Below are 72089 nucleotides of genomic sequence, written 5' to 3' on the forward strand. Positions count from 1 at the left end.
CTTGAGGGTTTCCATGGAGAAGTCAGGTGTAATTTTGATAGGTCTGCCTTTATATGTTACCTGTCCTTTTTCCTTCGCTGCTCTTAATATTCTTTCTTTATTCTGTATGCTAGGTGTTTTGATTATTATATGTCGAGGGGTCTTTTTTCTTTGGTCCAGCCTATTTGTGGTTCAGTATGCTTCTTGTACTTTCATGGGCATGCCCTTCTTCAGATTTGGAAAGTTTTCCTCGATGATTTTGTTGAATATGTTTTCAGCACCTTTGAGCTGGGCTTCCTCACCTTCCTCTATGCCTATTATTCTTAGGTTTGGCCTTTTTATGGTGTCCCACATTTCCTGGATGTTTTGTGTTAAGTATTTGTTGGATTTATGATTTTCTTTGGTCAATGAATCTATTTCTTCTAGTTTATCTTCTGCACCTGAGATTCTCTCTTCCATCTCTTGAATTCTGTTGGTTATGCATGTGTCTGTAGTTGCCGAATTTTTGCCCAGTTTTTCTATTTCCAGCATTCCTTCGGTTTGTGTTACCTTTATTTTCTCTGTTTTAGTTTTCAAGTCTTGAACTGTTTCCTTCACCTGATTAATTGTTTTTTTCTTGGCTTTCTGTACTTTCCTTAAGGAATTTGTTCGTTTCTTCCACATTTTGTTTGTTTTTTCCTCCATTTCTTTAAGGGATTTTCTCACATCTTCTTTGAGGGCCTATATCATTTTTATGATGGTAATTTTAAATAGTTCCCTTCTGCTTCCTCTGCTTTGTTGTTGTGTTCCATTCTAGTTGGTGTAGATTCCCTAGATTCTGGTGGTGTCATGCTTGTCTTTCTGTTGTTAGGTGTTTTCTTGTATTTCCTTCTTCCCATAGCTTCTTCCAGTAGGTGTTGTTGGGTTCTCCCCCTCTCTCTATGTTACTTCCCCAGTGGGCTTACGTGGGTCAGAGATTCAATATCTGTAGCTCTGTATGGTCCAAGCTCTCTAGGAGGTTTCTCAGCAAACAGGGACCCAGGGATGGGGTCAAGGATAAGGATCCAGTAGAAGATGCCAGCAGGAACTCACAGTGGTCCTGCAGAGATAGGCGGATCTCTGGATGGGGCCTGTGACTGCAGAAGAGGACTGGAGGTGGGGGGTCAGAGACCAAGCAGGTTGAAATTACTGGTGATCCATGTGGATAGTCAGTTCTCCTTTGTTCAGAGTTTCTCCAAGAAGTGTCCGAAGTAGGGTTGACTGTTGGCTCCACCCTCTGTCCCAGTGCTCAACCAGAGCAGCAGGACAGTGGGTAGGGTAGGGCACAGGGTAGGGGGGAACAGGCTTGCGGTAGGGATGGGTGGGGGTGTATCAGAGCTCCAAGAGTGCTCTCGATGGGGACTGGACACAGGAGCAGCAGGATCAGGGGACAACCCAGGGAGTTCGGGGGGGGGGGGCGGGAGGTTGTAGGGGAGAGGCAGGCCCGATTGGGCCCAGACTCACCTCTGGCCAATAGCTGGTGGAAGAGGACAAAGGGTGAGCTGAAACTTGGGAAGGTTTTTCAGGATAGTCAGATCTCACTGGTAACTGGAACTCTCCACCTGAGGCTTCTTTCTTTAGCAGAGGCCCGGACTTGGGGGTCAAGGATCTTGCGGGCAGGAGCTCAGAGTGGACCCACAGAGTTAGGCAGATCCCCTTTCTGTTTCTTAATCAAAGCTGTGTTCAAGATTAAATTTTCCTGTGGGTGGCACTAGCTGTGTTCTTTTGTTTATTCATTTGTTTTGAATGTGCATGTGTTTGTGGTATATGTGTTTGGAGTCCCAAGATTAATGTCAGATTTCTTTCTTGATGCCTCTCCAATTTATTTATTGAGGCAAAATCTTTTGCTGAACTAGAAGTGTATTAATTCTGGCTAGTCTAGGTATTCAGTTTGTCTAGCAGATCCCTGTCTCTGTCTCCCAAGTTCTGGGATTATAGGATGCTCCAATACCTCCCTATTTAGGTATCTGAACTGCAGACATTATCCTTGTAGGACAAGCTCTCCATTTATCCATTCATCTCCTCAACCCACATTCTATTACTTTTTAAAGTAGGATTTGTTATTTTTATTTCCCATGTATGTGTATCTGCATGTATGTATTCACACATGTCTGCACATGTTAGAAGAGGGTTTCAAATCCTCTGGAGCTAGAGTTATGGATTGTTATGAATTTCCTAATGTTGGTGCTGGGATCTGAACTCTGATCCCTGAAAAACTCCAAGCTCTTTTAAACACTGAGCCCTCTCAAGCCTGATTTTGTTACTTTTAAAGTTACATTCTATGAATTAGCTTCATATTTTTTCAATTAAGAGCGATGGGCAATTTATTGACTATGTAAATTAAGGGACTTGACATTAGGTTTTTGTTCAAATAATTTTAAAAAAATTAGAAAGTATTTGACATGGATATTCAGTTTGGATTTGTAGACTATTACAATAATTTTCTGGTGAAATAATAGTGATGAATGTATAGATATGGCAATACATTTCTTATTATAGGCACCAAGTGGTAATTATATTAATGAATGTCACTTTTAGGCAATTATCTATATGGAATATCATTAGTACCAGTAAGAGAATGATTTTCCCTTCTTCTGTTTATTATCATGATTCAGTTTCTCCTTGCTCTTAAATTCAATGGTCTTCTGCCATCTGCATCTAAACAGCACTGGTATAGATAATTTAAATGACTGAATATAGTTTGAGTGGCTATGAACATGGCTTTAGAATCCTATACTACATTTGCATTTACACTCTAGTCTAATACCATGAATAATATTAAAAGAGTCACAAACCAGAGGAAAGAAATGTTAACCTACTGTTTACACTAAGTAACAATACTTAGCTAATTCTCATGGTAACCAATTGTTTATGATACCAATAGCTCTCGTTTTTACATAAAGGCTTCTGCAAAAGAAAGAAATGGAAAATGAACAATTCCAGTTTTTTTCCCTCAAAAATTGACATTAGATTTCATAGAGTTGTATAACAAAATCAGTTCTCTTCTGCATAACAAAGATGAATGATCATGTAAGGCAAATAAGAATGCTTTCAAATTAAAGTGCTGTGAACTCGGTTCATTAAACATACCTGGCCTTCAAAAGAGCCATCAATTTTCCTCCGGTTATTGTGGCAGCCCCCTCATTTTATGAGAAGTTAGACTCAGGCACCTGTTTGGTAATTCTAGCACTTACATCTTGGCTGAAAAAAAATACACCTGCTACGATTCTGATAACTCTTTGAAAGACCTAGAGGAGGCAAAGCTCAAACAGCAATTCTCACAAGCAGGGCATGGAATTTGAACAACAACAACAAAACTACTAAAAATTTCGGTTCAGGAAACAGAATTTGTGCAAACCTAGTGAGTTTGTCTTACATCCTACAGGTTACCTTAATGACCACAAATAACTTACAAACTTACCTGGATAACTGGTAATACCAGCATGTGGGAGAGTAAAGCAGGTGAACTTCCTTGATAGTGTGAGCTATGCAGTGAAACTCTTTCAAAAACAGAAACAAGAGCAACAAGCAAGCAAGCAAAAAACAAAATGAAACAAAATTACCACCCTGAAACTGACAAAATATTTTCTTGAATGTTCCCTGGTTGACAGCCCATTTCTCATATTATAATCAAAATGGATAAAATAGTTTCATTTTAAAATAACTGTAGTATTGGTTAATTCCATGCCATTTTGTGATGCTACTGATTGCCCATATAACCTAAAAAGCAGTGAAAAATATTTTGGGGAGACATATAACTAAATCAATGAAAATAGTCATGGACTTGTAAGATGATACAGAGCATTAAGGCATATTCTGTTATGCCTAATGACCTGGGTTTGAGCTCTGGAGACAGAACCATACTATAGGTTGCATTATAGACCTCCATATGCATGCCATTGCATGCGCAAACACATGCAAAAGGAAAGAGCAAAAAATAATAATATAAAATAAAGACATATCCTGTGTCATGAGGTAAAAAAGAAGCTAACAAACTCAATTCTTTAAAATCCCGAATATTCTGTAAATTATAATGTCCATCTTTCTCCATGGGGAAACATATAAAGCCTAAACATAGCATGCAGATGGGCACCAGATGATGAAGGGATGACACTTTTATATTCATTTACAAAACTAAGAGACTTCCTATCAAAATAAAAATGACTTATTGAGTACATTAGGAAGAAATAGGAAGTCTTTTAAGATAAATGTGATCAAAGACTCATTTTTATGTGACCACATTTGTCAGATAAGTGGCTTTTACATCACACAGAATATTAGAATAAAAGAAAATATGAATATTTTTACATATATTTTAAAAAGGTAATTTTTTTTAATTTTCCTTCTATTACTATGATAAAGCACTGACTAAAGCAACTTAGGGAATGTGACGGTTTGAATGAGAAGGGTCTCATAGGCTCAGATATTTGAATGCATAGTCTTTAGAAACAGGAACGTTTTGAGGATTAGGATGTGTAGTCTCCTTGGAGGAAGAGTGGGGGTGAACTTTGAGGGTTTCAAATCAGGCCCACACCCTCTTTCTGTCTGCTGCCTACAGACCAGGTTATAAAGCTCTCAGCTATTGTTCCCGTGCCATCCATGCCTGTCTGCTTCCTGCGATGATTAGCAGGGAGTGTCCATCTAAAACGGTGTACAAGCGCCCAACTAAATGCATTCTTTTAAAAAGTTGCTTTGGTCATGGTGTTTCTTCACAGCAATAGAACAGTAACCAAGACAGGAAGGAAATGTCTTATTTGGCTTATACTTCCAGTTCATAGCCTATCTTTGGGGAAGCCAGGTCAGGAACTCTGGAGCTTGAAAGCAGGAACCCTGGAGGAATATAGCATGCTGGCTCACTATTGGAGTCAAGCTTAGTTAGTGTTCTTGTGTAGCCCAAGACCATGTGCCCAGGTAATGGTGCTGCCCGCAATGGGCTAGGTCCTCCTATAGCAATTAATAATCAAGGCAATTCCCCATAGACATGCTCCCAAACCAGTCTGATCTGGGCTATCGCTCAACTGGGTCTCCTTTCTCAGATGATTCCAGGTCAACAGTTAAAGCTAACTAGGATGCCAGAATAAAACAAAAGCAGTTTTTTTTTTTTTTTTTTTTTTTTTTGATCAATTAAAGTTTTTCCAAGGAAAAGACCGATAAAATATCATTTGGGAAGCTATTGGCTAAATGAAGTTTAATATTTTCTTGGAAATACAAGGCAGTTGCTTAAGTCTTGAGCTACTTAAAATTACACATGAGGCTAGTAGTCATATGTGATTTCATCTATACGTGAATCTAAATAAAACCACTTGGCACATACCCTTGCATAAGAGTCTAGGTAAAATGTGTAGCTATGAAGTATCTTCTTGAGTCCCTCATTCAATAAATTTTTATAATTATTGTCAGGTATTATACAGTTTTGCATTAGAAATTAAAGTGAAATTCTGTAAGGAGTATGGTTTTTCTGCCGGTCGCCTGGTCTTGTCCTGCCGCCACGCCGCCAGCCCCAAATAACACACAGAGACTCTGTATTTGATATTATGCTGTTGGCCAGGTGCTAGTTTCTAATCGGCTAGCTCTGTCTTAAGTATTAACCCATTTCTATGTATTTCCACGTGGTCTTACCGAGAGCAGAGGAATGGCGGTTCTGTTCTCTTCAGGCTCTCCATCTTGACCCCTTTACTACCCCTCTTCCTCCTTGTCTCTTAGTCCCTCCTATCTTCCTTTCCTATTGGCCAACAGTGCTTTATTTATTAACCAGTATGAGAAACATATACAGAATGACATCTCCCACCAAAATTCCATACTTTTAACAATAATGGATAGTAGAAATTATAGACTTAAATACTTATCATATTCAAAAGTCATAAAGGGTGACTTTTTGGTGAACCTGCATTTATTTGTATGACTTTTCAAAACAAACCCTTCAAGACCAATTTGTGATGCTCAAATATTCTTGGACATACACTCTCATTGAGTGGTTGATTTATCAGGGGCTACACTCTTAGAGAAAGCTGTTTCTACCTCTCCTACTAGCAGATAATTTATGACTGGCTCATGTGTTCCGCTCTCATCTTCATGCTGGAATTTGGCTTGGCTTCTGGCTTGGACTTGCACAAAACAAGTGAGTCTCAAATAATAATAATAATAGTAATGATGATGAAGATTATGATGTCAGTCTGTCTCATAGTGAGAAGCATCATATATATTTTTCTCATATGTGCAATGTAGGCACATATCAGGGCATGGAAGTAAGAGATCTATTAGGGATGTTGAAGGGAGAAAGCAGGAGGAGTACTGAAAAGGTAGTAGAGAGGTGAATATAATCCAAGTGTATTAGCACCTATATATTTGTATAAGAGGATATTAGTTGAAATTTATTCCTTTGTGCACTTAATATATGCTTATATGTGTACATAAGTTAGATGGGGCCAGAAAAATAGCATTTCATCATGAATAATGGGCTTTCTGAAGAGCTAGCCTGCACTGTCTGGTACTGTATGTAGCCTCTCACCTTACATGGCCATGATCACTGAAAACATGACCTGACAGAGTGACCATCAGTTATGAACTGTGTGCTTAGTGTCAAGAACTCCACCTGAGAAAAATAATGTAAGCATGTCTCATTAGTAAGTTTGATACAGTTACCTGTCAAAATGTTAATAATCTGAATGGACTAGAATAAACTAAACATTGTTAAAATGAAAAAGAGTATGAATTTTTTAACTAGAGGATTCTTACTTGCTCTATTTTTACCTTATAAAATTTATTATGCTGTCCTATTTGGTGTAATATATATCCAGTTCTACTATTCACCATATTAGTGTTTGAACATTAGGCATAGTTCCTGTTTCCAAGATTTAATAATGCTCATCAAATATATATCTTATTAACTATTAAGGTATTCTATATTCTTATATTTTTAACAGTTTATTAAATTCTAATCCTAGTGTGTTTTCTTTTTGATTTCTATACTATATAACATCCAAAGAGTTGTTCACTGTGTGTTGCAGTACACATGTATTTATAGTTATTATGATTTTATTAAGAATTTTCTTTAGAGACCTAAGGTACAACTGAATATGACTGGCAAAAAAAAAAAAAACCCAAAACATAAACAAAAACAAAAACAAAAACAAAAAACCCAAAAAACCCAAAACATAAACACAAAAAGGAAATGATGCCAAATGATGTTCTTCTGCTACACTCAGCTGGTGAGAGTGGATGCAATGATCTACAACCAGACATTATGTGGATAGACACTCAACTGAAGAATGGATAAAGAAGATGTGGTCCCCTTGTACAATGAAATACTACTCAGCGGGGGAAAACAAAAACAAACAAGCAAACAAACAAAAAACCCAAAACAAAGGAATCTTTAAATTTGTAGGTAAATGGATGGAACTTGAAGAAACCCAGTCACAAAAAGAGGAACATGGTATGTACTCACTCATATATGGATTTTAGACATAGGGCAAAGGATCACCAGCCTATAATTCACACCACCAGAGGAACTAGGATACAATGAAGAATCTAAGAGTTTCAGAAAGGTCCCTCACAGAAGGGAAAAGGAACAAGATCTCATGAGATTATTGGGAGTGTGGGGGTAGGGAGTTAGGAGAAAGAAAAGGGGAGGAGAGGAGAATGTGGGACCAGGAAAATTGAGTTGGGGGATGAATATATGATAAAAAGAGAGAGAGAGAGATAACATAATAGAGGGAGCCATTATAGGTTTGAAGAGAAAACTGACTCTAGAGTAATGTCCAGAGGCCTACAAGGATGACACCAACTAACAATCTGAGCAACAGTGGAGAGGCTACCTTAAATGCCCTTCCCTGATAATGAGATTGATAACTAACTTATATGCCATCCTAGAACCCTCATCTAGTATCTGATGGAAACAGAAGCAGACACCCACAGATAAACACTGAGTCTACCTGCTGGAATCCATTTGCAGAAAGGGAGGAGTGATAAGAAAAGGGGTCAAGACCAGGCTACAGAAACCCATAGAGACAGCTGACCTGAACAAGGAGGAGCTCATGGGTTGCCAGACTGATACCTGGGAAACCAGGATTGGACTGACTCAGACCCCCTGAATGAACATGGGTCTCAGTTAGAAGGCCTGGGCAGTCTAAGGAACCTCTGACAGTGGAACCAAGATGTGTCCCTGGTGCACGAAAGGACTTTAGGATCACATTCCCCATGGAGGGATACTCTCTTAGTCTAGATACATGAGGGAGGGCCTACACCCTACTGCAAATTATTTTGATGATGTCTCCTGGAAGGCCTCATCCTCCTTGTGGAGTGGATGGGGAATGGGATGGGAGGGGGTGTTGGGAGGCATAGGAGGGAGGGGAGGGAGGAAGAGAGAGGGAACTGGGATAGATATGTAAAATAAGAAAAATTATATATATGTACACACACACACATACACACACAGACAGACACTGCAGGTCTCAATCAAATCTCTACCCTTGGAGACTTGGAGATCAGGGAACCAAGAGGAGAAGAAAGACATTAGGAGTAAGCAGGATTGGAGGCCCCTAGGAGAACACAGACCATTGAATCAACCTAGTAGGGCTCACATGGGCTCAGAGAGGCTGAAATGTCAAGCACAAGGCATGCATGCATCTATACTAGGTCCTCTGCATATATACTATGGTTGCTAGGTAGATGTTTTTGTGGGACTCCTAATAGTGGAGACAGTTATGTCTCTGACTTTTTTGGCCTGTTCTTGAGACTCTTTTCCTCCCATTGGGTTGCTTTGTCCAGCCTTGATATGAGGGCTTTTGCCTTGCCTTATTGCATCTTTTTTTTTTTTTTTCCTATTTGGCTGTTCTCTCTTGGAGGCCTGTCTTTTCTGAAGAGGAAATGGATAAGAAGCAGATCATCTGAGGGACAGAGGAGGTGAGGAAGAACTAAGAAAAATGGAGGGAAAACTGTGTTTGGGATGGGATGTATTATGTTAGAGAATGATCTATTTTCAATTTAAAAAAAAAGAAAAAGAATTCTTTCACATAACAGATCATCCATGTTTGCTATGATTAATACTTCTTAGATTGTACCTGTTGTTCTTTTGCTGTGCAGCTAATGCCTAAGAAACACAAGCATGAGACTCAGCGCCCACATGGAGTTTATTGAGGGGAGAGAAAGAGGGGGTAGCTGGTGGCCAACCGAAAGCAGGAGAGAAAGAGGAAACAGAGGGACCAGGGAGAGAAACCAGAGAGAGGCAGAGAGAGATCAGAGAGAGCAGAGAGAGCCAGAGAGAGAGGGAAGCACTTGGCACACTTGCTTTAAAAGAGGCTTGCGCATGCGCATGCATAACTGAGTCCTCTGGCTGCCAGGTAAAGCTGATGTAGCCATGACACAGCCATGAGCGTCCTGCCCATCGTCTGGGCAGGGGTCAGCTGGCTGCTAGTTCCTAACAGTACCCGCTTATTTTTATATATCAAAACCAGAGTCTTTACTTCATGCTGTCTGCATGTAGATGACATGCTTCAGCTTGTCTTGTGATATTTTCACTTGGATCACTTTTAGGATGTAATGCGGTGCTTATGTCTGTGGATATAACTGGTTTTTTTTTTTTCAGTTCATATTTACTTCTAGGCACACAAGTCTATAAATCTCCAGTAGCAAAGACCTAAGAAAGTCCCCTGGAGTATTTGTAACTTGTTTCCACTGCTAGTAGGGTTATTTTACTATTACTATCACTTGAGACTCTTGCTTTTTAGCAGTGTCTTAACTTTTGGCTTTATTTCCTATATATAGTTCTGAAATACCTTCTCTTATGGAGAAATACATGGGTTCCTCTCAAAGGACCCATCAGTAATGACAGTTCAAGGTATTAGACAACCTTGTTATAAAAGGATACTAAAAGCAATGCTATTATGCCAGTTGGGTCTCTCTAGGTGCCTCCTTCAGTGAAATCAGATCTCTGATTTATTAGCAAAGGAATATGCCAAAATTTTCTGTCCTTGCCTGTTTTATTCCTTGCGTATCATGTTAGGTCAGGTTATATACCACTGTGAATTTAGCACACAGGGCTCCTAAATAATAGTAGATAGCAGAATTTGGTGATGGTTGGTAAAACTGTATGGAGTGAGAGAGGTTTTAGAGGTTTTAGTGTATCTTTAAGACCACAGCTAAGAATGCTCAGTTATTTTTAAGTACATATCACTTCTTTTGGAACACAAAAGTTTTTTTTTTTTAATTTTTTAAATTTATTTTATTTTTTTTATGCATATAGAGTATTTTTTATTTAATTTTATATAACAAAGTCCAATTAAATGAAAACAAACATTTATACACAATATTTGGGAATTTGGGCGTCGTTCTTTCCAAACTACTTCCTGCTGGTAAGGGGCGCTGTCTTGGGGGATTCGAAGAAGATTCAGATATCCTAGCTGTAGTCTGTAGGGCTGTTTTGTCCAGCTGTTTGGAATGTAGGATCAGCTTGTACTCTGTTTCAGGCGGTCTGGTGTGATCAAACCATATTAGTCTGGAAGGAATCCACATCTTTTCATTTTCTGTGGAAACAAAAATAGAAATCCTTTTCCCCAGTAACTTGTTCTTCAACTTAAATTTTGGAGTCAAAGCGTTTTTTTTTTTTTTTTTTTTTTTTTTTTTTTTATTATTATTATTATTATTATTTTACATGTCGATCCCAGTTCCCTCTCCCTCCCTCCCTCCCTCCCCCCAAGCCCTCCCTCCCTCCTTCCCTCCCTTTTGCCCTCTCTACCCTCTCCCATGCACTCTAAACACCCTCCCCTCCCAACCCCCCACCACAATACAATATGTAGGGGAATGCCATCCAGTTGGGGTCATGTAGATCTGACAGGTCCTGTGAAGTAGGGACTAGGGCTTCTCTCCTATCTCTAGAATAAGGCAGTTATCCCTCCATGGGGGATATGTTTGCAAAGTCCTTTTGTGCACCAGGGATACATCCTGGCTCCACTGTCTGAGGTCTCTTAGACTGCTCAGACCTTCTGGCTGAGACCCATATTCAGGGGGGTCCGAGTCAGACCCCTGTTGGCTTCCCAGCTATCAGTCTAGTGGCCCTTAGCTCCTCCTTGTTCAGGTAAGCTGTCTCTATGTACTTCTACCGCATGGTCTTGTCCTCTCCATCTGCTTCTGGATTCTAGTTTGACTCAGTGTTTATGTATGGGTGTTTGCTCCTGTTTTCAACAGGCATTAGTTGAGGACTCCATGGAGAAGTTACTTGTTGATCTCACTCACCGGGAAGGGCATTTATGATAGCCTTTCCACGGAAGCTGAGATTGTTAGTTGGGAGCAGTCTTGTAGTTCCCTCGACCTTTCTTTGTGTTCAACTTTATCTTCAAACCAATATTGGCTCCCTCTTTTATGTTCTCTCTCTCTGTCTCTGTCTCTCTCTCTCTTTCCTATTTTCCATTCCTAACCAGGCTCAATCCTCCTGGTCGCACATGCCTTCCTCTCCTCCCTCTCATTTTCTCCTACTTCTCTCTCCATTAGCTGTCCTCCCCCACTATACCTGAGGTCTGGGGGACTTGTCCCTTCCCAGTTCTGTGAGGGACTTTATATGAATCTCTTAGAATACAACTTGTATCCTAGTTCCTCTGGTGATGTGAATTATAGGCTGGTGATCATTTGATCTAGGTCTAAAATCCATATATGAGTGAGTACATACTGTGTTCCTCTTTTTGTGACTGGGTTACCTCATTCAGGATGGTTTCTTCAAGTGCCATCCACTTGCCTGCGAATTTCAAGATACCATTATTTTTTTCTGCAGAGTAGTATTCCATTGTGTAGATGTGCCACATCTTCATTAACCATTCTTCAATTGAAGGGCATCTAGGTTGCTTCCAGGTTCTTGCTATTACAAACAACGCTGCTATGAACATAGTTGAACAGATGTCTTTGTTGCATTGATGTGAATCCTTTGGGTATATGCCTAAGAGGGGGATTGCCGGGTCCTGTGGTAAACTAATTCCCATTTTCCTGAGGAACCGCCATACTGATCTCCAAAGTGGCTGTATGAGTTTGCACTCCCACCAGCAGTGGAGGAGTGTTCCACTTTCTCCACATCCTCTCCAACATAAGTCATCACTGGTGTTTCTAATTTTAGCCATTCTGGCAGGGGTAAGATGGTATCTCAAAGTTGTTTTGATTTGCATTTCCCTGATAGCTAAGGATGTGGAGCATTTTCTTAAGTGTCTTTCAGCCTTTTTTATTTCCTCCATTGAGAATTCTTTCTTCAGTTCTGTACCCCATTTTTTAATAGGGTTATTTGAGAACACAAAAGTTTTATAGAAGAAAATGTACCCAAATAAATAACAACAAAAACACAAGTCACCATTATCCTAATTTAAGATTACAGATATTTTTATGCTAAATTTGCCTTTCAAAATATTTTATACATACTATGGGAAACGCATAGTTCTATTCTCCTGTGGGACAAAAAGAGCAAAACATCTTCTCCAAAACATTTTGGAAAAATGTTTTGACTTCTTTTTAAAGTTAAGTTAGTCCTAAAGTGTCTAGGTTGATTCAGTTTTGCAGTCCTGTTCACAAGCCCATGTCTGCCAGCAGCTGTTGTTTGTTCATTAGCAATCAACACAATAATGTATGGGATCCAGACTCCCTGTGTATTTCTCATATTTATGTGCATTTTTTCCTTTTATATTACTTTTACTGTCTCTTTAAAGAATTTACTCTTTAAATCTCTTTCTGTGGCAGTCTATACCTATTTACCTATTATCTGTTTTTTTTTTCTAACATCTACACATATTGTAAAACACTGGAATCTGTTTAGAGGTTTTCTTTCTGGATCTCTTTTACTGTATATTTTTTTCTTAGCACTTTTTGACCATGTGAGCAAACTTTAACTACTAAGTGGCAGCTGGGTCCTCTGCATGGCTCTATTGACTGACTCCACCCACTTCTATGTTGTGGCCTGGTCAGAGTGTGACCAGGAACTGCATTCAACCTTCCTAGCTATAGGGAGCTGGTACCTGCACTGCCAAAAACAGTTTCGTACCTAGCTTGCTGCATAGTTCTATTCTCATATGTTAAAAAGAATACTTAACTCTGCCATAGTCAAATGCTTGCAACGGTGAAATTTTATTCTTTATAAGAGCCTGTCAATTTAAATATTTGTATCCATAATGACATTCTCATTTTGACATATTGATGTCAATGGGATGTTAATTTTTGATGTTTTCATCCTTTTGTCATTTAATTAATTGTTCCTCCATAATTTAATTAAATGAGTACTGTCATAGACTAATTATATCATATCTCTGAGTGACATGATCTGTGAAATGATTTTAAAATATGTTGTACTTGCTTCATTTTGCCTGGGGGGAAATCCTGATAGGAAAGGACACATTAATATTGTAGTGCATATGAATTAAACTAGGAGGCCTTCTTTGAGTATGGATTTAATTGCATAGTGGAGATTAATTTTTTAAAGGACTATTGATGGAGGGACTGGGAAGTACAAAATATAAACATTGACTGTTTTCAGAATGTATAAATGTTGTCAACTAAGCTAATTTGGATACCTGGTACTTTGACCCTCCCCCAGGTAATGCAAGGATCAATGTGCATCGCCTCATTTTCATTCAGTTGTAGTTAGCTGGTGATAAGAGGTGGGCCTGCTGTTTCATTTTTATTGGATCTTGAAATTTTCACATGTATATATACTTTAAGATTTATTTACTTATGACATGTATGTATATATATCTACATGAGTTTATGGGCACTCGATGTGTATATTGCCCATGGTATTCAGAATGCATTGGATATCCTTCAACTGGAGTTACAGGTGGTCCTTAGTCTCCAGCCATACTGAGGACAGGATCTCCCCAGAGAGCTCTTTGATGGCTTGGCTGCTTTGCTTTTCCGATCTTTACGTTGAACCCCAATATCTTTCTCAGGGTTTTATTATTCATGTTACAGGATGATGTAATGTTTCAGGAATCATCCCCCCTACCAATTTTCTTTGAATATTTTGGGTCTTATGGTTCCTATGTGATCATTAGGATAATTTCTTCATAAATTATCATTGAAATATATTGAAGATTACCTTACTGTGTAGATCACATTTATAAGCATGAATGTTTTAACAAAATTAATTCTTAGAATCCATCAGTCTGGATCTCTTTTTATTTATTTGCATATAAACTTCTCTCTTTAATGTTCTATGAGTTTTTGTGTACATATCTTTGACCTGATTCTGTCCTTTATATGAAGTTAAAGCTTTGTTAATTTTATGTTTTCAAAAGCCAACTATTAATTCAGATGATTCTTTATTTTTATATATTTAATTTAATTTGTTTTTGCCCTGATATATATATTATTTACTTCTGTAGTGTATATTTGGTCTTATATCTGTTTTTTATATTTCTAGCTTCTTAAAATTAAAGTTAAGTAGTTGATGTGATATAGTCCTTTTATGTTAATGTGGACATTTATTGTTGCAAATTTCACTCCTAGAATGTTTTTTTTATTACATTTCTTATGTTTTTATGTATTAGTTTTCCAAATTTGGTTATGCTTGACTTTGTTTTTTATTTTTCTGTGATAATATTCATTGTTAAGAAATGTGTTGCTCTGGCAATGCCTAAAGATATAATAGTGGCACTCATATCTTGGTGGTGCCCAACAGCTACCTAATTGGAATTAAGGCAAACTGAATAGGAGGTCAATCATGACTGCTACTAGAAACAACCAATGATCTAAGACAAATGAGGCCATGGGTCATAGAGGTAAACCTACAACTTTCACTTTACTACACCAGAGTAATTCCTAACTGCATTCTAAACACTTATATTCAGATGAGGGTAGTTGTCACCTCTCACCAAAGAAACTTCTTTTTTTCAAGAGAAGGAGACCATAATAGAAAAGCACAACTGATCAAAATGGAGGGAATATATGATCATGGGGTATCAGCCCCAGTTGGAAGCTTCATTCATGATCCCTCAACAATATGGCTGCCTAAACACAGTCGGGACAAATATAACACCAATAGACATGCTAACATGGAAATGGAGAAATCTTATGGGGTTCCAACCCTGTAAAAGTACTATACACAACCAATGAATTTTGAGAATGGGAGGATTGTCTTCCTCAGGAGTGAATCCCCTAACTGCATAAAAAGAAAGAAAGAAAGATAGAAAGAAAGATATAAAGAAATGTGTTGCTCACTGAACCTCTTAGAAGAGACAGTGGGAAGTACCCTTGAATGCATTGGCACAGGAGACTATTTCTTGAAGATAACACCAGAAGCACAGACACTGAGATCAGCAATTTATAAATAGGACCTCCTAAAACTGAGATGCTTATATAAGGTAAAGGACACACAGTCAACAAGACAAAAGAACAGCCTACAGAATGGGAAAAGATCTTCACCAACCTCACATCTGACAGAGGGATGGTCTCCAAAATATACAAAGAACTCAAGAAACTCAACATTAAAACATCAAATAATCCAAATTAAAAAAAATGGGGTATAGATTTAAATAGAGAATTCTCAACAGAGGAGTCTCAAATGGTAGAAAGTCAATTAAGGAATTGTTCAACATCTTTACCCATCAGGGAAATGCAAATCAAAACAACTCTGAAATATCATTTTATACCTGTCAGAATGGCTAAAATAAAAAACACTAGTGACAGCTTATGCTGGAGAGGACGTGGAGAAAGGGGAACACTCTCCCATTGCTGGTGGGAATTCAAATGTGTACAGCCATTTTGGAAATTTTTGTGGCGGGTTGTTAGGAAAATTGGAATTGATCTACCTCAAGACCCAGAAGTTCTACTCTTAGGCATATATCCAAAGGATGCACACTCATACCACAAGGGCACCTGTTCAACTATGTTCATAGCAGCATTATTTGTAATAGCCAGAACATAGAAGCAACCTAGATACCTCAACTGAAGAATGGATAGAGAAAAGGTGGTACATTTACACAATGGAGTACTACTCAGCAGTTAAAAAAAAAAATCACATCTTGAAATTTTCAGGCAAATGGATGGAACTAGCAGAGACTGAAGTTGTGGGTGTAAAGATTTCACTTAACCCAAGATAAATGATAAATGGGTATTTATTAGGGACCAATTACACAGATAATAATAAAGAACCACCACAGTGTTTTTCTGCCCTCCTCATCTGATCTGTGACTGGAGAGAAACCCTGAGAGTGAGACCAGGCTTCACACTTTCCTCTTTCTGCTTCCATCAGAACCTGAAGCCATGCCCAAAGTGGTATGGCCACTGTTACAGGTTCATAGGCAAGATGCTACTACAAGAAACCATCCTGAGTGAGGTAACCCAGACACAAAAAGACAAACATGGTATGTACTCACTCCTAAGTGGATATCAGACATAGAGCAAAGGATAGCTAGCCTACAATCCACAATCCAATAGAAGATAGGAAACAAGGAGGACCCTAAGAGAGATATACATGGACACCTGAAAAAGGGGGAAGGGACAGATCTCTTGAGTAATTTGGGAACATGGAGGGAGGTAGAAGGAGGTAGGAGAGAGGGGAGGGGATAACGGGAGAGGTGAGGAGAACATGAGGATCAAGAGATCAAGGAAAGAGATACTGTGATAGAGGGAGCCATTGTAGGGTTAACAAGAAATCTGGCACTAGGGAAATATTCAGTGCTCCACCAGGATGGCCCCAACTAAGAATCAAAGCAATAGTGAAGAGGCTACCTTAAATGCCCTTCCCCTATAAAGAGATTTATGACTATCTTAATGCCATTATAGAGCCTTCATCCAGTAGCTGCAAAAGCAGAAGCAGGGATTCACAGCTAAGCCCTGAGCAGAACTCCTGGAATCCTCTTGTGGAGAGGAAGGAGTGATGAGCAAAGGGATCAAGACCATGTTGAGGAAACCTGAGCAAGTGGTATTCTAGCCTGACAGCTGGGGAACATGCATAAAACTGAACTAGGCTCCCTGAATGTGGGTGTCAGTTGGGGGCCTTGGGCAGCCTATGGGGCCACTCGTGTACGAACAGACATTTTGGAGCTCATTTTCTATGGACCGGTAAGTTGCTGAGCCTAGATACGGGGAGAGGGCCTTGGTTCTGCCCCAAATGATGTGACAGACTTTGATGATCTCCCATGGGAAGGAAGCCTTACCCTCTCTGAAGAGTGGATTGGGGGATGGAATGGGGGTGAACGTGGAGGCAGTGTTAGGGCAGGAGGGAAAGGGACCTGGGATTGTTATGTATAATAAGATTGTTTTAATCTAAATAAAAAATTTAAAAAAGAAACGTATTTCTTAGTTTTCAGATTTTTTTGGATTTCAAATTGATATATATTTATCATTTTACCATATAATTGAATAATACATTAAAAAGATTAAAAAGAGCCCAGTTAATATTGGTTAATTTTTTTTTCTTTTTGTCAGCTTGACATAAACTGGGTCATCTGTGAAGAGGAACCCTCAATTAAGACAATTATTCCATCAGATTGGCTTGTAGGCAAGCCTATGCGGGGCAGGGGTTGGGGGAGATTTTATTTGTTTCTTTGGGCATGACATGCTTCCTTCATCTCTAATGTTCCTAATGTTGTTCAGTTGATGCTTGTTTTTGGTGAAACCTTTGCTTCTTGTAGGCTTTGTGATCTATCTTCAGTAGGGAAATTTTTTCTTGATGCATCGGTGTGAGGGTGACAATTGATGAGTGGTAGTGGTTCTGTTTCTGAAGAGTGCACACAGCTACATATGCAGCTCTGTGAAATGAGAGCACCCTCAATGCAGCCAAGGTAGTGTACTGTGGCAGAGACAAAAGGAGTGGGTGTATCTTGGGATCTTTGATAGTGAAGCCTACTGTTGTCAGTTGTTCTTTTATCCCCCTACATGTTAAATCCTGGCTGATGGAATCCCTTTTATTACTAAGACATGACCTACAAGTCATAAGAGGCAGTGCTGAATTCTGGGGTGTAGATACTGAAAGTCTGCAGAGTTAAAATATCTGGGACTGAGTATTCTCTGTTAAAAAAAAAAAAAAAAAAAACTTGAGGCTTAAAGTGCAGATACATTTCCTGTGTGTGTGTGTGTGTGTGTGTGTGTGTGTGTGTGTGTGTGTGTGTGTAGATGTGTAGATATGTATGTACCTCACAGAGCTAAGATTCAATGCTTGGGGTTGTTGTGTGACACTATTCCTGGGGAGATAAAGAGCTGTGATCCAAAGCAAAGCATGGATACCACCTATCTTTTGGTTTTTATTGCTATAAAGAGACATCATGACCATGACAACTCTTAAAAAGAAAAAACTTAATTGGGGTGGCTAACTTTTAGTTTCCAAGTTTCATTCAATTGTCAACATGGTGTGGTTCAAGCAGCCATGATGCTGAAAAAGCTGAAAGTCCTGTATCTTTCAGGTAACAGGAAGTTGACTGATACATACTAGGTGATACCTTTTTTCCCCCACCATTTACTCTTCTTGAAAAAACAAAAACAAAATCATATATATTGGACACACACATCACTTTTTTCTTCCTATGGCTTTAGCCCACCCCCACCCCACCAACAGGCACCATTTTCTTTTTTAAAGCTCAACGAAACCAAAATGACTACCTGAGCACATTCACAGAAAACGACAAACAGGAGGTGTCATCTGCTCTGTCTCCAAAGGATGCTTGTCTATGTCTTTATGAGGCCATGTAACCATCATTGAATATGCTGTGTGCCAAATCAAATAAACTTCAACACATCAGATCTCATGAGATGGTGAATGCAGTAGAAACTGGAACTTCCCTAGCAGTATTTTTCTTAAGATAAGCACTGCCAAAGCAGCAACTCTTTGAAATCACTAGGTAATATCTTGGGCATAGGAAACCTCAAAGTCTTCCTCCATAGTGACAAACTTCTACAAACAAGGCCATACCCACTCCACCAAAGCCCCATCTCCTAATAGTGCCATTCCTATGAGAGTATAAGGGCCTTACTCTCAAACTACCACACCACCAAAGTTTGAATTGGTGAACCAATGAATTTTTTTAGAGTTCCATCTCCCTCCACTCCTTCCAGTCTCCCCATCCCCAATCCACCTCACCTATCCCCCAGATGCACTCCTTCTCCATTTCCCTTCAGGAAAGAGCAGGCCTCCTAGGGATATCAACTGAACATGCCATAACAAGTTACACTAAAACTAACATATACCCTCAGTAGGAGGAAATGGGTCCCAAAAGAGACAGTGCCCTATTCTTTGATGGGGGATGTTTTTCTGTGTGCTGTGAATATATGTTTGTCTTATTAGTTGACGATTAGAGTTGTTTCAGCCAATGGACAGGCAGGAATTAGCCAGGCAGGAAATCCAAACAGGGATAGAGAAACATAGTAGGCAGAGTAAGGGAGATGTCATGTAGCTGCCAAGGAAGTTAGAGGCCTGAGCATCACTGGTAATCCAAGTGATTACCATGTGAAAATTAATAATGTCTTGTTTCTGATAACCACTTGCATTTTGTACTTTCACACTTGGGCTTGATCTCCCCTTCTTCCTGCTGTGGTCATCCTGTCTCCATCCTATCTTACTTGATGGTATTGAAGATTCATTTGTAAATGCTTTGTAGATTTTCTGAAACTTTCTAGACCAGTGGTTCTCCATATTCCTAATGCTGCAGTCTTTTAATACAGTTCTTTAAGCTGTGGTGACTCATGATCTTAAAATTATTTTCATTGCTTCTTCATAACTCTGGTTTTGCTACTGTTATGAGTAGTATTTTAAATATCTGTGATTGATGATACTCTTTGGTGATCTTATGAAAGGGTCATTTGACTCTCAAAGGGTTATAACCCAAATGTTGAGATGTACTTTTCTACCTAGATCTGAGCAACTCTAAGTGACCCCTTTTTCCTCTTCATATTCATGTCTTTGAATCAATTTCATAGCAGTGATAGGATATGGAAACCTTTTTCTTGAGCAGATTCAACAAATCAGGAATGCAAGAATTCTACTTGTATTAGGCTAAAGGAGGAAGTAGATGGCTTAAGTAGATGAGGATTTTTTTTTTAAAATAGAAATACCAATTGCAGTGGAAAGAATCATAAGAGATATAGAAGGAACATGAAGTCAAAGAAAGGAGCTTTCTTAGTTCCTACAAAGGTAGGATGAAGAAGATATTTTCAGGACCCAAAATGAGCACTGTATAATCAGTCAGACTTGAGAGGTCCAGTGATTCCTTGAGAACTACATTCTCCCAGGGTCTGTAGTTAGTGAGTGTAAATTGAATATCTTAGTTACTTTCCTATTGCTATGATAAAAGCAACTTGAAGAAGGAAGTTTTATTCAGTTTATAGTTCAAGATTATAGCCCATAATGACAAGGAAGTCACACTGGTAGGAACACAAGGCAGATGGCTACATTGTATCTGGAGTAAAGCAGCAGGGAGTGGTGAATGCTGGTACTCAGCTTTCTTTCACTTTTAAATAACAGTTCAGCATCCTAGCTCAAGGAATGGTGCCATTCACAGCCCAGTGGGTCTTTTCATTTTAGTTGATCTAACTGAGATAAACCCTGAAGACATCCCAGAAGCCTTTCTCCCTTCTATAGGAGGTTACCATTAGCATTTTTGCATTTCATCAAATTGACAGGAGATTAACCAACACATTCCTATTCTCTGGTCTTATTATGGAGCTCATAGTGGCCAAATCCATGGGGAAGGAAAACATTCCATTCCTTTGATGAACTACAAGTATGTTAGCATTTTATAGGCAATGGAAACTGGAGGAAAGGAAACATTTCTGTAGTAGAAAAGAGAAACAAAATATGCTACATGGGCAGTGGAGTGCTTGTCTTTTCAAATTCTCCATATTTCTGAAGTCTGCCTTGATTTTAGTACCGTTAAAAGTTACAAACTTTAGGTTTTTAGGTTAAACCATTGTGTATGGAGTTTTCCTCCATACACATTTTATTTATATCAGCATTTCTTTCACAAGTGGGTAATTTAGACTTGAGTGATATGTCAGCGATCAATAAGTGTTTATTTAATTTTGGCTGTAGGAAATACATTTATGAGAAATACATATGTACATATGTATGCGGAAATGTACATCTCTGGATCAGTTTGTCATACAGATGTAAGACCCAGAAAAATAGTTGTTAAATAAGAGGAAAGATTAGTTATATATATTAAGAAAGAATTGTAATATTATTTAATATTATACTTTATTGACTAAAAGGAGTGATGCTAGTTGATGGTACATTTGCAGACTTCTTGATTAGAAGAATGGTAATGGTGCCCTCCCCTGGGAAAAGAAAGGGTCATTTTCCTTAATAGTTTTAGTAGGTTTTGTACTAAAGTTCAAATTGAGTGTGTGTGTGGCATGTTAGGAGTATGGCTGTTTCTTTTTGAACATTGATAGGTGGGGAATAGCAGAAGCATTTCTTTTAAATGAAGGGAGCCTCACCGTCATTGCCTCTGAGCATTCTCATGCGATCTTTCAGTATAGTCAAGTGACTATAACTGTGCAGTGATAGTGAAGCTCCTGCCTCAGTGCCCCAACCTTGCCTCCACTTTGCAGGGAGCACAGAAGTTTGATGTTGTTTTACTGTGGTGGATTAACAATTAAATCCTTCATGCTACGAATGTATCTCAAAAAAAAAAATCCTAAGGATTTGATTTTAAACTCTAATCAGAAAATTAATTGCCAGTCAGGTTTTTGTCACATATATCCATGTGCCAATGTTGAGCTTTGTTTTTTTTTTTTTTTTGTTTTATTGTTTTGTTTTTGAGGTCTTTAGAGCAGATTACATTTACATTAAATCAGGTCTGTCTTCTCCCATGCTGCTTTTGGAATCGAAATCTTTAAACAACACCACTACTGAGGCTGCTGGAAAAGGGTTTGTTCTCCCACTGCACTGGCCAGCCCTTGATTTCTCTGAGCCCCCTACTTTTTCCGCTGATGAAAATTTAAGTAGCTTAAATCTTTCCTACAAATTACCAGGTCATTTAAAAATAAATTGTGCTCATTTTAATCTAATTCCTAATGCGCAACGGCCTGGGGAGTTATTTTCAGCTCCGTTTGTTGCAGTTTGTAATTATCATGGTCCTTTTAAAGAAAAGAAAAGTAACAGGGATGTATTTTATGTGAATTACCAAGGATCTTCAGAGCAACTCATATTTAAGGTGAGTAATGGGGGAAATGAAAGGCAGAATGGGTAATGAGGCAGATGTGAGGCAGCCCAGCAGACGATAGAAATAAACGAGAACCAGAGAGAATCCAGATGCTAACATTTCACCTTGCTTGAAGGTAAAAAGATTTCAGGTCTGCAAGTGATGACAATTAATGTAAATAATTGAAAACACTTCATAGTTTTACAAGCTTGTGGAGTCTTTGATTCCGTGAGTCTAAAAGCTGCCCGCAGAATTTTACTTCTTTTCTCATTTTAAGAGGACAGGCTGTGTATGCTTAGTCTCTGAAATGAATAGTGTGATTCAGGCATTGATTAAACCAGAGGGGATTGCTTTGACTTGCTAGGTCCAGATTCCAAACTCAAAATTGATCTTCTGTGTTCTATATATTTTAACAGTGAGGGAATTACAGGAATCCCTTTCCTAGCTCAAATAGAGACTTCTGTTTCCAATGGCCTTCACAGTGTTGTTAGAGTCACAGGCATAGCAGCATTTGCATGGTATAAGGTAGAACATCACAGCAGTAATGCATAGCCAAGTACGGCTGTGGCAAATAAGTGGGGGACTAGCTAGAGACCAGAGTCTCACATGCCTTCACTGCCATGGCCCCCGTGATCTAAATACCTTCTATTAGACTCCATCTTTTAATATTACTAACCCAGGAAACAAACCTTTTTAATGAAGATGCAGTTGGAGAATATTCTAGGCTCAAGCTTTAGCAGAAAGGAAGGTTGGAGGTTGATCAAATTTATATTAGGTAGACATATGGGTGCCTTGGACATTTGAATTAAGTAGCTGAGGGACTGTAAATAGTACCATTACAATTTGACAGGAAACTTGGCTTTGGCCAGGGGCTAGCTGGCAGTATGCTTATGCAGCAGGTGAGCCAGATGGAAGGATGCTTGACCAAAGTGTTTGAATTTTCTGCTGCGGACAGTTATGACGATCTTGGGAATCTCTTTAATTCCTTCAAACCTTTCTAAACAAGTGCCATTCTGTTGTTTTGGCATTTTGGCATTTTAACAGAGGCTTTTAATTTCCCTCTCCCCCCCAATTTAGAGTGAACAGAAGGAGAAGTACTTCTAAAATAATATTGACATATGAGCCAGCATTCTACAAACATGAAAGAGGATAATTAGCAAACATATGCTTGATTCAAATTTAAGTTAAAAAAACAATCACATGTATTTAAAATTAGATACCTTCCTCTTTGCATGGCAAATAGCTAATAAATGAATCTTTTATCTTTTAAGTGACATTTAATTCTTCCTGCACACCTAAGATGATGATGGTGACCACATTAATAAAGATGGCCAACATCTCCACTCATAATTTAAGTGCTATGTGTGTAGTCTTTTTGTACTCCTTTTCATACTATGCATTTGGTACTGTTATTGTTCCTATAGAGTAGATAAAGGGGCTGAAGCTCTGAGAGGTAGGATATTGTTTTAGAAGGGCAAATAGCTTGTGAGTGACAAAGTGGAAACATTAACCTAATGTTTTGGATTCAGAATCTGTACTTCTATGCTTTCTAGGCTGTGTCTCTTAATGTAGACACATTTGTTTTAATTCTATCTGACTGAGAAGATAAGTTAAAACCCCAGGTAGGATATAGACTTGCCAGTTTCCAGGGCATAGTCAATAGAGATCTCTTAAAATTTCCTCAACTCATGCTGTTCACGTTTCTTCCCCCCTTTTTCCACTCTGCAGCTACTCTATTGATAATGCTACTCTGTAAAAGTCTAGAAAAGTACCTGGCTGGGTTGGCATTTGGATTGTAAAGACACCATCTTCTCTATAGGACTTTGCAACTATAAGATTTTTGAGGGCAGTTTTCCAGCTGTGTTTTTTTCCTGTGCAAGCAACACATGCATTCCCAATCTTCTGGTATACAAGCATGCTGGGAGGTTAGATAGACCGTTTCCTTGGCAACATTATCCACCAAAATGCTAGTCCTCTACTTAGTTTAACAGTCATGACCAAAACCGTCAGGAAGACTAGAGATGCAAAATATTAAAGCCCAGAATATTGTCGGAAACATTATTGCTATATACTAAAAGCAAGGTTGAAACATCCAAGAGAAACCACAGTATTCTTTATTTGCAGAAACCTTTCATCCATTTCCTACTCTATTTCAAAAAATGCATAGTGTCATAACAGAGTGTGAATCCACAAATAGCAAGGCCTTCTGAAGCAACACTTATTTTCAAAATATTTCCTTAAATCTATGGACTTAATCATAAACATGTAACATGCAGGTTTTTTAGTAAAATCTGTTTGGGGTGGGTGAGATAAATATTAAAGAAGGTTGCTATAAAATAATGCTCTGTCTTGATATTCATGTCAGTTTAAGATGTGCCATTGTGGACTGAGCCCAGCAAGACTTTGAAACTTAGAAAACATATGCCCCTCTATGTCTTTCTCTTCTAGGTATAATACTTTCAGTTGGATTTGGGGCTCCCTGTTCAATACTTCAATTCCTTATCAAGAAATATTGTTTGGCAAAGTGAGGTTTACCTGAGTCTATATTTGGAGAATAACCAATTTGCTGACACATTTATTGACCATGTAATTGCTGTACTGTGGTAATATGTTTCTATGTGTTTGGTTTAGAGTAAGACTCTTTGCTTTCATAGATAAAAGCTTCCCCCCAAGGCCAGATACAGAGTTACTTTGGTTAACATCTAGATGCTTGGTAAATTGGAAAAGAATCTTCTATATATATCCATGAAAGTGACCCTTGAAGGGAGGGGAGTTTAGATTTATGTATTTCCTGAAAGAGGCACTGAAAGTTACTGTGAAAAGACCAAATTCTACAAACTGTACATGTGCTAGATTTAACCACAGTTTTCTCCAGTGGAGGTTGCTTCTCTGGTTACTAACAAATCTAGGACTAGAGAAAAAGAAAGGTCATACTGATGGTGGACCTCATCTTGCTTCTTTCTGTCTCTGACTTCCAGATATGAGGTAGTCAATGGTTTGGGGCTCTGTTTGTAGCATGTCTATACAAAATGATATACAGTTGAATTTATGAGGTAAAGTATCAGGCAGGCCAAAGCCTTGGCAGCATCTAGGTCATGGTTTATTTAAGACAGAAGTTACTGACTCTGTTTCCTTCCCCATTCCTCTCATTTTACCTTGAGTGGGTTTAGTATATAATACATATAATTATCAGATGACATTTAGGAAGAGAAATGAAATAAGGAGGACCACTTCCTTGTTATACCCAGCCTTGTATCTTTGCTATTCTTCAGAGTCTGGCATGTTATAGGAATATGGACAGTATATGCGAACAAATAAATGAATCTATGTTATAGATGAACTGGCAAGATCCAGTTGGAGGGAGAATAACTGACTAGGAAGCTTTTCTAACACTATAGGGTGGAGATAGAGGCATATTTTCGTAGAGGGCAACTAGAATGTGATTGGCAGCTAGAGAAATGAAAGGCAGAGATTGGTGAATAGATATGTTTGGTTGTTTTTAATAAGAATGTCCTCTGTAGCCTTATATATTTGAATGCTTAGTTGCCAGGCAGTGGAACTCTTTAATAGAATTAGAAGGATTAGGAGGCATGATCTTATTGGAGGAACTGTATCACTGGGGTTGGGGTAGACTTTGAGATTTTCCAAAGCCCATACCTTGCAGAGTGTTTCTTTCTTTCTCTTTGCCTGTGGATCATGATATAGCTCTCACACACTTGTCCAGCACCATGCTAGACAATAGCTGCCATGATGTTTGACAGAATGGTAATGGCTTAGACTTCTGGAACTATAAACCCAGACTAATAAAATGTTTTCTTTTTTATAAGAGTTTCTTTGATCACTGTCCTCTTCATAGCAATAGAACAGTAGGTAAGACATGAAAGTCAGGGATTAGTGAATACACATGGAACCGAAGAGATGGAAGAACAAAGGAATAGTAAATGAGTTTGGAGGATTGTGATGCTGATTTGACATGCATGTGGATTTCTGGAATGAGACCCTATTTGTGCTTGGGCATGTGGTGGTGCTCCTTGGATGTGGGGTTCTCTAAAAGAGGAATTGTTTGGAGTCAAGAAACTATATAGTATACAATAGGTTTAAATTTGTGGTGTGTGTGACAATGCTATAAAATGATTTCATACAGTATAAATCAGACTTGTATTAATTAGGGATATATCCAAAATGGATTACACAAGTACTAATTGTTGGGGGTAAAGTTGGATGACAGAATTAGAATACTCTAGTGAGTATTTGAAACCTAATTGTGTCATTTCTTATGTACTCTGGCATGTAAGATAAACAAGTATTGAAAAGCAAATATTTTATAACTACAAAACCTATGTGAAAATCTGGCTGAGCTGCTTACAGATCAAGTGACATTGGGATGTTCAAGTTTTCTGTGCTTCTGTTTTCTTCCTTCCCTTCCTCCCTCCCTTGCTTCATCCTTTCCAACATGTACTAATTATGCATAATAATAGGTTCAGAGTTATAGATTTGTATATGCAATCATCATAAACCAACTAACCCAATCACTCCATTCTAGCCCATCCTTTTTTTTTTTAATTTTTTAAATTTATTTTATATAACAAAGTCCATTTAAATGAAAACAAACATTTATAGACAATATTTGGGAATTTGGGCGTTGTTCTTTCCAAACTACTTCCTGCTGGTAAGGGGCACTGTCATGGGGGATTCTAAGAAGATTCAGAAATCCTGGCTGTAGTCTGTATGGCTGCTTTGTCCAGCTGTTTTGAATGTAGGATCAGCTTGTACTCTGTTTTCAGCCTGCTTTCTTATAGAATCCAGGACTACCTACCCTGGGTGACTCTACCCACAATGCTCTGATCCTTCATGCATCTATCATTAGTTAAGAAAATGTTCCACAGGCTAGCTTTTCTCAATTGAGGCACCCTCTTCTTCAGTGACTCTAGCTTGTGTCATGTTGATATAAAACTAGACAGTACAGTTTTTTTTCTGGTTTATGGCTGCAAAGGGATAAGAGTTCATAATGTCAGGGGTACCGTGGCAGCTGAGAGATCATATGTTCAAGTACATACAGAAAGCAAAGTGAACTGATAGTGGTATGAGGCTAGGAGCTCCCAAAGCCTGATCCCGGTGGTACCCTTCCTCCAGAAAGGACCTACCTTTTAAATGTTCTGTACACTGTCACAAGTTGAGGAACAAGTGTTCAAATATGTGAACCTATAGGGATCATTTCTCATTCAAACAACGACACCTGCTATGTAAAAAAATGGGACTGTGAATTCAATACAATTTTATGCCCCTTCTTTTGGAGTATAATAAAGTTGCAAAGCAGGTGTGCCATTTCCATTCAAAAATTTCCTTGAGATTTGTAATAGCTTATTTTAATTTACCATTTGATAATCTAAATCTCTCTGAGTCTATGGCTGATAAACTGGTATCTGGAAGAAAATAGACCTATGCACATCTCTAATATGAACTTCCCATTTTCCAGTCTGTTGGACTTTTGTATTGCAAATGGTGTAATAGGAAAAACACAAGGCAAATCACTTAGTAAACTTTAAACTTGTAAAGGAACTAGAAAGCTGAGATTGCATTACCTTCTCACTCTGCCTAGGTCAAGGGTCTCAAGCAACAACCAATGATAAGTCCTTTTTTTTTTTTTTTTTTTTTTTTTTTTTTTGTTCTACTTTTTGACTCTGTCCCTTTGTCTTGCTTCTAGTAACCACCCCAACTTTTGCTTCAAACAGTACTAGATCAGGTGGCCTCAATTTTGTGAACTTCCCAGGAGAATAAATACTTCTTTACAAGTCATTTTACTAGGCTAAGAAAGGAAGCACTGTGAGTGGACCTGCTCTGGGAAGGACCCTGGCTATTAGCTGGTATTTTTATGCAGAGTAATGGAGATTGGGATTGCTGACCTGAGGTACATGCCACAGCAAAAGCCAGGAACTGACTCTGTAAGCAGAAGATGTCCACTGAAGGCTGTTAGGCAGCCTAGGATGGTACTGATTATGATCCATTTTCCTTAGTCAGCTGGCATCTTCAAATGTAGGCAAGGGATATATCCATCCTTGTTACTGGCTACAGAAACCATGGAAACATTGTTCTTTTTATTCTTCCTGGCTTAATTCCTGTCAGTGAAATTCAGTATACTGCTAATAATGGACAGAAAACCTGATTGTGGTTTGAGCTGGACCTTGGGGCTTGGGTGTCTGGGAACACATTGAGAAGTTGCTCAAAGTATTTCGAGGATGCTTTCCCTTTCTTCTGTTTTTGTACCATATGCTGGCTGTAGATTGCTTTTCCTGTCCCTTCTGGGCTCTGTGAAGATCAATAAATTAATGTTCATAGCTACCTTAATAGCCATATGTCTAAGGGATTCAATATCTCCCAACGGTGTTTTCTCTCACATCCTTTCATACCTCATTCTGAAAAATTCTGATTATCCCTGTTTCTAGGAAGCTAAAGCTGTTTCCCCTTCTCTTGTTTTCTTATTCTTTAAAAGATGCCTTGTGTACTTAGGCAGCATTAATGTTAACAATATTGCATAGCTTTGAGTGCACAGTTCAGGTCACCTGACATTCTGCACACTCTCACTCTTTGTTCTGGATTTCAGATCCCCTGAGTCAGATGTATTATTCACTGTATGATTTTCACAGAACAGAATGCATTATTTACAAGGTTGTGTGATTTCCGAAATTCTTCAAGCTCTCTTGTAAGTTTGTAAATAGCACACTGGATAGACTGGATTGCTGAGCATAGCTGGTACAGACATCATGAGTTATTGACTTCTTTATTCTTTGAATGCTGTCTTGTTTCCAATCTTTGCATATTGGTGCAAGAGAAATGTCGATGCTTTGTCTATTGATAGAGCCTATCAATCCCATCCTTCCATACTGTCCAGAATTTATAGAATTAATGATACTGAATAATAGTTATCATAAACTAAATCAATGACTGTGTGTGCTATTGGGTTCCACCAAATTTCTAGAAAAAAGCATGCAAGTTAAATATATAGGGATTTGCATACTACTAGAGGGCAGCAGAATGGTAGATCCTTTTAGAACATTTCCCCTTTCTACAGATACACATACATGCACATGTATGCACACATGCATCTTATAAATTCAGACTACTCATATAAAAGGAAGCATGTGTTCTAGTTTTCCTCTCTGCTTCTGAGATGAAACAGTTACCAAAAGAAACCTGGGGAGGAAAGGATTAATTGTGCTTACATTTCCACATCATAGGCCATTGCTGAGGGAAGTCAGGGCTAGAACTGAAGTAGGGACAACAGAGGATTGCTGGTTACTTGCCATGTCACCATTTTCTTCTATAGACCCATCTTTCTAGGAATGACACTGCCCACAGTGACTTCCTGCATCAAGTAGTACTAGAAAGTGACCCTCTGACATGTCCACAGGCTGATCTGAATGAGACAACTCTTCAAAGCAGCTTCTGTCTTCCTAGATGACTCTAGTTTCAATCAAATTGACAAAAACTAATAAGAAGAACATGCAATATTTCTCTCTGTAGATCTGAATTGGTTTTCTCTACTGTAGTCATAGAAAAGTATATAGGTTGTCAGTGAATATAAATTAAATGGTCAATTATATATTTATTTCAAAATGACAGTGCAGACAATACCTACATAAAGAAACAGAGTACTACTAATACCCACGTCATTTTATATCTACTTCCAGTCCTTAGATTCCTGCTGCCCTGAATTCGAATGCCAGCGATTTATTTCATATGTTACTGAAATGCCCCATAGACATTCATATGTATTACTCTTTAGTGTCTAACCTTTTGTTTTTTGCTAATAGTTTGTGGGCATTTTTATTATTTCCTATCCTTGTTGAGATAAGAGCAACCCAAGGCTTTCTCACAGTCTGGAATGAAAGGACAAAGGGAACCTAGTTCTGTGTCCTTGCCTAGAGGCAGATGTTGTCAGATACAGTCTGGAGATAGGCTATGGGCTTGAAGGAGTATCTGGGAGCCTTGCTTTCTCCATGAAGAGACCAGAGTAATCTATCCCAAGGTTGCTGCTGTATGTGACACACTTGAGATATTCCGTGTTCTTTTTTTGAAGCATGGCTTATTTGGCTTCTTGCTGACCTCATTCACTGTGTGGTGGTTTTTTGTTGACACTATTCCACTTTTCCTTTCAGGAAAACTGTATCTCAGTTGCTGGATCTAGCCTAGAGGTGAGAAGTGGGCAGGATAGGGGCTGGGAGGGAGGAGCTGTGATAGAAAGCTACCTGGGGGGGGGGGCAATTATTCCTGAACTAAGAGCTAAATAATGAATAGGGTGGAGTAGGCTAGAGTGCACCAGGCTGTGGAAATGTAACAAACATTGGACAAGAAGTGCAGATAGCGGAGATAGTGAAGAATGGAGTGGGAGATGATTTACAAGGTTCCTGGAACACAGTGTTGCCAGGCTAGGCAAAGACGGTAGTGAGAAGTGAGAGTATATTAGAAATTAGTGCCGGAGCCAGGAAGTTCCTTAAAAACATTTGTTTTGTTTATTCATGGTGAGCTATGGAGGTCAGGGGACAACTTGAGGGAGTTGTTTCTCTCCTTCTACTGTGTGATTGAATTTAGGTCATTAGGCAAGTGACTTCACCAATCAAGGCATCTTGCCAGCTCAAGGAGGCCATTTTAAGTCTGTTTTAAGATTTTTGGAAGCATGCAGTACTAAAGTCATGGATTAAAATAAACATTTCTCTCACAGGTTGATTTATCTCAGGTATTTGTTATGATGATGGAAAGCTAACACAGTACGTGAAGCAAATTGCCTGCTCTTGTGTGTATTGAAAACTATCATTTATAACTTGGAAATCTTACACAAACAGAATTTGCTGTTCCTAGAGATGATCAAGTGAGAAGTTGAAGGTCAGAAAGGCTAAATGACTCTGTAGCTGGCACAAAGACCTGCTGATTTTCAGTTGAGTGCCCTTTCTCTTATAATAGTGGTTTTCAAATATTTCTTTTAGTCAAGGGACTCGTTCTACAAATGAAACCTTACCAGGAAGAGCAATATAGGAAATGATGAAAGAGAATGTGTTCTTATTAAAATGGAAGCAGGGAACCAGGGCTGAAGCCTGGAGGCAATGCCTCTCAAGCTTCAGTGAATTCCAGAGCCCAGAGTAAAACCTGCATGTTTGGCAACTATTTCCTGGAAGCACTATCCTTGTGGGGCAGGAGCAAGTAGGTTTATTGGGCAGGAATGCCAGAAGCTTTGATGGATTTTAGGGTAAGGTAACAATATTGGCTATACTAAAAATCACCCAGAATACTCTGAAAAATCTCAATGCCCAGTCCATAGCCTAGACTAATTATATTGGCATTACAGAGTGGGTATCAATCCTAAGTAATTCTGCTTCCTTGGTGGTTGTACAGTGTGGCCATGATTGAGAACCAAGACTATAGTCATACCACTATAATCATGGCACCAGGCCAGCACTGTGATTACCTGGGTACTTGCTAGAAATGTTTGTGCCCAGGTTCCATCCAGAACCTCTGTATCAGAAACTTTGCATTATGACTGAAATCTGTGCGCAAACAAGTCTGTCGATTCTTGTCTGCTGTAATTAAAACACACACACACACACACACACACACACACACACACACACACACATCTCAAGTGTAAAGTTGTGGTGCAACAGGGTTTAGGCGGGCCAGAGATATCTGAGTTTAGACTCTGGTTTAGTAAGTCTGGGATGAGCTAAGGGTCTGGACATTTTATGAGCTCCTTTGGTAGTTTTGAGGCAAGCAGTTTATGAGATCTACACTGAAAAGGGCTGCTTGAAAGCAATCATAATAATACAGCATGTCTAGAGGAGACATGTCCCTTTCTTGGACTCATCATTTGGTGGTGGTGGTGGGATGTTGAATCATTTGGGTTCAGGTTTATATTGTAAAGTATTATATTCTTAAATACATTACCAGGTGATTATTATAGGCAACTGTGTCACTGTGTCAGCTTGCTTTCATTGGGTAACAAGGAAACAACAAGCTCAGGGTATCCAGACAATGCTTATTTGTCCCCCTACAACTGCTGTTTGGATGTAACAGGTCTGGGCCCTTGGGTTTTGTTGTGAAGCCTAGGAAAAAGAGGGTATTTTGAATAATGGTCTTGTGTTTTGACTCCAGCCTTTCAGTCTTCATTTTACACCTCCATCTTTCATCTCATTGGTTTACCCTCATTTCCCAAATAAGCACTTGTATTCCTTGGTTACAAGAGGGAACTGGCCAGGCCTCACTATAGCTCTACCATATCATGGTGGCAGCACATATCTTTGTAAGGTTAAGAGTTAATCTAATTCACTAGTGATGATTAGAAGTTATTATACAGTTGGACTGGACCACCAATATTTCCTTCTCATTGTAGAGATGATGAAATTAAGGTGAATGAAGGAGAAGTGATTTATTTAGTGGAGGTGCTTAACAAGTGGCTGTAACTACTTCTGTTTTATTTTTTAAGGTTAAACTTTTATTTATGCATATGTATGTGTGCTCCAGGTATGTAGGTTCCCACAGAGGTCAGAAAAAGTTATCAGATTTCCAGAAACTGGAATTACAGCAATTGTGAATAATCTGATGTCAGTGCTGGGAACCTAGTCCTCTGGAAGAGCAAGTGTTCTTAACTACTGAGCCACCTCCAGCCCTCACATGTTTTTAAGCTCTCATAACATCTGGTTATTATTCTGATCTCCAGTTTTCTTCAATGAGGGTTAAGGAAATTATGCCTATTTTATTTGTGTGTGTGTGTGTGTGTGTGTGATCAGCAGTACCTTTAGATGATCTTGCATCAGAACACAGATTGGTTGGGGAGGTATCTCTAGCAATAGTGACTGTCAATCCATTGCTGAAGCTGCTGCAGACATCACCCCTTGTGATGGTCTGATATCCCCAGTCTTAGAAAATTGTTTCTCCTCAATGAGTAATATAGACCTTGGGGATGGCAGATGTGGGCTGTTCCTTGTTACTCAGTTCTCATGAGTGAAATAAAGAGGTGGTGAAGACCTTCACTTTTGAGCATGGATTTCTACCTTTTGGGGGGAAAGAAGGATTTTTTGTTCATCCTGAGAGGTCTTTTGAAACTGCACCAGTTTCCAGATACCTGCAACTAGATGTCAATTGTGTCATATAACTTGATGCAGCCAGCCTTTGCTTTCAGTATTGCATAGTGCAACATCTGATTCTTGTGTTGGTTCTGCATGTGCTGATTTTTTTTCTCAGATTAAGTAGAGTTACCAAAGGAGAAATCCATTGATAAAGGAAAATTTCTGATAGTTGAAGGTACAATATAAATATCTGCTCTAGATTTGGTTGAGACAAAGGATAGATAGGGGAAATTGGATGTCAGAAAGAGGGAGAAAGGATCAGTTAGGTTCCTGAGTGTGGCCCTGCTTGTCAACATAGACTTTACTGATGGGAAGATTCATATTGCATGGGGATTATTTGAAACTATGGATGAGGGTGGAGTCTGCTTCTGTTTTTTTGTTTGTTTTGTTTTGTTTTGTTTGTTTGTTTTTTGCTTCTGCCTGGTACCTGGAGATAATAGCAGGATGAGAACAGCATAAACTATATTTGTGACTTGAGGTTTTGTGAGACTTCTTATTGTTTGACTTCATCTATGTCTCTCTTGTGAGTTAGAAATACTGGGCATTTGTTTCTGTTTCTCTTGATATAATTTAGCAGGTAAAACCTTCCTTGTAGAGGCTTAGAAACACACACACACACACACACACACACACACACACACACACACACACACACACGCACGCACATTCACACACACACACACACACATGCTTCCCTATTTACTAAGATATAGATTTGGGATCTTTGATTTTATGGAACAAGTCTAGTGCAAAACTTTGAGTGTCTCTGAGATAGCCTTTGGGTACAGTGAGAATATAGTAACTGTGACTAATTTTATCAGATAATAAGAACTTATATTGACAGCGGGTTTCAGACCACTGCCTTCATTCAGTCTCATTTTAGCCTTAGTATTTCTTATTTAAGGATTATTTTGTATTTACAATATTCAAACATTTGTTCAAATATTTGGTTGTTTTTAGTAAGAGGTTTACTATGCTCCAAGAAATGTAATATTCTGTCTATGGATGGGCCTTTTCAACCCAAATAGATCTTGAGTGAAATAAGATATATTGAATATGTATATCATAAAAGGATGCCTAGGAGACCAAGACAGGAATCTAGTATTTTTAGTACATTAATCCTGGACATGCATAATATTTCCTTTCTCTGTTTTCAGTTTCCTTATTTTTGTTTGACAGGGTTTGTTTGGATCACCTTGGAGGTTTGATTGTTCAGTAATCCATGTTGTGAGGTGCATATCACAATTCCTTCCATGATGAGACCTGTTAGCAACCACTGCTTCCCAAACATTCCATGTCAATGTATTGGAACATCTCAGTAAATGCAATCAGTAGCATGCTGAATGGTGTCTCATTGAAAGTATTTTTGGTAGACTTCTGATTGTTGAATCAGGATTTTGAAAAACTCCATAGCATTATTCAGACAGCGGAGACCACAATCAACTTGCAGTCATTACTAATGTACCTAGAAGTGGTACACCACCCTGGATGTACACTTCACTTTGCAGATTCAGGAGGCCATCAGAAGTCAGAGCTTACTCATTGGTTCTGCTCTGTGAGTGTGTTCACGTGTGTTCTGGCATCTGTGAAAAAAACAGAATGATAATGTATTTTTTTTCCTCCCAAAATGGAAATTGTTTTCCTAATTGTCTGGGAGAAAAAAAAAACCCTACTTGTTGAGAAGTAGCAATTTCCCACTCTTATGGTAAATGACATTTCTGTTGAAATGACACAGGATATTCAGTGACTTTATTGCCATAGTGGGATGTTACAAGGGAACAAACTCCCCTGCATCTCAAATCAGAAGGTGCTTAGAGGTGATCCATTCAAATTGTATATTAACTTTTAGAGTTGTAGCAGCTTTACAGATTTCCCTCCAACCCCCTCACCCCCTCCCACAAAACAACCTTGGAAGTATAACATATAAAACATACAATTTTACTTGTATTTTAGCATTCAAGGAGCCCAGGCTAGCCTCCAACTCTCTAAGTATCCTAGGGTGACTGAATTTCTGGTTTCCCTTCTACTTTCAAGTGCTAGGCTTACAGGCATGTGCTGCACCCAGCTTATGAAGAGCTGTGGATCAAACTGAGGACTCTGTGCAATCTGGACAAGCACTTCACAAACTAAAATATTATTATTTAAATATTATAAGTGAACAAACTCCTTTTAAAGATTTATTTGGTATAAAAGTGATTCATGAAACCATTCCTACAAGCTTATTTCAGATGGAAAATTTTAAAATTAGGAATTATTTACAAAAGTTCCTAGTTTTCTATTGGTCAGAGATCCTTTGGGAGTGTGCTATTTCTCATGTGGATTTCAGGGGTTTAGCATCATAATTGCAGTTCTGTATTCTTTACAACATTTACAAACTTACAGTCTGGCAGAATCTTCAAAGCACCTATTTCAGCCATTCCACAGGAATCACACCAGTTTAATCTAATATTGCCAGGTTAGTGAAAAAATTCAGAGTGCCTGAAAGAGTTTGTAATGCTTAAGCAGGGAGGAAAAATGACATTCATAATGTCCCTGCTGAATGCTGGTATTGGGATATGCTCTAATGACACAGCCAAATATATTATGAGATTCATCTTGTCTGTGTTGGCACTGATGTCATCCTTATTATCATTGCTACTATTATCCATGTCACAGAGACAGAGGCAGAAAAGGTCCACAAACATTGGTATAAAGGAATAGCCACAGTGGTGACTTTGGATGTAAAGCAAAGGATAACCAGGCTATAATCCATAGCCCCAGAGAAAATAGGTAATGTCTTGTGAAAATATGTTTTATACTGTGTATCTGTTGTATGTGCATGTTTGTATATATGAATGCAAGGACATGCATGCCTTGATGCATCTACAAAGGTCAGAGAATAGCCTCAGATATCAAACATCACCTTATACCTTGTTTGTGATTGATCTCACTGTTAAATACATCAGACTAGATGGCCTACAATCTTCTCAGTGATTAGCTTTAAATATGACACCCTGGCCTAGGGAGATGGTTCAGAGGGTAAGTACTTGCTAGACATGTGTGGGGGACTGAGTTTGGATCCCTGAATTCATATAATCCAGATGTAGTGTTGAATATCTACAAGAAAGTTAAAAAAGGGAAGACAAATGATGGAAATTTCTTTACTTTTACATAATAGCAAAGCTGGTTCAAGAAATATGTGGTGGAGTCAGGATCTGAACCCAGGAACTTCTTTTTCTTAGTATTAGGAAGAGAATCGAGGCTTAGCATATGATGGTCAAGGGCTCTGCTACTGAGATCTGTTTCAACGTGTGCCTTGTGAACTAGGCTTGATCCAGAGACCATCAGGAACATGGAGGTAAACAAATTGAGTCAGTGTTAACCACAGGAAAGAAGAAAGCCCAGGGAAATCATGGGGCATCACTATCAAGAGTATGAAGGATTTGAGGCTGGGATTTGTGCCCAATTATCAAAAGTAGTCTTGGAACATGGAAGTTTTATTTTCAATTCTGTATTGTGACACAATGGGTGCAATTCTATGATCAAGGTTCTTTATAAATCATTTTAAATAAGACAGGAGTGGGGTACAGCTAGAGTTATGATTGATAGAGAACGTAGTTGTTATATTATCCAGGATTTGGTGGAGGCTATTTGGCAACATTTTGGTTTGATAATCCTAATCCTTTGTCTGTGTTCAGGGATAATTAGGGAGTTGTCTGTTTTCAATGTGACCCATGACTGCTGAGCAGGCACATCTAATGTTCTTGTTCCGTGAGATGGTTCACCGTGCACACAATACCAAGGTCTACGTGTTAGAGCCAAGCCCCTGGTGCCAGGCCTGCTCCTTATTGTCAGGGGCTGCTTTTATCCATTTCATAGCATATGCCCTTTCATTAATTCTGGCTTTTCTTATTTGTATGGGGACTGAGATGGGAGGGAACAAGAGAAGATCTGGAGAGGTAAGTAAGGAGTCTATTGCTTTGGACATGAGGAGGGTATCCATGGCTCTGTAATATTCATGCAGAGGGATGCATGGGAATGAAAGCTATGAAGAAGATAGAGATGTACGTCATCACTATATATATATATATATATATATATATATATATATATATTTTTTTTTTAACAGCTTGAGCTGTGATATATTGATGCTAAGGAATAAAGTCATCCAAGGAAACACTGACTATTCACCAACCCCTTGTTCTCATGGGACATCAAGGAAGCAAACCTATTAACAAAAACAAAGTCAACTTCAGATTTTTGAACATATTCTTGGCCACTGAAAATAGTTCATTTCCAGAGAGGGTGAGATTTCAAATGTAGTCACCTCCCTCTCACCTCTAGATTATATGGATTGTTTTTACAGCTAGCTGCCTTGAGACATTAAAAAAAATGTTTTTTTTTTTTTTTTTTTTTTTTTTTTTTTTATAGAAGATGAAGATCCCATTTTCATTACTGACAAAGTCCTCCCAGAGAGCAGGTGTGAGTTAGATTATTGTGTTTGGGAATTTACTTTATATGTCATTTGACTAGAAAAAGAGACTAATGTTTTGACTGTGAGTATAATGGACAACATAAAGTATGACTAGTGCAATTTCAATTTTGCATGGAACAGGAAATCATTCCAGAAAAATGTGCCCATTTGCAAGCCTGCAAGCCTGCAAGCCTGCTTATCTCTTCAGAATTTTATGGGTTTTAAAATATTCTACTTGTAGAAGAGTAATTTTGATTTTTTTCTGTAAGCTGCCCCTTATGCTTTATCTTTTATTCCCAATATCCCATGAGACATTTCTTCTAGTAAGGGGGCCAAAGCAAAGTTAATACTAAGCTGAATTCTACCTCCATATTTATGAAAACCAAATCTCCCGAGATTGGTTGAATCTTATACTGTCATGTTTAACTTTGTCAGAAATGTATTGTGACAGCCTGGATTGAATCCTATTGTCACAACCTTGTCAAAATTCTCATTTTAGAATCCAACACAAATTTCAATGCTATAACCTTAGGGGTACCCATTGATAAACAAGGCAAAAAAAATAAATAAATAAAAGCAGATGGAACCCAAAATATTACTTTATTACTGCTAATTTCAGGTAGTGATGTATATGTCTGTTGTTTGTATGGAAGTGGACTCTCATAGTCCATGCTAGAATCAAGCACTCTTATTATCCTTGATGAAACATCATGGTTTTCTTTGCTCGGGGGAGGAGTGAATAATGGAGGGAAAACTAGAGGTAATGCTGTCATCAAATGTTGGCTATGTATTAGGTTTGAGTTCACTGATAAGTAGATAGACTGTGCCTCAGTCTGTCCTTTAACCATCTAGCTTGAAACAGAGGACCATGAGCCAACCTGAAACCTAATATGGAAACCAGCCAGAGTTCTAACATTATATGTGCTCAGAGATAGGTGTATTGTGAATAATTAAAGGCTCTGTCTAAAGTAGTTTACTAAGGTAAAATAGTAGAGAATTTTCTTTTACAGGTGTTTAAAAATTTTTTTATGTGCATGAATGTTTTGTTGGCTTCTATGCTTATCTACCATGTGTGTGCCTGGTACCCTCAGAGCGCAGAAGTAGGCTGTATGTAGATTGGATCTTTTGGAACTATAGTTACAGACAGTTGTGAGCTATCATATGGGTACTAGGAATCCAATCCAGGTCTTCAGGAAGAACAGTGTATTCTCTGACCCAACTAGAAGTCCTTCCCAGTCACAGGAGATGGCCTGTTCAAAGCTACATACCCACTGTTGTTAGGACTTTTACCCGGGGTCATCCTTGTAGATTCCTGGGAGTTTCCCTTGTCCCAGGTTTCTACCTGATTCTCAAATGCAGCTCAATTTCCAGTCCTCTCTTTCAGTACTCTCTTCCTCCATCTACCTCCAACTTGATCCTTCATGTTCCCATCTCCACCCTCTCCAGTCTACCCATGAGACCGCTTCTATTTCCCCTTCCCTGGGAGATTCATGAACCCTTTGGGCTCTGCTTGTTACCTAGCATCTCTGGAACTGTGGGTTGAAGCAAGGTTATCCTTTACCATTAATATCCAGGCTTGTCTTTCTGGATCTTAGATTACTATTGTGGAGATTCATTCTGCCAATAGACTTGGGGTGCTGGCCTGGGAGAATTCATTCCATCAATAGATTACCTCACTTAGGATGATTTTTTTCCAGTTTCATCCATTTGCTTTCAAATTTCTTGATGTCATTGTTTTAAACAACTAAGTAACACTCCATTATGTAAATATATCACATTATTCATTATTTGGTTTCTCAGGGGAGACTCTAAAAGCCAGAAGGGCATGAAGAGATGTCTTACAAGTTTTCAACATGTAAGTAAATAAAAATGAGATTTTTTTTCTTTCTTTCTGTGTATGCCCTATTAGGCTTGCACTTTTATTAGTTAAAAACCAAGAAACACTTTTGGGGGGTGCAGAAGATAATTCTTGACTCAGTCTCATCTTTTGGAAAGTAAAAATTTCTTTCTTCAAGTAAGCACTCCAAGGCATCACACCTCACCCTCTTACTATTCATAACAGTTTCATCTCTGCTTTATTTTTTGCATGCATTTATTATGTGAATTATTATTTAAGTCTTGTATTTGTAAGTAGACTCTAAGTTCTTTTGAGTGGTGTTTCAGTATTTATTCTGTATGATGTTTCCTATATGTTGGTGCTCAACAAAAATATTTACTTAGTCTTTTTTCTGGTTGTAGAGTTGCACTTGGTGTAGTGTTACAGATAAAATTCTGTCTCTAAGGCAGGGGACTCATGCGGAAAATTTGTTGCTTCCTGGTAGTGCCACTGTCCCTAGGTGAGAAGAAAGGACTGAAAATAACAAGTCATATGTGCAAAATGGCAAAAGGAGTCCTGGTGGCTGGGATGTCCACTCAGAATTATTACAAAGCAAAGTAAGAAGTGGTGCTTTTGTGTGTTCAGAAAGCCAACCTTTGCAGCTTATGACATAACTTAGCAGATAAAGGTTGAAAACCTGGGAAGTTGAGTTCAATACATGAACCCTACATTAAGGTGGAAGGAGAGAACTGACTCCAAAAAGACATCCCTGACCACCACATGCTGTAGGATGCATGTCCCATTGCATGCACATATACAATAATAATAATAATTTTTGTAAACAGGACAGCCAGCTTTTAAGATGGGACTCTACCCCAGATGAGATAATTTGTTCCCTAAAGTTAGTGGATATTCACACTGTGTATGTGTGTGTGTGTGTGTGTGTGTGTGTGTGTGTGTGTGTGTGTGTGTTTGTGTGTGTGTAACTGTGAGCAGAAAACTATACATGTTCCCAGAGTTTGGATAGTGAGGGCATGCCAGAATCTTCAGAAGAGCTACAATATCTATGACAAATAATTTTCATTTTCTAAGTAGTTCAGATTGCCATGAAATGTATGACCCCATCAGATTGAATCCAGGGTTTTCATAGTCTCAAATGCTTTCCACTCTACATGGCCCTTAATCATATTTTACCCATCAATCATATTATGGTCTAATGTGTCCTTAAACAATCACATAAGATATCAGAATACCTGACTTTGGAAAGAAGCTAGACTTATCACTGTAGCATAGCACATACTTTAATACCTGACTTGAATTTTTGTCAGAGGTCACAGCCAATGCTAACAAGTTTGATAACTGTCATGTAATATTTTCAAGGCTAGATATTGTTTTAACACCTCAGATCCCCCTGGAGGTATATGTTATCTATCTATCTATCTATCTATCTATCTATCTATCTATCTATCTATCTATCTATCTATCTATCATTTGTGATAACACAGGTTTTACTCTTTGGTGGAGGCAGGAGGGGAAAGGATATAATCTGTACTGAGGAAAGGAACTTTGTTCTGAGGTTTTTGCTAACAGGGCCATGAGGGGATTAGATGTTGAATCTTATACTATAAGCTTAGAACCTTGGCCTTGAATTAATAAGTCTGAGTATAATGCACACACACACACACATACACACACACACACACACACACACACACACACACGATCAAATTCTGGTCACGGATGCTATAAATATTGCATTTTCATGTTGTTGAAGAAAACCATGTACTGTGTGGCCTTATGTTAAAGAGATGCTAGAGATAGTGTGTTCCTGGGTCTCAGAGGACATCTCATTTGAGCACTGCCTGGTGTTTTTAGCTTGAGGTCTCAGGCAAGAATGACCAGGTAAGTTATTTACCTGTGTGTAGAATGGGAAACTGACAGGGTGTTGTTGATTGAGTCTGGCGTGGTTCAGCTCAGGGAATGACTTTTGTGCTGACATCAAATAGCAGTGATTTTAGGTTTATGACAGCTATCAAATATAATGATATGGAATGAGACAGAATTGTGCCACAATAGCAATAAAAATCAACCTGGAAGGAGAGGTGCTTCCATCTGTTTTACTGTTGCTCAGGAGGTTTGATTATGGGAGTTTGAGGCTGGCAGTCTGACTATGAAAAATCAGACTTCATGATTCTCCTTAAGTGAAAGATGTGGCAACCTGGATTGCTGTGAGCACAGAGGACATGGACAATGACAGCTGTTTTCTGGAAAGACATCAACTTTACACAGTCCACACTGGTAGTTGTCATCTTGAAAGTGGTGTTGATAGGTAGGAGGCTGTCAGAGGGAAGGCTTGCCCTGTTTAGAACAGCCTGCTGGCATTCAGGCTGAGTTGCTGTACAATGTACACTACTGTGTGTTCCTGGTTTGGGCCACTCAGTGTTTTACTTACATGGATAACTGGAGAATAGTCGCTTATAATTTACTATTTGATTTATACATATTATCTCAAAAGTGCTTTGCCTTTCTCCAATAAATGACAATATTATTATATATAGCACTACTAGGCTGTGAATGTTTAACCCTCACCCAATTCATTTGTTGATATTCTAATCAAGTTGATGGTATTGGGAGCCAGGATGTTTGCTCTTAAGAAGTAGAACTGGGAGAGACCCTTTGTACCTTCTGCCATGTGAAGACACAGTGAAAAACCACTGCTTATAAAAAAAAGTCAAGTGGTCATGCTAAGTGGAATTTTCTGGCATCTTGTTCTTAGACTTCCAAGCTGTCAGATATCTGATACTTTTTATTATAAGTCATTCATGGCATTTTTGTTATAGTATCCCAAATGGGCTAAAATAGCTGTCTTCCCTTCAATGGGTATGCTAACTCATGAATGCTTTAGAGACTTATAATAAGTCCTGAATTATATTTATCTACCCCTCTTTAACTGGAAATTATATACTGAAGTATTTGCTATAGGAAATTTATCCAGTACTATGTTATGAAACTAGTATCATAGGTACATGCTCTAAAACTTACATTTTAAAAAACTAAACTTTTTTTCTTTCTTTTTTTTAAGTCCCACAGTGCAAGAGTATAGGTTGTCTCTTTGTACATATGGATATGAAGCAGTAGTGAATATTTAATGGTCTTGAAATCAAACTCCTTGTCACAGCTGGAAGACTATTACCTCATGCTTAAATATGGAAGTACTGTTGCCTATTTTGAGTGATGTGATGTCCATTGAGCTGGAAACAATATACCTAAAGCTTTGTTCAGATACTTGCCTATAAATATGTATTTTATAGAGAAAAGAGTTTAGGGTAATGATGGGAATCAATTTGTTTTCCATTTTTAGGTATCAATCAGCGTAGTCAAAAGATTGTGAAAGGATGTTTACAAGACACTAGAAAATGTCTAGAATGTCTGTAATAACTATATATGTGTGTATGAAGGGGGTGGTTGGTTTTAGTGGTCAGTTTGATTTGATTATGGGGTACACACAGCTGATGAAATATTTTTTTTCTTTTTCAGTGCTTTGGTATGTAGAGTCTTCCCCTAATAAAGTGTGGGTTTGATGTGTGATTTAAGATTTAGTAATGATTCTTTTACAAATATGGATGCCATTGCATTTGGGGTATAGATTTTTAGAATTGAGACATCATCCTGGTGGATATTTTCCTTAACACATATGCAATGTCCTTCTCCATCTCTTTTGGTTAATTTTGGTTTGAAGTTTACTTTGTTAGATATTAGGATAAACTGCTTACTTGTCACAGACTCTGGACTAACAGTTGAGAAACCCCATGGGTCTGAACTAGGCCCTCTGAATTTGGGTGACAGAAAATATTCTTTCAATAGTTGATAGATTGACTGTTATAGTAGGATATGAACTAAAGTATGTTTTAAAATGACTCTTTAAGATTATAGCACCATTTAAACTGGCATGTTGTAGAGGCTGTCTTCTACATGCTCACAGTGAAGTAACTGATATAATCTTGCTTAATCCATACAATGGAAGCATGATCATATTACAGATGATAAAGCAGATATGTAGAGATATAATTATATATTAGAGCTTACACTGCTATGTGTTGGAGTCTTCAAACTGGAATCCAGGCCAAATGTCATCAGTTTTTGGTTTTGTATGGCTCTGGAAATTAAAAATATTCCTCAATATTCTTTGAGGAGTAGGAGAAGGGAAAACATTAATCAGAATATACTATCTAAAATAAAATTTCAAGAACAGAAAAAAATAGATTAGTGGGAAAACGTCTTTACAAAAAGATCATTTTAAAGCACAAGAAATTTATATTTTGACAGGTAAAATGTTGTTGGAAAATAGCAATACTGTTTGATCTGTAGTCTTTGCTTCTCCTGTGTGACAAAAGTCAAGAACATTAAGTTGGTCATATTTACTGTTTTACTATTTGTGGAAAAGATTCATAGACATCTGAATAAATTGTTCAGCTAGGATTCAAACCTGAGTTTCTAAGCTAGATATGGTTTTAGACAGCCAAAACCTGTTTAGGTTTGGGGATTCATGTAGAAGACCTTATAGAGAGCCATCAAGGAGCTCAGGAATAAGTAACTGGTCACTGTGGCATTGGGTATGCTGGGTAGAAACTACATCAGGGACTCTAGATCTGTGGGATGGCACTAAAGTCAGTGTGAGGAGGCACAGGGTGTATCTGGGGAGTGTAGTCAACTACAGAGATAAGGCATAAAGCACAAATATAAGGTCCTGTGACAAATGACATCATAGCCATAAGCTTTCCTTCTAGTCTATTTTAGGCCTACATGTTTCTTAATCACTAGCTATAGAGGGAGCTCAAGATTCATAAAGAATATCTAGTACAAAGAAGCAGGATGACTTATATTCTGAGGCTTAATATCAGACTCTTGGGGAGAGACGAGCTTCTTGTGTTAAAATAGAAATGGGACGTGATGTCTAGGAACTTCCCCAGTTCTGTTAAATAGGAGCAAGTTGGCAGTAGAATTGACAGTGTAATTTCTTCCATTCAGGGGTGTTGTGAGTAGTGTTACTACAGAAACACTTTTCATTCCAATACCTTTATCAGGTCTGTTTTACATCCAGCTGAGAAGATGCTGCAGTGTAAGTGCACCTTCTTAGTGTGTTCAGGTGAACATACATGGTCAGTCTCCTCTGTGGGGTCTCTGTGCTATCATCGATACACCTAAGGACTGCTCTGCGGCATAAGATAAGCACATGGAGGCTGATTCTTTCACGACATTCATTTTGTTGTGTTCTAGCAACCCTGGGAAAGGCTGACTTTCCTTCTGTGTCACAGTATTATTTGCTTATCTAAGAAATTAGGCTCAAAGTGAAAGGAGAATTGAGAGGAGCTGGCATGCAGCACTGACTCCAGAGATTTTGTCTGTGGTAACATAGAAATCTCATTCGTATATTTTATTTTGTTCAGCTTTTAAAAAGAGTGTGGGGCAACGAGTGACTTTTTGTTTATTAGATATCACTGTAGGAATTCAAACTCGGTGTGTGTGTGTGTGTGTGTGTGTGTGTGTGTGTGTGTGTGTGCATGTTGTTGTATTCTGTGTTGTGTCTCTATGTGCACATACTTGTGTATCAAGAGAGAAAACAGGAGAGTTGCAGGCCGAGGGAATTGCATTATGGTTGTCAGATAGCATTGGCTGACTCTCTAATTCATATAGTGATAGTTTAGAAGCCTTAGGGTTACTTCCATCTTCCTTATGTTTACTAGTATCCTATCATGCTCCCAATATTAACTCATTTTGTATAGATTTAGTTATTTAGGTATTAGAGTCAATAGTCTTTTGTAAGAACTGTATGCTTTATGGAACATATAGGACCATATCACCTTCAATGTTCTTAAAGCTATGATTTAATAAGCCCCTATGTGAATTCTAGGTGTGCCTTTTATGAGGCTTGAAGTGTGGGTGGGAAAATCTTGCTTATCTATGAGAGATTCTATGCTACTTAAAGATAAAGGTGACTTTTAGGGTAAGATGGAAGACTAAAGGTTGTCTGTATGTGACACAGTAAAGGAGAGGTATAAGAAAAATAAAATACCATTCTAAAGAAAGAAAGGCAGAAAGGAAATAGATTCAAACCCACAAGGTAATGGCAGGCTATCCAAAATTTGTGGAGAAAAAGGCATGTGATACTTGGAAAGAGTAAACAAAATCAGAAACAATTATACCTTGTGATTCCTTTGAGGACAGATGTGAACTAGTAGATTTTCCCAAAGCCAAGTTATCACATTAAACACAATGACATAGACAACATATCATTACATGACAGACTCAATGTATACAAATATGTATTTCACCCATAGGAAGCTATAGCATATGCAAGCTAATCCAAGCAGACATAACATTTGTTACCTTAAGGGACTGACTAGGTAGAAGATGGCACCAGGAAGCCTTCTGCATAGCAAACAATGCCTTATGTTTTAATTTGGGCAGTGTTACACTGTTGTACCAACTTGTACCAGTTCATTGAGCCATATACTTGAAACTGTTCTCTTGTATATATGGTAGTCCTCCATATTAAAAGTTTCCCCCAAATATACCACAAGTACTTATGACTTTTTACCAGGTGTCCCTGGTAAAAAAAGACTGGCCAAAAAGTCTTTTTATGCATGGCTTATCCTGAAAATTCAAAGTGACGTTTGTAGGACCATACTCTGAGACAGAACTGCAGCACACCTCTAGCAAGGATGAGAGAACTTAACTCAGAAGCATTTAGTGTTTCATGACATGTGAATCTGAGTGACAGGCTGGAGTGAACTGCATAAAGACAACCTTACAACCTTTAACCACAAGAGTGGCTGCAAAGAGAGAGGCCCAATACTTATACCCATGCTAGGAACTACCCAAGGACAGGCCTGCAGCATGGGAGCAGACCTGGAACTTGTGACTATAACAGGGACTACAGACAGATTCTATGCCTGCACCAAGTTCTCTTTCCATCACTTTGATATCAGTTTAATTTAACTTCTAATTTCAATTTAGTGTAAAAGCTTTGTCTTTCTCTTGCATTAATATCTATCCACTGCTTCCATTTTCTTTTGATGGGATTTCCAAATAACACATTTTGGTCTAGAGTTGGTGACATGTTTTCTTAGCCTCTTGAATGCTGGGGCTGTTTTAGATTGCTTAATTCCATTACTTACCTTTCTGTCTTTATTATATCTGTAGCTGAACATGCCTCATCTCCTTCCCATACTCTGTTTACTTCACTTTCTCCAATTTTTTCTGTTGCTGTTTTATGAATTGCTGATCTTTCTCTGTTTATCTCAGTTACATTTCTACTCATAACTAATATCTGAGGGCACACCTTAATATCCTTATTCCCCACTTCCTCCAAATTACAGTAGAAAAGATTAATTTTTGAGTTGCTTATTACTCTGTTTTCATAGTTGGCATGCTCTTTAGTTGTGGTTGCTTTTATCACAGGCATTCTGTTTTGGATTGGGGATGGATTGAGCCTGATGCCTGAGCATGTAGGCTAGAGCATTATCTACTCAGAGGTACTTCTAGAATACTTTGGATAAATGACATATCAACCTAACTCAATCCAGTCACTTGAACATTGCAAATTTTTTATTGAGAGAAAATCACCTTTAAAAAAATCTAACCAACAGCTTAATCCCAGATGAAGAAAGTTCAATGCAGAAACACAAACAAGAAAATATCAAAACATCACAACTCTCTGAAAACTAATTCCATAGCAAACAACCCCAATGAGAAGTACATGGAATCAAAGCAGATTAATTCATAGGGTAGAGGAAAAGGAGAGAATAGAGAAAAGTAGAGGATGTGGGAGGTGGAGAGGTGAGCGTGGTCAGAAACCATGAGATACTTGAAAGAAATTGTTTTTATGGAATCAATATGTACAATGCCTTGAAAGGCATTAAATTTATTAAAGTATTAAAAGCCTCCAATGTATTTGACTTATAATTGTTGTGAAAATTAGGTGAGATAGGTAATGACTTTGGATGCTTGTTGATTGAATAGTTGTGTTTCTTTTGAGACAGTCCTGGGCTTTGGAAGGTAACCTCATCAGCTTAGTAAGTATGTACATTATCATACTAGACTCTCTCCACAGCAATTCTTTCAGCCACTTCTTTCCAAAACATTATTGCATTATTAAGGAGCCATTATTTATATATGTCTGGCAATTACAAAATGGTTCATCCAGCCAGGTGCTAGAAAATAAACACGACAGGATTTTATATTGCTAATCTGTGAGTATTAAAATAGATTGGTGATTAGGGAGCTAATTATTCTGTTATATTAACACCTGACAAATAAAATATATGTACAGCTTTCCATCTTTCACTTTTGTGTGCTATTTGGCTTATGGTCTGTCTCAAAGTAATCTTTATCTTATTGTTTTCTGTGACATAAGAACTGCTCATGTGAAGTCTATACTACTTCCTGTTATGAGGAAATAGGTTTGTGGCAGTGATGGAATTTGTTATTTTGCTAGTAGATGCCTCTCAAACTGAAATAGGATTATTCAGGCACTCATCTATAGAGTGTATCACATCCTTTATTGTGTTGTGAAAAGATGCCATTGGCCGTTAACTTTGGAAGTAAAATGCTCAGGGATAGAGAACTGTTGGCTCATGTATCTCTAATGTCAGATATGGAACCATGGTGAAGTTAAAAATGGGAAAGAGAAAGTCTTAGGAAGTGACCCCTCCTTCCATCATTAGAAACAGGCCATTGATAATGACATTGTTTTGTCTTTGTTTTCATCTAACGGGGTCCATGTACACCAAAATAGTGTGATAAGATGCCTTTGTGCCAAACAGACAAATCTCTGTAAACAGAAGTTTCTGTTCCCCCCCCCCCCGGTCTCACAGCCGTTTATCCCCAAATAAACACGCAGAGACTTATTTTAATTATAAGCTGTTTAGCTGATGGTTTAGCCTTCTTACTAGCTAGTTTTCTGTTAATTATTAACCCATAACTATTAATCTAATGCATTTACCCATGGCCTTATCATACCAGAGAATGCCTGGGCATCCTACCTTCCCAGTAGGGAAGGCATCTTTCTGGCAGTTTCTTTCTCCTTCCTCTCTCCAGAATTCTCCTCATCTGGTAGCTCTGCCTGAACTTCCTGCCTGGCTATTGGACGATCAGTGTTTTATTCATCAACCAATTAGAGATCTCTCCCACTTGAGTAACTCAAATTCTTATTCTAGCCATCTAAGCTTAACTTCTTCGATCTTAGAAAACTCTTTGACTATAGAAATTTATGCTTCCAATTTCTATTTTTTAAAAAAATCAATGTAACAATTGACCAGTAACTCAAGCAGCCATCTCATTTCTTTTTAAATCATGGTTAGAATAGTATATAGGGTACTAACCACATAGGTTTCCTGAGTTTCAATCTGGGCTCCTTCACCTAGTTGCCAAGGAGTTTTATTCAAGTAACTTTATCGCTCTATGCCTGTTTCTTATATTTAAAATGTAGAAAACAATAGCTCTTGCACTGTAGGATTTTTTTTTTTGGTAAAAGTTGATACATGATATAGGAGAGATACTTAAGACTACATTGCATATAATCAGTGTTGTCAGGCTAAAAATAAAATTAAGATGGCCAGCTTTCTTCTCTTCATGATACAATCATGTAAGTTTCCTCTTTTGTTAAATTTCTTTTGAAATTTTGACTTTTGGAGGCAAGTAGTAAGTAAATATACTTACTAGTGCCACTTACAAACTCTTAAAATAGAATTCTTCAATCAAATCAAAAGAAAGGACAGAAGATAGGATAAAAATGGTTCATTTGCTGGTATAAATTTTATGTGAAAATGATATCTAGTGTTACTATGATCTAGAATATTCTCTAGTTATCTATTTGTAATTTTTCTTGAAACAAGGTAAAATTCAGCATGCAGAAACCCACATGGAAGCCACAGGAGGATGCAAGGTATCTATCTCTCTGTCAATCTTATTCCTTTCAAGCAGGATCTCTCATTCAATTATCATTTCAGGAAGGCTGGCTGGCTAGTATATTCCCAGAATGCTCCTCAAGGTTGTAGCTAAATGCATAGGCAGCAATGTGTTGCCTTTGACATGGATGCTAGGGATTTGAACTCAGGTCCTCATGCTTTCAGTGTAAGGACTCTTACCCACTGAGCTATCATCCCAGCCTTCTAAAGTCAAAGCCAGGTTTCTATGGACAACCCATTGTTTCTTCAATACAATGTCCTTCTCTTCCTCCTTTCTACTTTTCAAAAGGCTTATTTAGAGGTGTGCTGTTTCAATACTTTCCCCCCACCCCCCACCAGTATGCTTTGTGACCAAAAAGATACCTAATATACAGAAACAAAGTAGACTAAAACTGTGGATAACATGCACATTAAATTTTGGATTCCATAGAAGGGCAGCAAGATGGCTCATCTGGTAAAGGCACGTACAGCCAAGACTGATGTCCTGAGTCAAACTCCTGGGTTTCAAAGTATGGAAAGAGAAAGCAATTTCCATGAGTTGCCATCTAATTTCCATATACATACAATAACACACATATCTACTTCCCTAAATATAAATAAATATGAAAAAGTTCTGCTATCCTTATTTAATGATTTTTTAATCCCAAGAAGATGCCTTCCATGAATTTCATTTTCAGGAAATCACTACTTATAAAATGTTGGCATAGTCACCTTTCTTGGTTCCAGTGACGTGTTTTCTCTTTTCTGTAGATTAACTGAGGCAGTAATTGGCTGAAACAAGAAAACAAAACCATTTAAAGTAAACTGTGTTAGAATCGGTGATATGGATTGGTACAGGCAGATAAAGCTATTGAGGCAGGAACTTAGGTGGTCAAAAATAAAGCCTGAAGTTATTCTCTAGTTTTATGGGACACGGCCTATGTTTTGGCAAAGTGCGACTTGCTTAGATTGAATTTGATCTACAATCCTACAGTACTCTTGAGCAAGAATCTCTGAAGTAATGATGGCGACAGTGATGCTGACCTGGAGGAATTAGCTCGGGCTTAATTTTGTTTCTTGTTCTTTTAATTTATCCTCCAGTCACATGTCCTACAACATAAGCAAAGGCAACAGTTTTCAACTGTTATATTCCTACCACCAGGGACATTTGACTATGCCTAGAGATATCTGGGTTGTTATAATGGCATTGCGTGGAATGTTACTAGCATTTATTGGGTAAAGCTGGGGATACTGATAAAAATGATTGTTACAGAGAACCGAGGACAATCCACGGCAACATAGGATAATATAACCCAAAATATTGCTGATAATGTTGAGGAAGTAAGAAACATTCCATCACTCCCTCTCCATTCTTCCTGTCCCTTTGAGAAGTGATAAGCTGTAAAGTGACATTCCATCTCTGTGTTTCCATCATTATGGAGACACCTACTGTCAGTCTTTTCTTGTCATGGTAGACTATGTGTCCTCCCTACAGAGTAAAAATTCTTTAAGTTGCTCCTATTCTACATCTTTGTTGCGGTCAAGATGAAGGCAACTAAGATATAAAATGTACACAAGGAAGAAGTGCTGCTGTTATGAACCTGACTATGAATCTCCTAGGTGTTTAGAGCATGCTCTTGGGAGAAATGGAGAAGCGTTTGGGGGTTGTGGGTTAGAGAAGGCCTAGAATTATTTAAGAAGAGCGCCAAAAGGATTATAATGTGAGTTCAGAATCCTATGCAAAAAGAACTCTTACGAGTAGGCTTCCAGGAAGCCTGGTCCCACAGCCATGCCAGCCCCAAATAACACACAGAGAAGCTGATTTAGACAGAAAGCTGTTGGCCTGTTACTAGCATTTCTTATTGGCTTAAATATTAACCTATTTCTATTAATTTAACTATTTCCACATGGTCTATCTTGCCAGAGATCTGGACCTCTGTTCTCTTGGTCCTACATGTTGAATCTCCTATTACCCATTCCCCTTTGTCTCCTAGTCCCACTTATCTTGTTTTCCTATTGTCCAATAGTGTTTTATTCATTAACCAATAGGAGAAACATATTTACAGAATGACATCTTGCATCATCTCTTCTTTTCTGTCTGAAATAAAAAAAGGGTCTTAATTTTAACATAGTAAAATATATAACAAAACAGTTATCAAATAAGAACTACAGTTAACAATATTTAGTCCATTAGCATTTATCAAGATTTAAAGAAAATATTTAATCATCTATTCTATCTTTGTGAGTCTAAAGTCCTATAAGTAACTTATCTTTAATCCTAACTAAGGAAAGCTATAACCTTAATTATCTGTCTTAAACTCCATAAAAAAAAACCCACAGAAGGATAATATATAAACTCTAGAAATGATAGAGACATCTTGCTATCCGATCAGTCACCTGAAATTCTTCTGTAATGTTCCATCTTCAGAATATAGGCCATAGTGTTTCTGGCAGACTCCTCAGCAGAGCAGGAGACTTTAAACTGTCCACATGTATTGGCAGTTAGTCAGTAACTTTCCTCTGTGTTCTACAGACTGTCTGGCAATCTCTTGCATGAAGCAGGGACCCTGTAGCAATGTCCATCTTGAATCAGCAGTCACTTTTCTGTGGGTCCTGCATGTCTACTTTATACAGCATAAAGTTAAATAGTCTAGACAAGAGCAATATCTTGCCCAAATGGCTAGTCTTGCCATATTGGAAGTAAACTCCATAGTGAGTTTCTTTGATGTCCATCCTCCTTTTTGATGCAGGTGGTGTTGCCAGGAGCATTTATGTTTTACTCTCAAGAAAAACCCTAAACCATTTTAAATGCATATTCTGTAGGTCTTTGAAAGGTTTGAAGAATGTCTATTCATTTCAAATACATCTCTGTATATCTAGAATACTTAACTAACTTAAGTATAAGTTTTGACTGTTATAGGTAACTATCTATAATCTGTACTAAACTATACATTAAATTTTAAATGAGCTATATAAACACAATACCTAAATAAGAGGAGAAATAGACATATCACATAATTGACCTTAATTTGTTTCAATAAATAAAAATTCATTTCAAAACAAAGTAAAACAAAGTATTCATATCTATACCATAATACCCTTTTTACCTTTAAAGGGATTGATCGTGGTCATTAACTATTTATAACCAACCCCATTTCAATGAAAACAAACATTTATAGACAATATTAGGGATTTTGGGCGTCATCCTTTCCAAACTGCTTCTTGCTGGTAGAGGGCACTGTCAAGGGATTCTAAGAAGATGCAGAAATCCTGGCTGTATTGGTCTGCAAGGCTGCCTTGTCCCATCTGTTTTGAATGTTGGATCACCTGGGACACTACATCGGGGGTCTTGCTTGGTCAAACCATGTTAGTCTGGAAGGAATCCACAGCTTTTCATTTTCTGTGGAAACAAAAATAGAAATCCTTTTTCCCAGTAACTTGTCAAATATTGAAGTCAAAGAATTTTTAAAATATATAAATTGGATTAATTTATCAGCATTGATAATCAAGTGTAGTGTAGCAATTCTTTCTTCTTTAGCAAGTGAGCAATTTAAAGACAATCCATTGCATATAGTATCCAGACTCTGTCTGTGCTTTCCAACTTCACATGGCTTTTGTTATTACTCTATTTCTTCTATTTTTATTTTTTAATCATTTTTTAATTTTTTTAAAATTTATTTTATATAACAAAGTCCATTTAAATGAAAACAAACATTTATACACAATATTTGGGAATTTGGGCATTGTTGTTTCCAAACTACTTCCTGCTGGTAAGGGGTGCTGTCATGGGGGATTCGAAGAAGATTCAGAAATCCTGGATGTAGCCTGTAAGGCTGCTTGGTCCAGCTGTTTTGAATGTAGGATCACCTCGTACTCTGTTTCAGGTGGTCTGGCATGATCAAACCACATTAGTCTGGAAGGAATCCACATCTTTTCATTTTCTGTGGAAACAAATATAGAAATACTTTTCCCCAGTAACTTGTCCTTCAACTTAAATTTTGGAGGCAAAGCATTTTTTTTTAATTTAATTTATTATTTTACATGTTGATCCCAGTTCCCTCTCCCTCCCTCCCTCCAACCCCCCTTCCTCCCTCCCTCCTTCCCTCTCTCCCTCCCACCCTTATTTCCTCCCTTTTACCCTCTCTGCCCTCTCACATGCACTCTAACCACCCTCCCCTCCCATCCCCCCACCCCAATTCCATATGTAGGGGAATGCCATCCAGTTGGGGTCATGTAGATCTGACAAGTCATGTGAAGTTGGGACTAGGGCTTCTCTCCTATCTCTAGATTAAGGCAGTTATCCCTCCATGGGGGATGTGTTCACAGTCCTTTTGTGCACAAGGGATACATCCAGGTTCCATTGTCTGAGGTCCCTTAGACTGCTCAGTCCTTCTGGCTGAGACCCATATTCGGGGGGGCCCCGAGTCAGTCCCCTGCTGGCTTCCCAGCTATCAGTCTAGTGGCCATTAGCTCTTCCTTGTTCAGGTAAGCTGTCTGTATGTGTTTCTGCCACCTGGTCTTGTCCTCTCCATCTGCATCTGGGTTCTAGTTCGATCAGTGTTTATGTATGGGTGTTTGATCCTGTTTTCAACAGGCATTAGTTGAGGGCTCCATTGATAAGTTAGTTGTTGATCTCACTCTCCAGGAAGGGCATTTAAGATAGCCCTTCCACGGAAGCTCAAATTGTTAGTGGGGAACAGTTTTGTAATTCTCTAGACCTTTCTTTGTCTTCAATTTTATCTTCAAACCAATATTGGCTCCCTCTTTTATGTTCTCTCTCTCTCTCTCTCTCTCTCTCTCTCTCTCTCTCTGTCTCTCTCTCTCTCTTTCCTGTCTTCTATTCCTAACCATGTTCAATCTTCCTGGTTGCACGTTTTCCTTTCCTCCCCCTCATTTTCTCCTACTTCTCTCTCCATTCGCTGCCCCCCCCCACTTCCGCTGAGTTCTGGGGGACTTGTCCCTTCCAAGTTCTGTGAGGGGCTTTATATGAATCTCTTAGAATACACCTTGTATCCTAGTTCCTCTGGTGATGTGAATTATAGGCTGGTGATCATTTGATCTAGGTCTAAAATCCATATATGAGTGAGTACATACTGTGTTCCTCTTTTTGTGACTGGGTTACCTCATTCAGGATGGTTTCTTCAAGTGCCATCCACTTGCCTGCGAATTTCAAGATACCATTATTTTTTTTCTGCAGAGTAGTATTCCATTGTGTAGATGTGTCACATCTTCATTAACCATTCTTCAATTGAGGGGCATCTAGGTTGCTTCCAGGTTCTTGCTATTACAAATAGTGCTGCTATGAGCATAGTTGAACAGATGTCTTTGTTGCATGGATGTGAATCCTTTGGGCATATGCCTAAGAGGGGGATTGCCGGGTCCTGTGGTAAACTAATTCCCATTCCTGAGCAACCGCCATACTGATCTCCAAAATGGCTGTATGAGTTTGCACTCCCACCAGCAGTGGAGGAGTGTTCCCCTTTCTCCACATCCTCTCCAACATATGAGTCATCATGGGTGTTTCTAATTTTAGCCATTCTGGCAGGAGTAAGATGGTATCTCAAAGTTGTTTTGATTTGCATTTCCCTGATAGCTAAGGATGTGGAGCATTTTCTTAAGTGTCTTTCAGCCTTTTTGATTTCCTCTATTGAGAATTCTTTCTTCAGTTCTGTACCCCATTTTTTAATAGGGTTATTTGGTGTTTTCTTGACTAGTTTCTAGAGTTCTTTGTATATTTTGGAGATCAGCCCTTTGTCGGATATAGGATTGGTGAAAATCTTTTCCCAGTCTGTAGGCTGCTGTTTGGTGTTGTCCACAGTGTCCTTTGCCTTACAGAAGCTTGTAAGGTTGAAGAGGTCCCATTTATTAATTGTTTCTCTCAGTGTCTTTGCCCCTGGAGTTATGTTCAGGAAGCGGTCTCCTATACCAATTTGTTCAAGGGTACCTCCTACTTTCTCTTCTAAGAGGTTCAATGTGGCTGGATTGATGTTGAGGTCTTTGACCCATTTGGACTTGAGTTTTGCGCATGGCGACAGACATGGGTCTATCTGCAGTCTTCTACATACCCTCATCCAATTGTAACAGCACCATTTGTTGAAGATGCTGTCCTCGTCCCATTGTATAATTTTACCTGTTTTGTCGAAAATCAGGTGTTCATAGTTGCGTGGATTAATATCAGGATTTTCAATTCGATTTCATTGGTCTACCTGTCAATTTTTATGCCAATACCAGGCTGTTTTCAGAACAATAGCTCTGTAGTAGAGCTTAAAGTCAGGAATGGTGATGTCTCCTGAAGTTCTTTTATTGTATATTGTTGTTTTGGCTATCCTGGGTCTTTTGGTTTTCCATATAAAGTTGATTATTATCCTTTCAAGGTCGGTGAAGAATTGTGGTGGGATTTTAATGGGGATTGCATTGAATCTGTAGATTGCTTTTGGCAAGATTGCCATTTTTACTATGTTTATCCTACCTATCCAAGAGCATGGGATATCTTTCCATTTTCTGGTATCTTCTTTAATTTCTTTCTTTAGAGCTACAAAGTTCTTATTATATAGGTCTTTTACTTGTTTGGTAAGCATTACACCAAGATACTTTATGTTGCTTGTGGCTATTGTAAAGGGTGATGTTTCTCTGATTTCTTTCTCTGTCTCTTTTTTGTCTGAAAAAATAGAGCTACTGATTTTTTGAGTTTATCTTGTATCCTGCTAGTTTGGTGAAGGTGTTTATCAGCTGTAGGAGTTCCCTGGTAGAGTTTATTGGGTCGCTTATGTAAACTGTCATATCATCTGCAAATAGAGACAGTTTGACTTCTTCCTTCCCAATTTGGATCGCCTTGATTTCCTTTTGTTGTCTTATAGCATTAGCTAGAACATCTAGTATGATATTGAAAAGATATGGAGAGAGAGGGCAGCCTTGTCTTGTTCCTGATTTTAGAGGAATTGGCTTAAGTTTCTCTCCATTCAGTTTGATGTTGGCAGTTGGTTTGCTGTATATTGCCCTTATTATGTTTAGGTATGTTCCTGTTATCCCTGACCTCTCCAAGACCTTTATCATGAAAGGGTGTTGAATTTTGTTGAAGGCTTTTTCTGCATCTAGGGTGATAATCATATGGTTTTTCTTTTTCTGTTTGTTTATATGGTGGATCATGTTGATAGATTTCTGTATGTTAAATCATACCTGCATTCCAGGGATGAATCCTAGTTGGTCATGGTGGATGATTTCTCTGATGTATTCTTGAATTCGGTTTGCCAATATTTTATTGAGTATTTTTGCATTGATGTTCATCAGAGATATTGGTCTGTAGTTTTCTTTCTTAGTTGTGTCTTTGTGAGGCTTGGGTTCCAAGGTTATTGTGGCCTCATAAAAAGAGTTTGGCAATGAACCTTCTATTTCTATCTTGTGGAGCAGTTTGAGGAGTAGTGGTATTAGTTCTTCCTTGAATGTTTGGTAGAATTCTGCACTGAATCCATCTGGCCCTGGACTTTTTTTTGTTGGAAGGCTTGCAATGACTGCTTCTATTTCATTGCGGGTTATAGGTCTATTTAAGATGTTTTTCTGTTCTTGATTTAATTTTGTTAAGTGATAGTTATTCAGAAACTTGTCCATTTCCTTTGAATTTTCAATTTTTGTGGAATACAGATTTTCAAAGTATGACCTGAAAATTGTCTGGATTTCCTCTGTGTCTGTTGTTATGTTCCCCATTTCGTTTCTGATTTTGTTAATTTGCATGTTCTGTCTCTGCTTTTTTTGTTAATTTGGATAAAAATTTGTCTATCTTGTTGATTTTCTCAAAAAACCAACTCTTCGTTGCATTGATTTTTTTTTGTATTGTTTTCCTGGTTGCCATTTTGTTGATTTCAGCCCTCAAGTTGATTATTTCCTGGAGTCTACTCCTATGGGGTGAATTCGCTTCTCTCTGCTCTAAGGCTTTCAATTGTGCTGTTAATTCTTTTATGTGATTATCCTCTGTTTTCTTCATATGGGCACTTAGTGCAATGAACTTCCCTCGTAGCACTGCTTTCAATGTGTCCCATAAGTTCGGGTATGTTATATCCTCATTCTTGTTGAATATTAGAAAATCCTTAATTTCTTTATTTCTTCTTTGACCCAGGAGTGGTGCAATTGCACATTGTTCAGTTTCCATCAGTTTGTAGGTTTTCTGCTATTTGTGTTGTTGTTGAATTCCAATTTTAAAGCATGGTGGTCTGATAAGATACAGGGGACTATTCCTATTCTCTTGTATCTGTTGAGGTTTGTTATATCACCTAGTATGTGGATGATTTTAGAGAAGGTTCCATGTGGAGCAGAGAGGAAGGTATATTCTTTTGTCTTTGTATGGAATGTTCTATAGATGTCTGTTAACCCCAGTTGAGACATGACTTCTGTTAATTCTTTTGTTTCTTTGTTGAGTTTCTGATTTGTGGTCCTGTCTAGTATTGAGAGTGGTGTATTGAAGTCTCCCACTATAAGTGTGTGAGGTTTTATATGAGCTTTGAGTTTTAGTAGTGTTTCTTTTACGAATGTGGGTGACTTTGTATTAGGGGCATAGATGTTCAGAACTGAGACTTTGTGTTGATGGATTTCTCCTGCAATGAATATGAAATGACCATCTTCATGTCCTTTGACTAATTTTGTTTTGAAGTCTAACTTGTTAGATGGTAGGATAGCTACGCCTGCTTGCTTCTTTTTGATGCTTGTTTGATTTAGGTTTGTTGTTGGCAGTGGTATTGTGAATATATTAGTTCTGCTTTACTCTTGGTTTCTGAAGTAATTGGATTATTTGTTGCCTACATTTTTGTGGGCGTAGTTACCTTCCTTGGGTTGGAGTTTTCCTTCCAATACTTTCTGTAGGGCTGGATTTGTAGATACGTATTGGGAAAATCTAGTTTTGTCCTTAAATATCTTGTTTTCTCCATCTATAATGATTGAGAGTTTTGCTGGATATAGTAGCCTAGGCTGGCATCCGTGTTCTCTTAATACTTTTAGAACATCTATCCAGGACCTTCTGGCCTTGAGGGTTTCCATGGAGAAGTCAGGTGTAATTTTGATAGGTCTGCCTTTATATGTTACCTGTCCTTTTTCCTTCGCTGCTCTTAATATTCTTTCTTTATTCTGTATGCTAGGTGTTTTGATTATTATATGTCGAGGGGTCTTTTTTCTTTGGTCTAGCTTATTTGGGGTTCAGTATGCTTCTTGTACTTTCATGGGCATGTCCTTCTTCAGATTTGGAAAGTTTTCCTCGATGATTTTGTTGAATATGTTTTCGGCACTTTTGAGGTGGGCTTCCTGACCTTCCTGTATGCCTATTATTCTTAGGTTTGGCCTTTTCATGGTGTCCCACATTTCCTGGATGTTTTGTGTTAAGGATTTGTTGGATTTATGATTTTCTTTGGTCGATGAATCTATTTCTTCTAGTTTATCTTCTATGCCTGAGATTCTCTCTTCCATCTCTTGAATTCTGTTGGTTAGGCTTGTGTCTGTAGTTGCCGATTTTTTGCCCAGTTGTTCTATTTCCTGCATTCCTTCAGTTTGTGTTTGCTTTATTTTCTCTATATCAGTTTTCAAGTCTTGAACTGTTTCCTTCACCTGCTTAATTGTTTTTTTTTTCTTTTTTTTTTTTTTTTTTTTTTTTTTGTCTTTCTGTACTTTCCTTAAGGAATTTGTTCATTTCTTATTTCTTCCACTTTTTTTGTTTGTTATTTCCTCCATTTCTTTAAGGGATTTTCTCATATTTTCTTTGAAGGCCTCTATCATTTTTATGATGGTAATTTTAAATCGTTCCCTTCTACTTCCTGTGCTTTGTTGTTGTGTTCCATTCTATTTGGTGTAGATTCTCTAGATTCTGGTGGTGTCGTGCTTGTCTTTCTGTTGTTAGGTGTTTTCTTGTATTGCCTTCTTCCCATAGCTTCTTCCAGTAGGTGTTGGTGGGGTCTCCCCCTCTCTCTATGGTACTTCCCCAGTGGGCTTACGTGGGTCTGAGATTCAATATCTATAGCTCTGTGTGTTCCAAGCTCTTTAGGAGGTTTCTCAGCAGACAGGGACCCAGGGATGGTGTCAAGGATGAGGATCCAGTAGAAGATGCCAGCAGGAACTCACAGTGGTCCTGCAGAGATAGCAGGATGTCTGGGAGGGGCCCGGGACCCCTGCAGAAGACTGGAGGTGGGGTCTGAGACAAAACAGGTGGAAATTACTGGTGGTCCACGTGGATAGTCAGTTCTCCTTTGTTCTGAGTTGCTCTGAGAAGTCTCCGAAGTAGGGTGGACTGTTGGCTCCACCCTCTGTCCCTGTGCTCAACCAGAGTGGCAGGACCGTGGGTAGGGTAGGGTACAGGGTAGGGGGGGTAGGCTCGCGGTGGGGATGGGTGGGGGTGTATCAGAGCTCCAAGGGTGTTCTCAATGGGGCAGGAGACAGGAGCAGCAGGATCAGGGGCCAACCCAGGGAGTTCGGGCGGGGAGGGGTTGGAAGAGGTTGTAGAGGACAGGCAGCCCCGATTGGGCCCAGACTCACTTCTAGGCAAAAGCTGGCAGAAGAGGACAAGGGCTGAGCTGGAATTTGGGAAGGTTTTGCAGGATAGTCAGATCTCACTGGAAACTGGAACTCTCCAGCTGAGGCCTCTTTTTTTTTTAGCAGAAGCCCAGATTTGGGGGTCAAAGATCTTGCCCCCAGGAACTCTATTTTTTAATTTTTTGAGACAGGGTTTCTCTGTGTAACTTTGTTGTCCTGAAATTTACTCTGTATACCAGGTTCACTTTGAACTCACAGAGATTTGCTTGCCTCTGCCTCCCGAGTGCTGGAATTAAAGGTGTGTGCCATCACACCTAGCTACTCTCCCCAGCTGCTCATACACACCATAGAATTGTTAGCAGTGCTTCATAAAAGCCATGTGGTTTTTTTTGCCACTTATGCTGAGTCAAGAAACCTCCCTTAAAGGAGCCACATAAATCTTTGCTTGTTTTTAGCAAAGCAGAGCCCAACTGAGAAAGTTGCTGCTACCAAGATGCTTTGCTTATCTTTGTTCGTTTGTTTCTAAAACCCTTTCTTAAAGCTTTTGTTAAGTTTTAAGTGAAAGTTTTTGAATCCACATGGTGGGGCCATTTGTTATGAGCATGTTTTCCTGCTGGCCTGGGCCCACAGCTGTGCCAGCCCCAAATAACACACAGAGATGCTGTATTAGATAGAAAGCTGTTGGCCTGTTACTAGCATTTCTTATTGGCTATCTCTGTCTTAAATATTAACCTATTTATATTAATCTAAGTATTTCCACGTGGTCTATCTTGCCACGTGGTCTAGACCTCTGTTCTCTTGGCCCTACATGTTGAATCTCCTACTACCTATTCCTGAATCCCCCTTGTCTCCTAGTCCCACTTATCTTGTTTTCCTATTAGCCAACAGTGCTTTATTCATTAACCAATAGGAGAAACATATTTACAGAATGACACCTCCCATCACAGAACTATGAATAGTTTAGGACATGATTTACCAGGATTCAGACGGGAAGAAGGAAGGAGTCAATTGGGAATTGGACTAGAAGCTTTTCATGTTATAGTTTGGTGTGTATTGTTCCCTTGTCCTAAGAATTTGAATAGTAGCAAATTCAAAAGGACTGTGCTGATTTAGTTAGTAAAGGAACTTTCAGGATAGAATAACATCTAGACTGTCTCAGTTATTTTCTCAATACTATGGACAAATGCCTAGCACGATATAAGACTGTATCATCCACTGAGGCAGAAAGGCATATGAGGGGGTGTGTGAGGTGTCTGGTCACATTGTATAGAAAGTTTAGGTTGCAGAAAGGAAGATGGACACTGGTGTGCAGCTGGATTTCTCCCTTTTCCTATTTCAGTCACATGGGACCACAGCCTTTTGATGATGTTACCTATATTTAGGGTGGTTCTTCTCTCTTCAGTAATTCTGTCTAGATACTTAGACACATATATACATGCATGCATACTCATGAATACATGACAGAGAAAGAGAGAGTATGAGAGAGACAGAGAAAGAGATAGATAGATATATAGAGAGATACTTGATTCTAAACCCAGCAAAGTAAAAATGGAGATTATCCATTATACAAGCTGCATGGTTGCTGCTAGCTGTCTTCAGTGAGCCTTACAGTGATATTTCAAAGCAAAATGAGGAACAGAAAGAAGTAAAAAAAAAATACAGTTTGGAAAATACAGGACTGTGAATAGGTCAATGTTGTGAACAAAGTGGGTAGGAAGTTTTAGTTGTTAAAATGTTTAGTGCCCCTAAGGAGAACTTTGTAGTGAGAAAACAGAGAAAGTTATTGAGGGCAAGACTTCAACCATTGGGATATCTGTGTGTAACACTAAATTCATGTGAAAATCTTTCATTTGAAATGAGAATCTCTGAACTTAGCCTCCAGTAAACTTATTATTGCAGGCCACATAGGCACTTTGTTTTACAGACACAGAGAGGATGCTGTACCTGTGGTTCAAAGGGAACAGGCTACATTTTCCAGTTTGTGGCAGAACTTTGCATTTTCCCTATGGCTGATTTTTCAGGGTTTTGAGAGACAAGAGTGAGTGGCTCATGGAGAATGCGCAAAGGTTACAGAGAACAGATGTGGCTTGGCAATAACCCCCAGAATTGGATTTTCCTCATGATCTTCTGAGGAGACCACACACAAAGCTCTAAGTTCTTAGAGTACGTAGTTCAGAAGTGTGTAGTGGAGATTTCCAAAATGAGGAACTTTGTCCAGAAAGATATAGATATCACATGGGGTTTATATATCCCACAGGGAACAGAGTTCAAAAGTCAAGGCAACTCAAGCCTGGTGGAGATCAGAGGATATCAACATGAGAAGTACCAGAAGTTAGGCATGAAGCTGCATGATGTACTTTGCTGAGTTTCAGTTTTAATCTGGTCTTAATTGCCTTTGCTTTGTCCTCTTTTCTCCATTTTGGAATAGAAATATTTACCCTGCACCAATACCTACTAGAAGTATGTAGCTACTATTTTGTTTACACAGGGGCTCACAGTTAGGAGTAACAGAACAAAAACACAGTTATCACCTTGAACGGAATAAGAGATAGTTTATTCTGCAGCCATTTTTAGTGATTATGGCCAAGGAACACAGATTTAGCTTGACACAAGTTACATGTTCCAACATGGAAGTAATTTCATGAAGTGTTATAGTTTTATAGAACCAAGAAAGTCACAAATAAAAGCACTTTTAAAATACATTGATGAGTACATCAAAGAGGCAGTTACTACAAGATGAGGAAGATTTTCTATAGGCTGGACATAGTTATCTGCTGAAATTCGGAGCTTTTGAATTGGTAGAAGCTCAAGGTCTACTAAGTTATAGATTTCAAACATGTTTTTATAGATAGCCTCAGAATGTTAGTTCTGACACAGAGATATTTCAGCAATGGCTGTTCTGGGGACTACAGCTTGTCCAAGAGAAGGTTATTAGCCTCTGGACTGCAACATTTCAATATCTCCACTATATTACAGTTGTAATGAGTCTTTCGGTCTCTGTAGACACAGCTTCTTTCTGGGAGTTTTTGATCATATGAGATTGTCTGAGTTTCTGAGACTATACACTTGACTTGTGGACAATGTTGGACCTATTAAGAAATAGAGATGTTATGGAAATGAACTAAATGCGTTTTTTTCATTATTGAAAGGCCAGGAGTATTTGATAGAAGTGGATTGTTATGGCAAAATGATGTATTTTATAGTCAAATTGGCAAGGATTGTCTTGTGATAATCTTATTAATTTGACTGAATTTAGAATCACCTAGAGGGCATGTTCTAGGAATGTTTTGGAGACATTTCCAGAGAGGTTTAACTGAAGAGGGAAAATTTACCCTGAATGTGGGTGGGACCATTCCACAGGCTGGAGGTCCTTGATTGAATAAAAAGGAAAATCGAGAAAGCCAGTGTAGTGTGCCAGCATCCTTTCTCTGCATTTACAGTTACTCTGAGATAGGAGACATTGAGAAGTCTCAACCACATACTGCTACCTCTATGAAGCTAGTTGTTGTCATGACTTTCCTAAAGCTATGGATTATGTACCCTTGAACTCTGAGCCCAACACTACTGCTTCCAGAAGAAGAAAAAGGTTGAAAAAAGAGCTGAGAAACCATGTTGACAATTATGTTCCCATTTATGAATCTTTGTACTGAATGTCTACTCTGCCTTACCATTCTCCCTCCATCCTTCCTTATGCTATGCAGTAGATGGTTCTTTGTGTCATCAAGGTTTTGACTTGAGTGAAATAACCTTAGATGGCCTTTCCTGGTGGTCCTGCCTACTTTAAGCCTTATGCCTTCAATTACTCTATGTTGATTCTTCTTTTCTTTCTTTTTTTTCCCATGGCACTTAGCCCTGAGAATTATGAGCTGCTCAATAGAGATATGTGTTTTATGAATCACACATTTGGTTTTTCATAAAGCAAAGAAATTGCAACTACATTTGAATTTTTGATATGTCTTCTGTTTATTGCCATTTCAATGCAGAAAAGCCTTCAAGCACTCACAATCCCCTTTCACTTGTTGAAAAATGCAAGATCATTGTGTGGTAGTAATTAATTTTTCTTTTGCTTTTTACCTAATTAAATTTGTGCAAAGAATGAGGAAAAGGCTTTATCATCCACAGGAGAAGCAAGTTTCTCGCACCTGACTTCCATCATTCTGAGTAACTACTTCATTAGGACTGAGGCAAGCCCAGTGACAGATCATTAATTTTCATGGATATAATCTGGGAAGCCAAATGTTTGTAGAAGGGAAGTCTGGCAAAAAAATGGCATAAATATATTAGCACTTATTAAAAATAAGTGGTGAGTCTGTTTTCATGCTGCCTCTGTCATAGTATAAATCAAATGTAAGCATTACAAAATACACAAGTCACAATGTTATGGATGGGAATGTAGATACAACCTTCATCCTTGAACAGTCTGAGTCTTTTATACTGTTGAAATTTCAAGGTATTGTAAATAAACAAAATAGAAAGATCTCTAGAAACTTTTATGCTCTCTCTTACCATATATAAGTATATTGCTATTTTTAGTAGGAAGAAACATATGACAGATAGAATGAGACTTGAAGATGTGAGCATACTAAGTGAGAATAATATCATCTTCATGTTCATACTTCTCTGATAGTTGTCCAAATGTGTGTGTCTCAATGTTTTAGAAGCAATCTTAGAAATCAAAAAGTAAAATAAGAATTATGGGAAAATTTCCCATTTCTCCAAATTAGTGAATTTTGGAGGAAAATATTTCATTACCTTTGAATTATTTTTATTCTTTCTAGGACATTGAAATCTAGGAATATCAGTAGCCAGTTGCTAATTAACAGATCCATTATTCTTAAAAATCATTGCTTCAAATTAGAATATATTTTTGGTAATTTGTAAATTATGTCTGATAGGATAACTAAAATTATCATTAAGAAACCTCTCTTTCTGAGACCAAATACTTTCATCCTTTTTATTTGAGACCAGAGTGTGCCATATGAAATGGATCCCTTATTTGTACCAATGTGTAGTCTGGGAATGGAATTTTGATTAGAGGTGGGATGTGAGTAATTTGAAATCAGTTTAGTAAAAAGACACCATTTTTCGTAATTCAAATTTCATCCAAATCCTGGATCTGACGATTACTACCTGTCTTAATTACTTTTCTATTGCTGTGAGACGACATCATGAGCAAGGTAACTTATATAAACAAAGAGTTTGTTGAATCCTACAGTTCTAAAGAGTGAGTCCATGACCATCATGGTGGGAAGCATGGGAGCAGGCAGCCAATGATGGTGTTGGTCAGAAGATGAGATTACATCTGATCTATAAGATCAGGCAGACAGCTAAATTGGAATGGCATGGGCCTTTGAAACCTAAAACCCATCCCCAGTAGCCCACAACAATACACCTCCTAATCATTCCCAAACAGGTCCAAGTATTCAAATGCATGAACCCATTCTCCTTCACACCACCACAGTACCCGATGTGCCGTTTACTTGACCTTTTAGCAAAACTTTCAGTTTTTCATCTAAAACCTTAGAAAAGTGACTAAATAAGATATTATACAGTATGTGTAGCACCCAATTAACAATGGTTCCTTCCCTCAAAACAATGATTATAAACAATGATTATATTACTTTTTGAGTCCTTTGTATAGCCACCTGTGTTTGTTTCTTCAGTATTTTAACTAGATCACCATCATCATGTTTCCAGTCTCTGATAACAGACTTTTTCTGTCATTCATAGAGTGTTTATCTTTTCTCAAATCTTAGTTTATTTAGAACTTGAACTAAGTTTTTCTAGTGTGTGTGATACACTCCTAAATACTACTATCTTTGAGAAAATGACCTTTCTCTGTATCCCAAGTAGAAATAAGTGCCCCCAAAAAGTGAATGTCCTAAATTTATTAAATTATGACTGTTCTTAAGAAATCTGCAAAGTACCATGTATTCTTTAAAAACCTTTTTTTCCTTTTTTGATTTCATTTTAAATTCCAACCACAGTTCTCCCTCCTACCCCTTCTCCCATCCCCCTTGTTTCATCCCAAACTCCCTTGCCTCTTCCTGCCCGCCCTCACCTCTACCCTAGCCCACCCACAGTCCACTCCTCCTCCTGGGTGAGGGCTCCCATGAGGAGCCAATATAGTCTGCCATGCATTAAGTCTGGTCATGGCATCCCACCATAAGGAATTGGCTCCAACAAGCTAGCTCATGTCCCTGGTTGGTATTGTGGTCCTACTGCCAGGGGCCCCTCTTATAGTCTAATATGGAGGTCCTAGTTTGTTCCCCTGGAGTCTCCACAGTTTTAGATCTAGAGTTCATTACTTTCCACAAGCTTGGCTCGGCTGTCTCTGTAGATTTCTCCATCATGGTCTTGACTTCCTTTGCTCATATGTTCTTTCCTCCCTCTCTTCGCCTGGATTCTCTGAGCTCTGCCTGGTTCTTGGTTGTGTATCTCTTCATCTGGTTCCATCAATTACTGGATGAGGGCTCTATGATGATAGTTTGTGTATTCATCTGATTACAGGGGTAGATCAGTTTAGGCATTCTCTCTATTATTGCTAGGAATCTTAGTTGGGGTCCTCCTTTTGGATTCTTGGTAGTTACCTTAGCTCCAGATTTCTCCCTAACTAAGTCCATAGTGGCTCTCTCTATTAAGATATCTTTTTCATTGTTCTTCTACTGCATCCCCCCCACACCTAGGCCATATCATTCCCTCCTATTCTCATCCTCTCCCCTCCCCTCTCCGCACTACCCCCCTGTCCCCAGTTTGTCCTGTAGATATTATCTAATTTCTCTTCCCAGGGTGATCTATGTGTCCTTCTTATGGTCCTCGTTGTTGCCTAGTTTCTCTGGAGCTGTAGACTTTAGTCTGCTCATCCTTTTATTTACATCTAATAGCCACTTATGAGTGACTGCATATCATGTTAAAGCATGATTAAACATCACACTGCTCTCTCTTTATAAATTTGCAGAGTGGTATAAAGAGAAAAGAAACTCTCAGAACAGGACATTATTCCAAGTTTTTCCACCATATTATGACAATTACATCATGATTAAACAATGTAGAAAATAAGGTACTAGAACAAGAGAGCATAAATTAGAAGTGGGCATCACATGTAGGTTCAAATATTGTCACTTGATAACTGAATGAACTTGGGCAAGTTATTTGACTTGCTTGAACCTAATTTTCTTTGTAGAATGTTAATAATAATTATTATCCTTTCCAGAAATGTTCTGAGAATGGCATAGTTCTTGTTTTTCAAAGGAAGTAAAATACGTAACACAAACCACATAGGGAGCATATAGTAATAATAATAATTAGTCTTGGAGTCTAGTGAGTTTGCCTCAGTGAGAGCTGCTTTGGGTATGGGACTCTATTTTGCTGAGATGTTTGCATCACTAGGAAGCCATATGAGTTTGTTTTAAGGTTGGACTTGAATAAATATTGTCTGGAGCTGATCTGAATACTGCCTGTGGGATCTGTCAGTTTAGTTCTGGGAAGCTATGAGGTCATCCTCTGTCAGGTTCATTTCTTAGCTTTTTGAACCAAGGAGCTTGCTTGCATGATAACTAAGTTCCACCAGTATGCTCATTTTGTATTTCTTATTAGCTATGGTTCATGAACTTACTGCTGAAATATGATACTTATCAGAAAATATTTTAGCCTAATAGTGCAGTAATGAGAAATATACTAACATAATCAGGCAGAGCCTTAGAGGGAGTAGAGTAACTTCATCCTATGGCATTCTGTCACAGAGTAAATTATACCTGTGCCTTCAGCAGTCTAAACATCATTTTTACTTTAGTCTCAACTAACAATGATGACAACCTATCAAAGTTGATAGTAATCTTTAGTTTAATTTCCCCTGAACTTCTTAGTGATGCTGTATTAGTCATTGCCTGTATCTATCACTCTTTACTTTGCTGAGTTCTGCCATCCAGCTTCATCTCCCACTTTAGGTAAGCATTGGTTCTCTGATTCCAAGAATATACTTTTGAGCAGTATGTTATCTGATTTTGCAACATAGCATTAACTGTAGGGGAAATATCCATTGTAGCATCCCCAAATCATTCAGTTCAATGTTATACAAAAGAAAGGAAGTTTTGTGAGATTTATCTCTGAATTAAGAGATGAATTCCTAATAGAAGACTGCAAATGGATGATCATAGTCTTACAACCTGTATTTATTTACTAGAGTCAATATAACAAAGAACCATGAGCCTAGTGGTTTCAAACATACACATCTAGTGTTTGACAGTTCTGGAGACTAGAAGCCTTAAATAAAAGTATGTGTGGAACACTTTTATTCCCGGGATTACTACCAAGGATGTGTTCTAGGTCTCTTGATTAGATCTATTATTTCCTTGACTTGGGACAACTTGCTGTTGTTTGAAAAACATGTTAAAATTTGATTCATAATATAAGGGTATTGGGAAGTAGTATGCATTCTGAAAATAAGATGGTCATGGCCACTTTAGCTTTATATATGGATTTAATGGTTTTTTTTAGAGATGCTACTAGAGCTTTTGGGAGTTTGTTGGGTCTCATGGGATAGATTGTTTACAAGAGAGATTATTATAAATCAAGCACACCCCTAGTGTTTACACATACACATGTGTTACCAACATGTCATCCATGAAACACTAAGAAGGTAATGCTGTGCTGTGCTCTTAGACCTCTAAACTATGCAAGAAACAAACTCACTTTCTTTCAACCTTTTCTAACATCTAGTATTTTGTTACGTCAACATAACCTACAGGGCACAGCTTTAAGTCTGTTTTTCCTGGAGTTCTCTTTTTCATTTTTGTAGTTCTAGTATTCCTAAATTTCTCTTTTGTATATGGACACCAGTAATACTGTATCAGAGTCTACCCTAATTACCTTATTTTCACTTTATTACTTTGTCAAAACTCTGCCTCTGAGTAAAATCATTTTCTGGAATATTTTAAGGTTAGACATCAGGCATATTTTTTTGTCAGTGCACAAGTGACATTCATGTACTTTACAGCCACTGCCAATTCATTACATAATTCTGTCTTTTTGCAAAATCTGTATATGATACTGAATACTAGCTTTCAGTTGGTGCTTATAACATTTATAGTGAGACAGCAATAAATTCTTAGGTTCCATCTAAAGTTTGGTGTGGTAGACTAAGTCATACCATAAGTCCTGTATTCGTTATTCTCTTCCGGGATGGTTGTGGAACAGAATGTGGAACCAACTAGGTTATAAACCTCCAGTCTCATTCCCGAAAGATTATTCATATTTGGTCAGCCTCTGGCATACTTCTGAGGGATCATCTTATTAGAGTAATGCAAGTGGGAAGACCCTCCCCCAAAGTGGATTGTGCCATTCTATAGGTTGAAGTCTTAGACTACAGAAAAAAGGAGAAGCAAGCTGCGTAATAGAATTAATTGATCTTGTCTTCTTGACTTAAGCTCCTACTGCTATAACCACCCAGGCATGATGGATTGCATCTCCCTCCCCTTCTTAAGATGTTTTCTGATGGTATTTTTTTTTCAGAGAAACAAGAAATGTAACCAAGACATTTTCCATATAGGGGAAGATGTGATGAACAAATAATAAACAGCAATTCCATGCAGATTAATTTAGATCCATATTAAAATCTTGCCATTTGGAAGACAATAATATAATTTAGTAGCTACTTTGTTGATGGAGGGAGTAATAAATCAAAGAAACAAAATTGTTCAAACCCTGACTTAGTTTTTGTTTGAATATCCTGCGGGACACAATGCATTTATTTTTGTTATGCCATCCAATGGAGCTGAATTCTAAGTACTGATAAACGTACAAAGATAGGGAGGTTCTTGTGGTATTTATTTACAAATGCTGTACTGTTTGATAAGATTCAATGTTCTAAATTTATCTTTGGGCTTACTTTACTTCACATGTCACTTTTTAATGTTTACTTCAGCAGGGATTTTATTTCTAGAAGTTTCTCTCGACCACCTTGTGCTCATTAACACAATTTACATTTTTTTTTTTTTTTTGCTTGACAGCTGAATGGCTGTATTTAGTATTTGTGTATTTTTAAAAGTTTTAACCCAAATAGCAAATACTTGTTATTTAAGTAGACACGGTTAACATTGATCCCCTCTATTTTTAGATACAACTAGCTCTAGCACCTGTGAGATGTTTGACTGAGATAAGTTGATTACCTTGTAAACCAGAAGCATTCACATCCAATTATTTTGTGGATTTTTATCTTCTTGTTATTAGAGAAACAAAGTATATTTGGGAAAATATTACACAATTAGGAAAGTAGTATTCATTTTTAAATCTTGACATAAGTAGGAAAGCTGTACTGCCCGATGGAACCAAAACAATAATAAAAAATGCCTTTATTTTTCCTCTTGTTATCTGCCCATCCAAAATGAGACTCTGATTCAAATATAGACTTATCTTTTGCAAGGTGTTCCATTGTATTCAAACAAAAAGCAAGAAAAAAAAAACAATTTTGTCTCAAATCTGTTTATCTTGTGAACATCTTTGGAGCTAGCTCTGGGAAAGATTGATGACAGAATGCACAGCTGTGTGACCAACTGTATTGCTGATGTTGAATCTGAATGCCCCTCCAGGTTCCATCTGGGGCTGACATTTAACTTGACCTTCTAAGAACGAGAGGTTAATTTCTGGAGCATTCAAATTATAGAGATGAATTTGGGAAGCTGCTTATAATTAAGATGCCTCTGGCTCTTGCATCTGGGCTGGAGACAGCAGACATTAATGTGACAATCCATTCTCTCTCAGGGATGACTGAGGTCTGCATTTTCAAGCTTGACCGGTTTCTCTGTGGGTTGAGCTTTTCTCCCATGCTGCTGGTTGAATTATTGACCTCCAGAAAAAATATTCCCTCTCACCTGAAATGGAATCTTACTGAAGTGTTTGACCAATACATTTCTTGTAATGAAATCTTTGACAAGAAGCTTTGCCAGGCTTGCAGTGTTAATCAGTTCATTTAATTTCTTGCCAGCCATTATATGATGTAAACACTTGTTTTGTTCTTTGAATCAAGGTCTTTGAATGTATATAACTCAGTCTCTAAACTCATTATCCCAAGACTCCACTATTTTCATGTTTAAACTGGCAAGACTGATATGTTCCTTCTATATTTGTTTATTTTTGGTGTGTGTGTGTGTGTGTGTGTGTGTGTGTGTGTGTACCATGTGCTTGGAGGTGCTCAAGGAGGCCATCATTTAATCTTATAGCAACCTATGATATAGGTACAAGTAATATTGTCCTGTTACAGAGAGGGAAAGCGGGACACAAGAATTTAAAGAGACGTAGATAAGGTCAGTCAACTGATGAATGGTATACAGGCAGTTTTTGTTCCTCACCTACCTGCAACTCTTACTCTCTGAGTGGAAATAATTGCTTTGTTCCTCTGCGGGAATGCATTGCAGTGCTGCATAGGGAAGAGAAATAGAGCTGGGCATTGCCATTTCATTGTTAGCTTTTACAGAGAAGGTCCTGACCATGCTGTGTCAGAAAGAATCAGGGAATATATTATACAGGCTATCTTCTAACTGCTCTGGTTACAGCCTAAGCAAATACCTTTATTTTTAAGCTATATAGTTAATTCTAATGAGCAACTGGGGCCACAATTCATTGTTACGGATAAGCAATTCAGTTATAAAGAGAAGAATTGGCCGAATAGAGGAAACATAAAAATTATACTATGGCAATTGGTTTATTGCTCTTTTAAACTATATGTGAACCAGAGTCTGAATACTCTTTGTGTATCCCCCTGCCCCTGAAAGAAGACAAAATCAAAAATAAACTTCAAAGTTGGTTAAAGGGTGTTGATGTTGATTTCATTAGCTTAGTTCCTAGAACCCTATTAATCTGGTTTGGTGCCTTTGACATGTAGTTACAAAGTTCTGGCATTTTCGTGACTTGTGATTTATTGCTTAGCTGTAACACAAGTGACTATGAAATGCCCCAATTAGAGACTTGTCATCTGAACTGGCTGCAGATCCATTTCAGTTTCAAACACTGTCCCACCTTCATCCATTCTGTCATGCTCAGGGTCTGATGGACTGAGAGGTAGCCTGGCCTTATTCCTTCTAGATTTCTTGGCCTCTTCCTCCTCATCTTCTCCTCATTGACACCCCATGCAAGGAGTCCAACAGGTGGGGATATACTTAT

Source organism: Phodopus roborovskii, unplaced genomic scaffold, assembly GCF_943737965.1.
Source record: "Phodopus roborovskii unplaced genomic scaffold, PHOROB, whole genome shotgun sequence".
Taxonomy (NCBI): Eukaryota; Metazoa; Chordata; class Mammalia; order Rodentia; family Cricetidae; genus Phodopus; species Phodopus roborovskii.